Here is a 72,089-nt window from a genome sequence, read left to right as displayed (position 1 = left end):
AACAAATGGATCCTTGATGCACTTAGATGCACTGGTGAATGGCAAGATAACTAGAGTTGTGGTTGATACAGTGGACAACTCATAACTTCATTGGAACTGGGGAGGCCAAATGGTTGGGTCTCAAACTTGAAAGGGGTAGGAAAGGCTGAAGACAATGCACTTGGAAGCCATACCTCTTGACGGCATAACTCGTGGAGTAGAGCTACATTTGGGCCATTGGAAAAGAGTGGTAAATCTCTCAGTAATACCAATGGATGAGTGCAACATCATGTTGGGCATGTAATTCATGAGCCAATATAATGTGGCAATAATGCCTCTCAGCAATGTGGTTTGCATCGTAGATGGAGGTCCATGCATGATTCCTACAGTAGTTGAATCAAAGTCTCATGCAATTCATCTAAGTTCGATGCAACTAATGGGGGATGGAAATGTGAGAGCAAGGGCGCGCTACACAAGGGAGAGCAAGCCATCGAGTGATATCACAAAATATACATGGGAGGCAAGACTATACGACTAGGAATCGACAAAGGAGAGTAAAGGGGAAGCGACGACATAGGCATACGTCTACAAATGCTAAAAAGTCGAGACAACTTCATGAGTGTGATGAGGGCTTCACACAATTTGGTGGGGGAGAATGTCATGTCTAGCCCAAATTAGGAGGTCCATCGGGCCTAATCCATGATGGGAGGCTTGGATCCAATAGGTATCTAGAGAATATGCCAAGATGTTTCCAAGATGTTCTAGAATATTTTTCACCCAAATAGGCAACATAATAAGATTATGGTTCTTATCCTGATATGATTAATCATAGCCATCCAGTCTATTGGACTTGTACAGATTTGGTTATCGTTTTTAGGATAAACAAAACAAAAAGATCATAAATAATAGAGATGTCATTTTCAATGAAGATGTCATGTACAGTGATAGACTAAACATGAAATTAGAAAACACACACACACTGAAGTTAAGAAGCAAAAGGTACTTCATTTGAAAGACTTTCCAATAAACGACATGCAAAACAATGACCAAGAAAATCAAGAAATTATAGTTTTAGAAGTTGAAACAAAAACTTTCATGTCTGAACCATGGAGATCTTTCAATACTATTAGACCACCACAAAGGTACTCTCTTTCACTACACTATACTTTGTTGACTGGTGGTGGTGAACTAGAATGTTATGAGAAAGCATTGCAAGTTAATGACTCAATTAAGTTGGAGCTAGCTATGGATGATGAGATGGATTCGTTGTTATTGAATTAAACTTTGCAATTGACTGAGCTACCACTAGGGAATAATACATTACTGAAAAAATGGGTTTACTTAGTGAAAAAAAGAGTATGATAACAACAAGTGACATAAAACAAAACTAATTGTCAAAGAGTTTTAGTAAAAATGGCCATTGGCTACACAAATATATTTCTTTTCAACTGTAAAGTTAACCATAATTAGAACAATACTTGTGTTAATAGCAAAAGAAGACTTACATATTGAGTAGTTAGATGTGAAGAGAGCTTTTTTCTTCATGGTAACTTAGATGAAGAAATCATTATACTATAACCACAATGTTTCAAAGTACATGGAAATGAGATAATGGTATGCAAATTTCATAATAGTCTATATGCTTTATAACAAGCTCCAAGACAATGATATAATAAGTTTGACAAGTTTATGTGTAGTAATGAGTTTTCAAGATGGCAAGCAGACCATTGTCATTTCAAGAAACTTGATAACTCCTATATCATTTTATTATGATGTGTAGATGACTTGTTGGTTGTAGGTGCTTATATACAAGAAATTGTCAAGCTAAAAAAGGTAATTTCCAAAGGCATGCAATGAAGGATTTGAGAGCTACAAAACAAATAATTGGTGTAAAGATTACTAGAGACAAAGGCAAAGATTTCTTGAAGTTGTCACAAGAACAATATGCGAAGAAAGTAATCAACGGATTTAACATGGATGAAGCAAAGCCTGAGAGTAACCCTTGGGTTAGTTACTTTAAACTTTGTTTACCATGCAAGGACCAAACATATAATTTAATACACAACTTTGGAAAGAGTTATAGCTCTGGAAAAAGATTCAAGTGAGTTAGAATCCGCTTGGTATGCTTACGAAAGTGGTTACCATCGAGAAACTAAAGTTGTGTGCAACTTAAGTTAGACTTCTTGCTTGACAAAAGAGGAGTTGGTGTCGTTGCGGTGGAATTCAGGATATTATGTGTTGAATCAGTTTCCAAGTGGGAGATTGTGAGTTGTGGAGTCAAATTCAAGTAAAATCAAGCCATACAATATTTACAAATTTGCTACAAGTCTCATCATAGGAAAATTTTTCACTATGAAATTCCAGAAGCAAATTCGCTATAACAAACTCAAATATGTTACAGTGTATTTTTTTTTGCTATAGCAAAGAAAATTCATTGTTGCAACTATAGAAAAAAAGTGATTTTTTAGCACTAATGACTTTTTTTTTTACATTAGGAGACTTGTGGGACACCTTACACATTGTAAAAGGGTATCACAAGTCTTGGAGAGAGTAAGAAAAATTGCGTTGGAAATTGAGTGGCCGCGAAAGAGAGTGGTGAATGAATTTGTGAGGCTTTAGAGTCTTTTGTAATATTTTTCTTCTTCATAGTGAAATTCATAGCAAGAAAATGGATACAGTTCTTATATGGAGAGTGAACAAATATAAATCTTTTTCTTCTTGGGTTGAGTACTAAGGCCACAAGTTTTTACTAAGGTTGTAGCAATTGTATTAGAGTGGGTTCAAGAACTTCATAAAGAAGTAACTGTGTCAAATGAAAGCAATGTGGGCGAAGTGAATAAGGGACGAGAGATCACCCTTAATCGAAGGAAGAAGACACACAATCAAGAGAAAGTCTTGTGGCATTGTAAGAACTTTGGAAATTAGGCTAGTTGAGGTAGAACCTTCCATGACGATTGCTATTAAGAGGCTAGACCAATTGAAGAAAGATGTGGATTAACTAGAAGCCTAATATAGATCTGATTAAAGGAGTTTTGTGAGTCCATGGTAAGTTTAATTATGTCCACAAAAACAACATAACATTACAAGCAAAAGTACTAGAAAGTTTACTGTTAGAAGCCAAAGGGTCCTTAATTTGTAGTCATTTTTCAATTTATTCCATTAGAAAGGGTTTATTAAATATTTTCACGCAATAGATTTAGACGTTAATGAGAAAAGATTTTCTGTTGAAAGATACAATGAGTGTTGTTTCATAATGAGAAAGGAAGAAGAAAAGAGGAAATGAAAGTAATGGATGGCATTTTATAAAAACCATATGAACCTTATATATTTTGGTTAAAAAATTATAATGTTCTTATGTAAACATAGAGTTTTTCATTATATATATGTTTCTTCCTTCCATAATTTTAACCTTTTAAAATATGAATAGTTGATTAAATTCTAAGCCCTCGACACTAATTAAGTATTGTAAAGGCCAAAATACATTTTCTCACCCTAGATATGACTAATCGACAATTAGTATCCCAAGAGAAACTATCAATGTTCCACCCTCTGTTAATATGATCTTTGGCATCTAACACAATTATAGACATTGCAATGACAATAATGCCTCTCCTAAATCACTGGCTTTCAAATTTTTGGACTATTATTTCTAACCTCCATGAGGTTTTGGTTTCAGTCCCTCCAACCCCAAAGGTACGAAAAAATATCCCTGACCTCCTCATATCTTTTTACTCCCTATGAAACTAGTTAATATCCAACTCATCCACTTCTTTTTTTGAAAGTATTAAAAACACCCTTATCGTTTTTTAAGGTTCCATCCAATTTAAAATTAAAAGTCTATTTTACCCTTCTCATCACTTACCAACTTAATAAATTTCTTAAATCCCTCAATGAATAAATATTCAAATCCAATAAAAATCTTACACATTTATATAACAAATCTAAACAAATATCCAATGAAAAATTTCAAATAAATAAACAAATTGAAATTTGATAATATAAATGACCTTAATAAATTACAAAATAAATAGATTTAAACTGCTTTTAGATAAAAGAAAATAAACTGAAAATTATTAAATATTGATAAAATGGTTTTAGATGAAAGAAAGTGTATGATAATTGTGTTTTTAAAGGGATAAGGTACTAAAAAGTTATTAATAATTATAACAAAGAGATTAATATGACTAAAAATAATTTAAATCTGATTAAATAAATAAGAGATACTGAAACATTGATTTATCAACTTTAGAAATAATGATATTTTCGTTCAAACATTATAAAGTTGATATGTTATTAAAACTAGTCATTAAAAAAAAAAAAAAAAGGAACAACGTAGTTAGTTTGCAATAATTATTTAAAACAAAATTTTATTTAAAATGTTTTGAAATTTATATTATGATATATAAACAAAGGCTAGATCATTTATAATCAACCTTAAAGTAATTTTAATTAACATAAAATAAAAATAACGACATTTTAGTAAAACTATGTTTTTTGGTTAAAAATATTTAAAATAAAACTATGATTAAATGATTTATAAAAGTAATGAAGAATAAAAAAAAATATTTTTTAAGTTGACAAGTCATGAAGGGGTAATGCAGATTCTTAATTTTAAAATTGGATGGCACCTTAACATATCACTAATATGAAGAGTGTTTTTAATATTTTCGAAACAAAATTGGATGACGTAGTGTTATTTGAGGGGGGGTAAATGAAATGCACTAGATAACATAATCTGTCAATTAACAGCTAGAGGAGGAGGTATTGGATGATTCTTCAAACGTGAAGGGAGGTCAGGGTTATTTTTTTCATACCTCTGGGGTGTGCATTTAAACTGAAACCTTAGGGGAGACGAGGGATAATAGTCCCAAAATTTTAATATATATATATATATATATATATAGAGAGAGAGAGAGAGAGAGAGAGAGAGAGAGATTAACGTTTTAGAAATTAAGATATTGGTCTCATTCATGATATTTAGGGTGGGAAAATGTAATTTAGCTTAAAAATTAAATAATCGTTTTTCATCTATGCATGCATAATAGTAAAGAAACAAGAAGTGACACAAAATATTATATGCAGACAAAATTAACGAGAAATCAAACAATAAAATTCAAGTAATATACTTATAAATAACATTAAAAAAGGAAATAATAAGGTTCATATTATGCAACTCTTGACAATAGTGTTATCTAGGGTAATAACAAAATCTTTTTAAAGAAATCAAAGACATCGTACCTGAATTAATTGGCTACAGCTTTGATCTTTAAATATTGTGAAAGATAGAAGCGCCAATAAGCTTATTGAAGGTAAGAAGAAATAGTTAATTAAGTAAACTGATATCTTTAGAATGTAATATGATCTACATTCAAAGTAAAAAGGAATGAATGATTGAAAGAAATCAAAGGAATAGTACCTGAAGTAATTAATAAATATGCAGCCTCCATCTTCAAATATATGTGTTAAAACAGACTGATGGCAACAAAGTTAATTGTTTGGAAGAAGTGAAACCAAGTTATTGTAGAAAGATATCAGTCTCTGGAAATACAAGGAAAACCAAATAAAAATAACAAAAAGAAAAAGAATTCAATGAAGAATAGATGAGGAAAGGTATCAAATGAAGCATGTTTCGTAATCAAGAAAAGGAAGGAATGTTTATTGAAGTAAAATTCTAAACATGGAAACACTAAGGATTTCAAAAGGGTAAGTAATCAAGAATAATAACTCTAAGTGCTGAGTAAGAAGAAAGCGGGGAGGAGGTTCTATGTGTCAACGTCCAAATAAGGATAAAAAAAAAAAAAGAAAGAGAGGCGAGTGAAAACCAAGCCATGGGTGTTTTCTTTGCAATAGGGATCACTGGTTTTGAGATTGTCCACAGAAGAGAGCATCGAATGCCATGCTCACGAAACGTGAGACTTCGGAGCATGCATAAATGGGTAGCCTAACAATCCTCAGTTTCCTACGAGTAGGTTCTGCACCTCTCAAGCCAACAAAGGGATCTTATGTCACTTAGATGCACTGGTGAATGGAAAGTAACTAGATTGTGGTTGATACAGTGGACAACTCATAACTTCATTGGAACTGGGGAGGCCAAATGGTGGGTCTCAAACTTGAAAGGGTAGGAAAGGCTGAAGACAATGCACTTGGAAGCCATACCTCTTGACGGCATAACTCTGGAGTAGAGCTACATTTGGGCCATTGAAAAGAGTGGTAAATCTCTCAGTATACCAATGGATGAGTGCAACATCATGTTGGGCATGTAATTCATGAGCCAATATAATGTGGCATAATGCCTCACAGCAATGTGGTTTGCATCGTAGATGGAGGTCCATGCATGATTCCTACAGTAGTTGAATCAAGTCTCATGCAATTCATCTAAGTTCGATGCAACTAATGGGGGATGGAAATGTGAGAGCAAGGGCGCGTACACAAGGGAGAGCAAGCCATCGAGTGATATCACAAAATATACATGGAGGCAAGACTATACGACTAGGAATCGACAAAGGAGAGTAAAGGGGAAGCGACAACATAGGCATGCGTCTACAAATGCTAAAAAGTCGAGACAACTTCATGATGTGATGAGGGCTTCACACAATTTGGTGGGGGAGAATGTCATGTCTAGCCCAAATTAGGAGGTCCATCGGCCCAATCCATGATGGGAGGCTTGGATCCAATAGGTATCTAGAGAATATGCCAAGAAGTTTCCAAGATGTTCTAGAATATTCTTACACAAATAGGCAACATAATAAGATTATGGTTTTATCCTGATATGATTAATCATAGCCATCCATCTATTGGATTGTACAGATTTGGTTATCGTTTTTGGATAAACAAAACAAAAGATCTAAAGGATAGATGTCATTTTCAATGAAGATGCAGTACAATGATAGACTAAACATGAAATTAGAAAACACACACACTGAAGTTAAAAACAAAAGGTACTTCATTTGAAAGACTTTCCAAAAACGACATGCAAAACAATGACCAAGAAAATCAAGAAATTATAGTTTTAGAAGTTGAAACAAAAACTTTCATGTCTGAACCATGGAGATCTTTCAATACTATTAGACCACACAAAGGTACTCTTTTCACTACACTATACTTTGTTGACTGGTGGTGGTGAACTAGAATGTTATGAGAAAGCATTGCAAGTTAATGACTCAATTAAGTTGGAGCTAGCTATGGATGATGAGATGGATTCGTTGTTATGAATTAAACTTTGCAATTGACTGAGCTACCACTAGGGAATAATACATTACTGAAAAAATGGGTTTACTTAGTGAAAAAAAGAGTATGATAACAACAAGTGACATAAAACAAAACTAATGTCAAAGAGTTTTAGTAAAAAGGCCATTGGCTACACAAATATATTTCTTTTCAACTGTAAGTTAACCATAATTAGAACAATACTTGTGTTAATAGCAAAAGAAGACTTACATATTGAGTAGTTAGATGTGAAGAGAGCTTTTTTCTTCATGGTAACTTAGATGAAGAATCATTATACTATAACCACAATGTTTCAAAGTACATGGAAATGAGATAATGGTATGCAAATTTCATAATAGTCATAGCTTATAACAAAGCTCAAGACAATGAATAATAAGTTTGACAAGTTTATGTGTAGTAATGAGTTTTCAAGATGGCAAGCAGACCATTGTCATTTCAAGAAACTTGATAACTCCTATATCATTTTATTATTATGTTAGATGACTTGTTGGTTGTAGGTGCTTATATACAAGAAATTGACAAGCTAAAAAAAGGTAATTTCCAAAGGCATGCAATGAAGGATTTGAGAGCTACAAAACAATAACTGGTGTAAAGATTACTAGAGACAAAGGCAAAGTTTCTTGAAGTTGTCACAAGAACAATAGTGAAGAAAGTAATCAACGAATTAACATGGATAAAGCAAACTGGAGTAACCCTTGGGTTAGTTACTTTAAACTTTGTTAACATGCAAGGACCAAACATATAATTTAATACACAACTTTGGAAAGAGTTATAGCTCTGGAAAAAGATTCAAGTGAGTTAGAATCCGCTTGGTATGCTTACGAAAGTGGTTACCATCGAGAAACTAAGTTGTGTGCAACTTAAGTTAGACTTCTTGCTTGACAAAAGAGGAGTTGGTGTCGTTGCGGTGGAATTCAGGATATTATGTGTTGAATCAGTTTCCAAGTGGGAGATTGTGAGTTGTGGAGTCAAATTCAAGTAAAATCAAGCCATACAAGATTACAAATTTGCTACAAGTCTCATCATAGGAAAATTTTTCACTATGAAATTCCAGAAGCAAATTCGCTATAGCAAACTCAAATATGTACAGTGTATTTTTTGCATAGCAAAGAAAATTCATTGTTGCAACTATCGAAAAAAAGTGATTTTTTTGCACTAATGACCTTTTTTTACATTAGGAAACTTGTGGGACACCTTACACATTGTAAAAGGGTATCACAAGTCTTGGAGAGAGTAAGAAAAATTGCGTTGGAAATTGAGTGGCCGCGAAAGAGAGTGGTGAATGAATTTGTGAGGCTTTAGAGTCTTTTGTAATATTTTTCTTCTCATAGTGAAATTCATAGCAAGAAATGGATACAGTTCTTATATGGAGAGTGAACAACTATAAATCTTTTTTTGAGTTGAGTACTAAGGCCACAAGTTTTTACTAAGGTTGTAGCAATTGTATTAGAGTGGGTTCAAGAACTTCAGAAAGAAGTAACTGTGTCAAATGAAAGCAATGTGGGCGAAGTGAATAAGGGACGAGAATCACCCTTAATCGAAGGAAGAAGACACACATCAAGAGAAAGTCTTGTGGCATTGTAAGAACTTTGGAAATTAGGCTAGTTGAGGTAGAACCTTCCATGACGATTGCTATTAAGAGGCTAGACCAATTGAAGAAAGATGTGGATTAACTAGAAGCCTAAATAGATGATTAAAGGAGTTTTGTGAGTCCATGGTAAGTTTAATTATGTCCACAAAAACACAAACATTACAAGCAAAAGTACTAGAAAGTTTACTGTTAGAAGCCAAAGGTCCTTAATTTGTAGTCATTTTTCAATTTATTCCATTAGAAAGGGTTTATTAATAATATCAAAACAGAAAAGGAAAAAAAAGACATGTAATTCTTCGTAAGCACAAATGACACAAAGAAAGAAATAATATATCTCATATACATATTTTAAAAAAGAGTAATTATACACAACTCTTTAGAATGGAATATTATCCTAGACTAATTTATACAATCATCTAACAAGATACCTCTTATGAAATATTATTTAATCTAAGAAGGTGCTTAAATAGTTTAACATCTAAATGATTTTAATAAGATTATTAATCAAACATCGTATGTTAAAATTGACTTTGATGATGAAGTTTGTGTCTTAATTCTTATGACCTTTTTACCAAATAGTTAGGAGTCCATAAGAGTAGCATTTCATTAATTTAATAGGTAGTGTAAAATTATAACTTACTGAGTGTAAAATTATAACTTACTGACTTTAGGGAGAAAATTCTTTGTGAGGAGCTTCGCGAGAAATATTCGGGTAAGATGACACCAAATGCCTTAAATGTTGAAACAAAAGGTAGGGGCTATGATATAAATTCCAACTGAGGCAAAGTTAGAGCAAAGTTAAGGAATGGAAGAAGTAAGTATAGATTTGGTAAAAAAAAAATGTAGTGTTAGAATTGTGGCAAGATGGGCCACATAAGAAGGAATGGCAAACATGGTAGAAAAGGAAAATAGTAATGACACCTCCAATGTTGTGATTGTAAAGACACAAAATGCTTTATTTTTGTTTGTTGATAGTTTTATTGACTCCTGGGTTTTAAACTCAAGAGTTTCATTTCATATCATGACACATGGTGAAATTCTAGAGAATTATGTAGTTAGAAATCATGGAAATTTGTATTTAGCAGATCAGAACCATTGGATATTATTAGTATGAGTGATGTTAGGTTGAAGGTGTCAAATGGGTCTATGAGAAAAATCTAGAAAGTAAAGCATGTACCAAAAGTGATGTGTTATTTGAAGGGAACCAGAACAAAGAAGTAAGTCTTTCTCGAGTTTGATGGGAACTAAAAGCAAAAAAGGTAGAGTTGGTTCATACCAATGTGTTGGGGCCTATTTATGTTATTCCTTTGAGGCTCAAATTACTATATAACATTCTTAGATGTTGCCAGCAGAAAGGTATGAGTTTATTTTTTGAAGAATAAATTTGATGTTTTTTTATACTCACAAAAAGTGGTAAATCATGGTTGAGAATGAGACAAACCTAAGGTTAAAGTTATGATAATAAGGTGAATATATTGATAATGGGTACATGAAGTATTGCGCCAATAATGGGATCAAGAGAGAAAATTATCCTAGTGTAACATCCAGCCCAAATTAGGAGGTCTATTGGGCCCAATCCATGACGAGAGGCTTGAATCCAAAGAGTATCTAGGGAATATGCTAAGAAGCTTCAGAGATGCTCTAGAATATTCCTCACCCAAATAGATAGCAAAATAAGATTATGATTCTTATTCTGATATGATTAATCTTGGCTATCCAATCTATTGGATTCATATGGATCTGGACCATTAGATCTACTTATAAACTCCTATATAAAGCTAACTAGTGTTAAGTTATTCTCATTCCAAGCATTGTATTATTTTGAGAGCAATAACAACAAAAGAGAGTTTTCTGAGTTTTCTCTCCATTTCTTTCTTTTGGTATTCTTTAGATTTTCTTGAGATCTTTGTGTATGTGTTTTTAGACTTACTTAGAGCCAAACACCACCATTTAGGCTCTAAGCTACATGATTCTTTAAGGTCGTGACAATTGGTATTAGAGTAAGGGTTTAGATCTCAAGAAAGGATAACATGGTTGATGAAAGCAAAGTGATTAGTGCAAGTTTGGTGTAAGAGGTGACACACAAGCAAGGGAAGAAACCCCATGGCCACTCGAAATCTTGCAATGCACAAGGATCCATGGAGATCAAAATGGTTAAGATAGAGCAAGTTTTAGCATATGTTCTTGAAAAGCAAGATTGCCTACAACAATTTGTGGAGGATGTTGATGGTAAGATACTCACATAGTTAGTGGAGTTCCACCAATCCATAGAGATGCAGTTGGAAGAATTCTGCAAGTCCATACTCGATAGTGGTAAATGAGACATCAAAGAGCTAGAAAACTTTATATGGCACATGGAGAGATACTTTGATGTAATAAAGTTGTTTGACGAAAAGGAAAAAGTAAATCAAGCTACTTTTTGTCTTTCTAACCTTTTAGCAAGTTGGTGGTGTCAAAAGTTTGTAGAAATCCAGACGGGAACTTGTGTCATAAATACTTGGGAGGACCTCACAAAAGAATTAAAGCAACAATTATATCCAAAGAATGTGTCCCACGATGATAGGAAGAGGATGAAAGGAGTTAAAGCATGCATGCTCTGTTGAAGAGTACGTGGAGGACTTTTTTGCACTAACACTGTAGATTAACGACATGAGTCAAGTTGATCTTCTTTTTAACTTCATGGACGGGTTGCAATCTTGAGCTTCCAAGGAGTTGCGAAGACTAGGAGTGAGTGATGTGGCTAATGCATTTACCACTATGGAAACACTAAAGGATTTCCAAAAGGGTAAGTAATCGAAGACCAATAACTATAAGTCTGAGTAAGAAGAGAGCGGGGGAAAGGGTTCTATGTGTCAACGTCCAAATAAGGATAAAAAAAAAAAAAGGAAAAGAGAGGCGAGTGAAAACCAAGCCATGGGTGTTTTCTTTGCAATAGGGATCACTGGTTTTGAGATTGTCCACAGAAGAGAGCATCGAATGCCATGCTCACGAAACGTGAGACTTCGGAGCATGCATAAATGGGTAGCCTACAACTCCTCAGTTTCCTACGAGTAGGTTCTGCACCTTTCAAGCCAACAAATGGATCCTTAATGCACTTAGATGCACTGGTGAATGGCAAGATAACTAGAGTTGTGGTTGATACAGTGGACAACTCATAACTTCATTGGAACTGGGGAGGCCAAATGGTTGGGTCTCAAACTTGAAAGGGGTAGGAAAGGCTGAAGACAATGCACTTGGAAGCCATACCTCTTGACGGCATAACTCGTGGAGTAGAGCTACATTTGGGCCATTGGAAAAGAGTGGTAAATCTCTCAGTAATACCAATGGATGAGTGCAACATCATGTTGGGCATGTAATTCATGAGCCAATATAATGTGGCAATAATGCCTCGCAGCAATGTGGTTTGCATCGTAGATGGAGGTCCATGCATGATTCCTACAGTAGTTGAATCAAAGTCTCATGCAATTCATCTAAGTTCGATGCAACTAATGGGGGATGGAAATGTGAGAGCAAGGGCGCGCTACACAAGGGAGAGCAAGCCATCGGGTGATATCACAAAATATACATGGGAGGCAAGACTATACGACTAGGAATCAACAAAGGAGAGTAAAGGGGAAGCGACGACATAGGCATACGTCTACAAATGCTAAAAAGTCGAGACAACTTCATGAGTGTGATGAGGGCTTCACACAATTTGGTGGGGGAGAATGTCATGTCTAGCCCAAATTAGGAGGTCCATCGGGCCCAATCCATGATGGGAGGCTTGGATCCAATAGGTATCTAGAGAATATGCCAAGANTATTTAATGTTCTCATTCATGATACTTAGGGTACGAAAATATAATTAAGCTTGAAAATTAAATAACCATTATTAACATTTGATATCGATGTATGTATAATAGTTAAGAAACAAGCAAAATATTATATGGAGATTATGTTAATGAGAAACCAAACAATAAAATTCAAGTAATATCGTTATAAATAACATTAAAAAAAGAAATAATAATAATAATAAGGGTTATATTATGCAACTCTTTATAATAGTGTTATCTAGGGGTAATAACAAAGATATCGTACCTTAACTAATGGCCTGCAAATTTGATCTTCAAATATTGTGAAAGATAGCCGTGCCAAGAAACTTGTTGAAGGCAAGAAGAAATAGTTAATTAAGTAAATATTATTAATTCTTTTTAAGAAGTGAAATTAGAGCAAACAACATGCTAATTACATATAACAAATTAAAAAGAAATTTGATCAAGAATAGATGACCAACACAACTCTTTAGAATGTAATATGATGTACGTTCAAAGTAAAAAGAAACGAATGATTGAAAGAAATTAAAGGAATTATACCTGAAGTAATTAATGGATATGCAGCTTCAATCTTCAAATATATGTATGAAAATGGATTGATGGCAACAAAGTTAATTGTTTGGAAGAAGTGAAACCAAGTTATTGTAGAAAGATATCAGTCTCTGGAAATACAAGGAAAACCAAATAAAAATAACAAAAAGAAAAAGAATTCAATGAAGAATAGATGAGGAAAGGTATCAAATGAAGCATGTTTCGTAATCAAGAAAAGGAAGGAATGTTTATTGAAGTAAAATTCTAAACTTAAGGTTAAAAGGAATTTGATTTTTCCAACTTTTCGGTTTTATTTTCAATCAAAAGAAATGTTAGATATCTTGTACATACTTCTTATGCTTTAGATAAACATGAATTAAAAATAATTTTAAAATTATTAAGATGCAGTCTGGAAATTGGAAATAATATTTAAAAACTGCTTTTCAGAGATAAAAGAAATGGATGAAAACATAAATATTCTTTAGATTTTAATTGAATTCTAGGATTATCGCAAGATGTTTGACAAATCTCCTTTCTTCTATTAATAGTATCTAAATACGAAACCCTTTTATTAATGTTCCAAGATTTAATTCAAAACAGTATGCATATTGTCACATTACACTATTAATTTATTTAAGTTATATTATTGTTTTCATCCTTCAATTTATTAAGCATTGTCGGAGACCATAGCTTTTAATAATTTTTAAATGATTTATAAAAATAATATGGAATAAAAAAGAAATTGTTTTAAGTTGGTAAAGTGATCAGAGGGGATAAAACATACTTTTGAATTTAAAATTGGTTCGATCCCTAGCATATTGCTAATAACAGGGTGTTTCTAATACTTTGAATACTAATTAGCGTGCACACACACCACCACGCATAATATAATATATATATATAGATAATATAATATATATATATAATGTATGATATTCTTTGAACGTTTAGAAATTAAAATTAAAAATGGGTCTCAAACCGGGGGTATTAATGTTCTCATTCATGATACTTAGGGTGCGAAAATGTAATATATATGATATTCTTTGAACGTTTAGAAATTAAAATTAAAAATGGGTCTCAAAAGGGGGTATTATGTTTCATTCATGATACTTAGGGTGCGAAAATGTAATTAAGCTTGAAAATAAATAACCATTATTACATTTGACATTGCTGCATGCATAATAGTTAAAAAAGCAAATATTGTGAAAGATAGCTGTGTCAAGAAACTTGTGTGAAAGCAATAAGAAATAGTTAATTAAATAAATATTATTAATTCTTTTAGAAGTGAAATTAGAGCAAACAACATGCAATAAAATATAACAAATTAAAATAATTATGATCAATAATAGATGATCAACACAAATCTTTAGAATGTAATATGATGTATATTCAAAGTAAAAAGAAATGAACGATTGAAAGAAATTAAAGGAATTGTACCTGAACTAATGGATATGCAGCTTCAATCTTCAAACATATTTATGAAAATGGATGATGCAACAAAGTTAATGTTTGGAGAGAAGTTATTGTAGAAAGGTATCAGTATTTGGAAATACAAGGAAAACCAAATAAATAGTAGGATCATAACAAAAAGAAATAGAATTCTTGAAGAATACTGAAGAAATATCAAATGGAGCATGCTTAGTAATCAAGAAAAGAAATGAAGTATTCAAGTAAAATTCTAAACTTGAGGTTAAAAGGAATCCGATTTTTCCAACTTTTCTGTTCTATTTTCAATCAAAAGAAATGTTAGAATCTTGTGCATACTTCTTGTTGTAGATAAACATGAATTACAAATAATTTTAGAAATTTAGATATCTTGTACATACTTCTTATGCTTGGATAAACAAGAATTACAAATAATTTCAAAAATATTATGATGCAGCCTGAAAATTGAAATAATATTAAAAAATTCTTTTCAAAGTTGAAACATAAATAATCTTTAGATTTACTTTTTACAAGTGTTTTTAAAACCAACCTAGCCCAACTCGACCAGTTTAGCTGGAAACGAGGTCTTCATTGGGTTAGCTTACCAATTCAACTGTTCATGGCAAACCCTAGAGAAGAGGACAATGATCAACGAGCAATTGGTGGCGGTGATGTTAGCAGATTTTGAAGAGGAAGGGCCGTTAAGTCAAAAGGTGACAACAGAGGTGATTCGATGAGTGATACAAGTAGAAATCGCAAAAATGTAAAGCAGCAACAATGGTTAGCCAACGATTGTGAGGCAAACAGGGGTAGGTTTAAATGGGTTTTTGGTCAAGACTCAAGAGGCTAAAGGAAGTGTTTGTGGGGATAGAGAGTGTTGTCAACATGATGATGGTGTTTTTACCCAGATCACAAGAGTGCTTTGTTAGATTTTAAAACTATGAGGCCTAATGAGTATTTATTAGGAGTGTTTTTGTTAGATATCAACCTGTTGGATTGATGGGAAAACCAGCCTAACCGGGTCGTTGATTGCTTTGGGTTGAAAACATTGCTTTTTACATTGAATTCTAGGACTATAGCAAAATGATTTATTGAAAAATTTTAACCAAACATGCTTGATAAATTTCTTCTTCTGTTAATAGTATCTCAAGTCCAAACCCTTTCATTAATATTTCCCAAATCTTTTCAAAACAATATGATATGTCATAATATGCTATCAATTTATAAAGGTTTATTTCTTGTTTTCATCATCATTTATTAAGCAATGTCAGAGATCATCACGCAGCCATCGAATGTTCATCTGTATTATTGAAAACTGTGTATGTTTGCATTGGACTAACTATAACCCCAACAAGAAGTACCAAAAGACAAGCCCTGGCCACTAAAACAAATCATACTTTAGTGAAAAACAAAAGCAGCTCTATTTCTGAGAAAAATCCAAGAACACATACGACTCGACTATAATTGATAATTACTTGACAGCTAGTCTCCTTTTTGATGCTGTGTCTTCACGAATGAGTAAAAAGCCAAAAGATGCCACCATTCCGATCAGATACCCTGCCATGGCTCCATAACTCACACAAATCGGCCATCCTGTGAATTGGAAATGAGATCAATCAAGCCTAAATATAAAACAAGCAGCTCAAACAACACATTCATCCAGCAAAGGAACCACAATCCAGCTTTAAAACCAGCCAAGTTGAGCAAATGCTGACAGATAAAACATCATAAGATATATCAAACCTAGATACTATATAGTTAATTTTCCGAAATTATATCCCTATATTATACATAAGCCAGAAGAAGCACAACCAGACAGTCAGAATTTTTTTTAAAAAAAAAAAAAAAAAAATCTACACCATCATTTATTAATTATTAAGGGTTGGTAACAAACCGATGGAACACCTGCCTAGACATGAAGTCAGCAGACTAGGTTGGGGTTCTCATAAGCCCTAAAATGTTCAGATGCAATTTATCATATAACCAATGAAGTGCCACCGATAATATAAAGAACCTCCAAGCAGTCAGCTAAAAATTACTACATGGAGCATCAAATTTCACACCAAAACTATACGCATAACCTAAGAGAGAACCAAAAAAGAACAGACGAGGCAAGCAATAATTGGAGTTGAACTCTATATCAAAATTTCAAGCAAATTGTGCCCAAACAGCTCACAGAAGAAAATACAATTCGGATTTAAATTGGAACAAGTTGAAAGCAAGAGTTAGATTGATAATATGCCATGATCCTCAATAAATGAGCACATAAGTTCATATATAACATGTCCGTTTCATAAGAAATATAGAGAAAAGATATAAAATTTACAAACTGCTTTCAGTTTTAGCCCATTATATGAAGTAAACCGGGAAATAACAACTACCTGCCATGGCCTCTCCCAATCAAGCGGCATTGGCCAAGCGCCAAACCAAGCTCCAATAACAGCTCCCTGCGCTGGTAGACAAAATCATATAACTACAGATCCATTTGGCCAAAGAGTAAATAGATTCAAATTTCACATCAGTGATACAATTTGACCAACACTCAATTCACTGATTTCATTGAGTACATTCTTTTATTGAGCTTCATTAAGTTTAAGAAAAATACAATAAAGTTCTTCATACAACAAGCATGACAGAAAACAGAAACAAAGCTAAAACAAAACACAAATCCTATTACTGTCAATTTGTACTTCTCGTCAGTTTAATGGACGTCTATGGAAAACACTCCAATCAATGGTTGAGGCCAACATGCAGACTCCATGAACAAAATTGAGGGAAGCTCAATTATGATTTCCCCAAGATTGGTACAACACATCACAACCTTGCATGCATCCTAAATCCAGTAATTATTGTGCAATTAATGTCTTGTCAATAAATGACACATATACTACATGAATTAATGCCTAAATACAGAAATAAAGCACCAAAAAATGTGAGAAGGCTTACTTTGTATGTGCGAATATACGTCGCCAATCTTCCCACAATGAACCATATACCGAAGCAGCAGGCACAAACTGCCAGTGCACAAGATAAACATTCAGTAATACATAATAGGATAACACATATGAAGTCTGGTAAAACTCAAATGCAGCTAACTTGTTCGCTCATATATATTGGAGAGTGATAATAATATAAAGAAATTGAACAAAAACTTCTTTCATATAACATTGTGCATTTATATCTGCAATGTATGGAGCATTATATACAGGACATGAGGTTTAATTCAACAGACTTCCAACTATAATTTCTTAGGTATAGTACAGCAGGAAACATTGAAGGAAGTCAGTACTTACAGTGAACAGTGACATTAAAAGAGAATAATCAAAGGTTTGTCATATACCTGTATCAATAAGAAAGAGACACGATCAATTCACATTTTGTAAAAAACTTAATTTTACTAATACAAATAAACATTCATCTACAGTATTTACTGTATTACATTTAATCAAAAATTATCTTGACACATCTCCACAATTTTGAAAAGAAAGTCACAGTTGGATTTGGACAGTTAAAACAAATTTTTAAAGTGAATTCCCCACCCACCTTTATCCATTATATTAAAGTTTTACATTTTATTTTGGAGAAAAGCAAAATTCATAAAGTTTTAGAAGAAACAGGAAAGCCACCTGTAGAAAATGTAGGGGCTTTGTGTACCTGACAGTGAAGAAAGGTGTTGTATAAGGAACTATGAGTGAACCCATTTTGACCTCAACTGTGACTTCTGTTTCCATAATAACAGTAAAAGGCACAAATTTTTATCTACCCTTATTTCACATACTGAATACCCACAGGTGCACCCAAAGCAATAGCTCCTAAAGCATTTACAAGAGCCCCTACAAAGTAGAAGATGGATCAGTTATTTTATATTATGCAGAAAAAACAAAGGGGACAGAAACCCTTGCATAAAAGTAAAGACATACACGAGATGTTAAACAAAACATTTATGATCCTTTTGTTTTACCAAGCGTTGTTACAAGGTAGTGCTACTCTAAACCAAGCTATATTTCTCTAAAAGCTGACACAAGACTGTTACAATATAATCCAAAGCTAGACACATGACTTGGAGATCACTCATTGTAACGGGAAAACATTTCTTTAAGGACCCGTTTATAACCATTGCCTTCCATCTTTAGATTGGATGGACAAAGTAATACACACATGCCACAAATTTGCTTATAAGCATGTACTTCATCAGTTAACTACAAAAACAAAATTATTGAAGCTAACAAAAGTAATGTATATAACAAAAACATTTCCAATAGAAGTACATTGAACCTGCAAAGGCTATGAATCTTCATCAAGCCACATTTAAATGCTCCACAAAAATTTATTATTTAGACTGTATAACAAGCTAATCCAACAATCTTCAAAATCAAATACACAACATTACAAACCAAGGAAATAAAAACTAATATTAATATGGAAAAAAGATATCGTTTCATTCAAAATCTAAAGTAGAATGAACGACATCACTCATTGTCCGTTGCAACATAAGTTCTGCTTTATCTTCAAACTAAATGGAAGAAAACACACAACTGTGCTAAACATTTGTATTTGTACAGATACAAAATCCACAAATAGAAACTATACTAAATAAAACTAGTGAAACAGTATTTAGAAAAGTTAAAAAGAACAAGACAGAATAAAAAGGAGCAACACGAATATCAGACTAACCAACAGGGAGTCCCAGTAGGCCTCGTACCACAGCTTTGAAATACTGTTACAAAAATATAAAGGAAATAAATAAAAAAGCACATAAAAAATCAATATCAAATAACCTTAGGTCTTCAACAATATCAGTGAGTGGATGGGATGAATTTTTATGTAAATCATTACACATTGCATGAAACATCATATTTGTGACATTATTGCCAAATTTGTAGTGAAATATGACTTGTAATATTATAAGTATAAAATGTTCCACAAATAGCTCTAATGCTAGACCAAAATCACAGTGAAGTTACGGTAATAATTTTTTTTCAGATAACATATGACATACACTTATTACATGGATCTGTTAAATAGCCGGCTTTTCTACACAACTTTTAATTTTTTTAAAAGAATCTCAGCCCTTGGATCAAGAATCCAAGAGCTTAGCCGCACTAATAAAGTTACCACCCTAAGAAACTATAAGGTTACCAGCGAACATTAGCAGGCATTTCTTTTTACAAGTTGCTTAAAAGTTGCAAATATAACAGGCCATATTAACCATAAAGTTTCTTTAATTGCAATTATGCACTTATATAAAAACAAATCCAATGGTCAATATCATCCCAGAAACATTACAAGGCAAGTACTCTAGCAAACTGTATTTCAGTAACATTACCACAAGCTTCCATATACATATAAGCATAAACAAGCATTGCTCTTTTATTGCCACATCGTTTGCGCTCATAAAATAAAATTAATTTTTTTTCTTGTACTCTTCCCTACACATTAGGTAGGGAAGAGCACAAATAAAAAAGTTGTAACGTTTTTCACATGAAAAAAATCCCAAAAACGAGCAAATAAAATCATTAACAAAAATAATGTGAATTACCGAGGATTTGTCGGGATTTTTTCGAAAATAGCTGTAAAGAAGAATAACAATTGGGCTCTCGATAACCTAAATTACAGTGTTGAAACAAAATTAATCAGTAACCAAGATTATAAATTTGACGGAAAAAGGTGAAAGAAAACAAGAGTACAGTACCCAGATCAGACGGAGAGTGCCCGAAGGATGAGAGACGAGATTGATGGAATAGATGTTGTGAGCTACCCAGAATCCGGCGCCTAAGCCAACTCCACAAATCAGGTGGACTAAAAATGTTTGTAGTGGAGACACCGAATGCGATGAAGAAGAAGAAAGAGGACTTTCAGTGGATGAAGGTTTCACCATTTTTGCTTTTTTCGGAATTTGAGAATGAAGTTGTAATGTTTATATATATTGGGCTAAGTCGGGCTCAGCATGACTCGAATTTCGTCATGCATTTTGGGGTTAAATGGGTGCAAGATCCCTGCTAGTATTAATGGGCTCGTACAACTTGGATTTCATTTGCTTAGAAAACCCAAGGGAATTATCCTTTTTTTTTTAAAAAGAAAAAGTGGTCCAACAAACTTTTAAGAATGCTACATTTTTTTTTTTTTTTTTTTTTTGAAGGTTACAACATGTAACATTTATGTTTTTCAATACTTTTTTGTTAAATTTAATGTATTTTCAAATCTATATATCTTGTTGTCGAGTTTTTTAAAAGTGGTCTTCAAATTGATAATTAACCTTATTAAAATAAATAAGCAGAAGACATAAGTTAAAGAACTAGCAGATGAGGTTAATATAACTGCGGAAATGATACAGCCACCGAATGACGTGACAAAATCCTGACCGTCGATTAATATTAAGTTAAAATTAATCAACGGTCAGGATTTTGTCACGTTATTCAGTGTAAAAATTCGGTGCACTACTTCGATGACTGTAGCATTACTCAATATAACTGTTACGAAAAAAGGGAAAACTAGTATTGCAAATAAATAATGCAATTTAATTCTTTCGGGGACCCATTTTACTTCAAGTTTGATTAATGATCATCTAGTTTAGAAGAATGTTAGGCTTGGAAATAGTTTGTCTTTGAAATCAATAGCTTCTGTTTTTTTTGCTAAAATAGAAACTTAAGACAACTTATAAAATGAGCAAACAAACATCAATAGAAGCCTATAGGGCTACTTGTTGATGTGATCCCTCCAATGTTCAAGTAAATAGAGTTTATAAAAATATTGGTCTCACCTTTTAAGACTCGTTACATGTATAACTTTTGGAATTCGATACTTATTATGAAAAGTCATTTATGTAACATCCCGTGGTACTAAATGAAATCGTTGATCCTATATTAGAAATGATCATATATTTAAAAAATCAAAAATCAAAATTTAAAACTAAAAATAAAAATTAGAGTTCTTTCCAAACATAATGTAAGCAAATTTAGCATCAAGAACTTTAAGTATAACATAAGAGACAACCAAATATTCTAAGACTAGAAATGATTATATATTATAAGAAAATGTTTGTCATTACCCGGACATAAAATTCTTTCTTGGGCTGGAATGGCAAACAACCAAAGAAATGAGTTAACAAATAGAAATTAAAGCCTTTATCACATGTTTAATTCCTCGTAATTAATTCATGAGGTGGAGGAGTGAGGGTAGCTCTTTTATTAGGTAAATGTCGTGTAGTCTTTTAACTAGGATTAGTATTTAGTCACATGCATTTTCATTCATAAAATAGTAAAATACATATATCTATCCATTTAAAATTCCAAATTTCCATAAAAAATAATATATATATATATCAATTAATTAGGCAAAAAATTAAACAAATGTATATAACATAATTTTATTAGAATGATAAAAAATATTTAGATATATAACATCAATGATACAATATCGTTCACAGTCAAATACGTTTTCAAGATTTGAATATGAATCTCATTCTTATCGACTCTTACCATCAAACTTAACCAACTACTATTACACAAATGGCCTCATACACAACCCTATTATCACAACCACTAAAAAAGAAACTCAAATTAGCCAATTAATTTCTCTATCTTTCTTAAACTCTAATTACTGAATCACTCTTGAGTCAAGATGAAGCTTCATAATAATAATGAGAAGATATTTTAGGTAACAATTGCTCGACACTCGCTTGATGCTCCGATGGTGATGGCTTCGGAGTTGGAGGGGCGCTTGGTGTCGGCCTCTTTCCATAATCAGTTACCATTGTGATTACCATTTTGCATGGAGTACTTCCTGCAACGCAAGGAGCTCCAGTTTCTGTCAGTTGGTCTGGTGATGATGATGGATTCGGTGGCGGTGGAGGCGATGGCAGGGTCTTTTGGTAACCGGTTGTCAGTTGATGGGGTGAGGGTGATGACTTTGGAGGTGGTGGTGGTGATCTTGAATGCCTTCCATAGTCAGTAATCATGGAGATTTTGTTTTGCCAGTCTATATAGGAAAAGAGAAAGATTAGATAAGCAAGTAATTCAAACATCTAAAATGTTTGATAATCAATTTCCAATATCAATAGGTTGATTGTTTCACTCTTGTATTTTCCAAAAGGAAAAAAAGAACTTTAAAAGCTTTTTTCCTGGATCCGAAAGATAGTATGCAGGTTTTCCCAGTAAACAAAAAGTGTATCATACTTGAATCTAACTGGGGTAGCAATAATAGAGAAACCGCATAGCATCGGAAAAAAGAGGAAATTCCAATTATAAGATACCCAATAAAACTGTCATTGGAATCGATATCTCATTCAAGATAATTATCAAACTCCTAGCTATGATATAGAGAAAAGAAAAATAGGAGAAGAGAGTGAGAAACTATATATACCAGCTTTTTTAATGTTAATTAAAAAAAGGAAAAAGAGTTGCTGAAACATGTATAAACAGTTGCTTCTTTGCATGCCTTTGTATTCCTTTGAAAATATAAAGTTAATTAACAAATCAGAATTTTCTACCAAATATACTAAAGGCTTAATTAACCTTAATTAATTACAGAAGCTTGCTTATAATCCATGGATGCATGTAAATTACCTGATAAGGTTCTTGCTTCTGCTGAAATGGCAAGGAAGGCAAGAAGTAGAGTGCTCATTATTGAAGTTGTCATGTTCTTCATCAATAATTCATAAACCAAAAGAGAGAGTGGAAGCCATTTATAGACATAAAAGTGCTTTGCGTAACGTAAATCATGACATCATGTCTCGCGTTGTTTTTCATTTTTATTTAACTATATATAAACTGGTAATTAATTAATCCAAATCGTCAAAATGGTCCAAGCAGAACTCACAGCCACTTGTTTCATTTCGTATCCAATAAGAGCTAGGTCTTTGGCGATTTTATGTTTTTCCCATCTGAACACAGCACATATAATTTGACTAGATCTGGTTGCTTGGGCTCTTGACGTGGGGGTCAATTGTATTTTGGCATGCAGACGACTGGACTTGCAAAATTCATGTAGAAGAAGACACCACACACAAGCAAACAAAACTGTACAACTAAGAATTGAGCTTGGGCTTGGATTTTTCTTTGTTATTTACTGCCTCTTAATTATCAAGAATTAGTTTTTATTTGTTTTCGTACACATGCATGTAGATATATTTGATATTACTATATTTCCTGTATCAATATTAGGGTTATGGTAATACGGTCAGCAGCAAATCAATTTTAATAAAATTACGAAAATTTAGTTTTTAAAATCATTAAAATAAGGGTTCATATATATTCTACCTACCAAAGTAATGCGTTTAAATTAAGCATTTGTTTATGTATACATCTATGGGATTTATGTATTTTCCTAGTCTTTTCTTTTGGGATTTTTTTTTTCTTCAATGTTCATGATTTTCTGATTTAATTAGAAAGCTGTCAAAGAACTCACATTCACATCTATTCTCTTCCTTCAGGACGATAAAAAGGAAATAAATAATGAGTGATGTGAAGCCACATCCACTCATAATTAAAAATTCTACTTTTAATATATTAAGTAGCAATAAAGTGTGTACAAAAAAATAGTGTCAAAAATTGGATCATACGCTAAATATATTTAAAAATTTAATAAGGTTAGGTCATATCAATATATTTGATTTAATTTTACAATATTATATTAAAGTCATCAATCTAACGGTATGAGTTATTTTTTGAAGAATAAATTTGATTTTTTTTATGCTTGCAAAAAAGTGATAAGTCATGATTGAGAATAAGACAAACTTAAGGGTAAAGTGTTTGCATTATGATAATAGGGGGGAATATATTGATAATGGATACAAGAAGTATTGTGTCAATAATTGGATTGAGATAGAGAAGACCAGCCTAGTGTAACGTCCAACCCAAAATTAGGAGGTCCATTGGGCCCAATCTATGACAAGAGGCTAGGATCCAAAAATTATCTAGGGAATATGCTGAGAAGCTTTAGAAATGCTCTAGAATATTCCTCACCCAACTAGACAGCAGAATAAGATTATGATTCTTATTCTAATATGATTAATCTTGGTCATCCAATCTATTGGATTTGTATGGATTTGGACCCTCAGATATAGTTATAAACTCCTATATAAAGCTAGCTAATGTTGGGTTATTTTGATTCCAAGCATTGTATTATTTTGAAAACAATAATAATACAAGAGAGTTTTCTCTCCCTCTCTTTCTTTTGGTATTCTTTAGATTTTCTTGAGATTTTTGTGTGTGTGTTTTCAGGCTTACTTAGAGTCAACCGCCACCATTTAGGCTCTAAAGTTGCACGATTCATTAAGGTCGTGACAGTTGGTATTAGAGCGAGGGTTCAGATCTCAAGAAAGGAGAACCATGGTTGATGAAAGTAAAGTGATTGATGCAAGTTTGGTGCAAGAAGAGACACAAGCAAGGGAAGAAACCCTGTGGCTGCTCGAGATCTCGCAATGCACAAGGATCCATGGAGATCAAAACGGTCAAGATGGAGCTAGTTTTAGCTGATGTTCTTGAAAAGCAAGATCACATAGAACAATTTGTGGAGGAAGTTGATGGTAAGATAGACATGCAGTTGGAAGAATTTTGCAAGCCCATACTCAATGCCATTAACATAAGTTTCACAGAATGGCATCGAGAAAACATAGATTTCAACAAAGCTTTTGAGAGAAAAATATATGAAACACTTGCCAAGCATTAGGAACAAGTTGATATTTCTTGATATCATTGATGAACAAAGATCTATATATACTGTTACAATACACTATAATTGTAGACACAATAAACTAATTTCCTATTTTTCAGATTTACATCCTAGTATAGTCTTGTACAACTCAACAAATCATGGTATAGATGGATATTATTATTTGTAATTGTTGATGCTAGATTCTAACACCAACTAATCGACACGTGCGCAACATTGATTGATCAAGAAACACACGTGATTATGGATAGAGAATACGAAATAAATGCAATGAGAGCTTTTAAAGTGGTTCGGATGCTAAGGTATCAAGTCCTACATACACTGATTTGTATTAATATGGTGGGTCAGGTCACAAAAGCGGACTGACTTACAAATGATTGGGGAAAGTAAATATACAGTTTCTAGAGAGAGAGAGAGTTCAAGTGTAAAAATAGCCGAATCCCCCTAATGAAGGGGTCTTCCTCTTTTTATATCAAGTTGAATGCGTGTAATCATCATTAAATCCTTGGATTGGTGTGAATGTTAGGACATAATCCGGCTTTACGTCTCATTGCCCATTTCCCAAGCTGATTTCACGCGATTTGGAGCAGGGAAACGGACACGTGGGAGCTCCACGGCGCTTGGCAGGCCTGACGTGCGCTTACCGTTCTGACGGGAGCAGGTCTCGCTTCATCACGTGACTCCACGTCAGCCCTTGATTTCCCAGGCATAACAGAAGTCCCCTAGTTTTTAAGGTTTGAGGATCGAACCTTGGAAACTAAGTCATGCTGCGATTGGAGGTTCTGGTCACTTCGACCTGAATGGGAGAAGCTCGGGACAGGGCCTTTGGCGAACACGACCTCGCACAATTCATTGCCTAAACGACCTAACAATCATCATCCTAGCGACCTGGCTTTCTTCGGACGTTCCTTTCCGTGCCTTAGGGTTGGAGATTCAATGAACCTATTTTTGCGCTGTCAGGCGCTCTGCACGTGTTAAAGCGTCTGGCAAGCGCATTAAATGCGTTGTGTGCTGACCCGGCATCGTTTTGACAGCATTAATTGCACGACGCATTTGAAACGACAACCCTCATCACGGCATTTAATGCGATGTGGGGCGCATTTTATGCGGGGAGAGAGAGAAAGCTGTCGTTTCGGTTCCGAGAGGTGGCAACCGTCGATTCGCAGTCCATATAAAAGCTCACATTTTTCAGATGACGCCACCAAAATCCTCTTTTGCCTCGAGTGACAAGCCTTTGCAAACCGGAAGTTCTTCTTTTCCGATTGGCGCCTCTCAAATATCTGAAACAAGATTCGGCCTTGGTCACGTGTCCCAGAAGGTAAGATCCTTTTTCTTCTTCCTTTTTGTTTGGTTGGTGGGCAATGGCGTTGGGTCTCCTGGTGTTTCACCAGAGGCACGACGCCGTCGTCGGATTCGAGCCGTGGATGTTGGCTCGAGTCACTGTTAGGGTTTACAGAATTTGTCCCATGCCGTCGCACGGGACAACATGCGAAGGCTAAAATGACCGTGTCTGTCGGTGTTGCAGACTCTGGAATGGAACCGTCAACGTCCAGACCCGAGGAAGCGTCCAGCTCGTCCTCGCGGGACGTTCCCGAGGACGCATCCCTTGACGTCTTCTCGGTTCGCACCCGAGAAGAGTTTGATAGGATTAAAAAGCAGTACGACGTCTGTGCAGAGGTGTTCCTTGACAACACCCGGTCGTCACGGCATCCTTCAGATGGCCTTGCTGCGATCTCCGAAGAGATCTTTAAGGGTAGGGGGATGATTCCCTTCCATCCTTTCATCAGGTCGGTCCTGGATCACTTCGGGATCGCACCGATGCAGCTGACGCCAAACGCGTATGTCATCGTCGTCGCGATGTACATCGCGTGCTGCGAGAGTGGCTTGGGCGAGCCAACGGCGGTGGAACTCGGTATCGCCTATTATCTTAAAAAGAGTAGGGACAAGGATTCGTATTACTTGTCCCGGCGACCTACCATCGCCGATGGGATACATAGCTATCCCAGTAACGCGGGGGCCTACGAGATAAAATTCTTCTTTTTCTACTATGACGGCTACTGCCGCTTTCAGAAACCAAGTAGGTTCTTCTTCGCTAGGTTCATTGTCTGTTTGCATGCTTTATAACAACGACCTGCTTTCTTCTTTTGCAGTTAATAGAACGACCAGCCAAGACCTGCTTGACAACCCGGATAGGCTCATGTCTTTTAGAGTTCTTCCTGAGGAAAGCCGGGACGCGAGGAAGCTCATGACAACCGCGAACTTGCGAAAGTACGGTTTTATTAGCAACAACGCGTCTTTAGAGCCCCTATAAGGTAAGTTACATTGATTTCCTTCTGGTCGCAGAATAATTTTGTTTACTAATGTACTTGCATGCAGCAACTATGCCTCTGAAGGAGTCCGAGCAGCCTCGCCGAGCACCGTTCATCTTCCCTCGATCGAGAAGAGAGAGAGCAGTTGAAGCTGCTCGTCCCATTCCGGCATAACTGGTGAGAACAGCCGCGTCTTTCCAGCCCCGTCCTGTGCAAGAAGTGACCAGGACAGAACAGGTCGCACAGGCACCACCTGCTCGCCCAAGGCGGAAGGCTCTGGCCCAGAGGTCAAAGAAGAGGAAGCAGATTTAGGTCGACGAGTCAGAGAACGAATTTGAGGTAGAACCTTTGAGGTCGCGACAGGACTCAAGGAGGTTGGGCAAGGAACCCGTGAGTGAGGCGATCACTGCCGACAAGGCGAAGGACGCACCAGTGCTGGACTCATTGGGGAGTCTGCCCGAATACCTGTAGCCGATAGTCTATTCTCTGCTCGAGTGTGGACTATCGAAGTCGTATGATGAGTTCGTTTATATGGGTGACGACCTGATGACCACGTCGTTCCAACATCTAAGCAAGGTAAGCGAACTGCTCTTAAAGTAGCCCGTCTTGGTTCTAATTCTTTATTCTAACACTTCTTGTTCGCAGGCCTTGCTTGCGATGAGGATGTCTATGGAGAAGACTCGGCTAGGGGCCGCGAAGGGGACAAACGACCTAAAGGAGGAGGTCGCGAAGCTCAAACAAAGCCTGGAGTCCGTCGAAGTAGAGAGAACGCAAGCGTTCGAAGCGGCGAACAAGTATCTGAACCAAAAAGATGCCGATTTGCAGACAGTGGACTTCCAAAAGGCGGAGTTTGAGCGACGTGTGGAGGAAGTGAGGGAGCTTCAGAAGACAACTGCTAGGCTCTCCAAGGAGGTCGGAGAGAAGGACCAGCAGCTCCAGACGACCTCCGCATGGGCTCAGCGAGCTGAACAAGAAAGGGAGGCTTCTGAAAAGGAAAGGCTAGCTCTCGAGGCCGAGCTCCAGGAGAGTCGGGAAAGAATCGCTTTATTGACTGAAGAAATGCGAATCCAGTCAGAGGAGGTCGAGGACAAGGCCGCCGACTGGACGATCTGGTCCATTTATACCCTATGACCAAAGAACCCGAATCTGGATATTTTTGACCTCCTAGAGGGGTGGCAAAAGACTTTGCGGGTTCTGGCGGAGTAAGATGACCAAGCAGCAGCGGCCACCTGATGATCCGACCAGGCAGGGGGTTCTGGTCCTGCTTCGAAGGATCCCCCTGACCAGCCATAGTGTAACGAGTCTTGACCCCATAGAGATTGGGTCTTACCTTTTCTTGTATATAAATGGAAATACATTTTGCTTTCAATTGTTGTTCACCTTTTCATACATAAGTACAGTTTACAATCCAGATTTACATAGGCAATTACATACGAATTCTTACACGTGAACAGAACGCATGCGAACTGTTTCAAGCGAACAAAATAATACTTTTACATTAAAGAGGAAACTAACAAAAACTGAGAGCTGAGTTCGGGATTACTGATAGTATGGTCGGAGGTGCTCAGCATTCCAAGCTCGGGATACTTTAGAACCGTTCAATCTTTTGAGATGGTAAGTCCCCGGTCTGCTCACCTTGTCGACCCGGTACGGTCCTTCCCAGTTAGGTCCTAGTACCCCTGCACTTGGCTCTCTGGTCCTAAGGAGAACTTCCTTTAGCACAAAGTCCCCGACCTGAAAGTCTCTTCGTTTGACCTTTGAATCAAAAAACCTCTTTGCCTGCTGTTGGTAGGCTGCTATCCTTAACGAAGCCTTGCTGCGGTGCTCTTCAACGAGATCCAAACTTGCCCTTATTAGTGCCTCGTTTTCAACCTTGTCATACAAGTCTCTCCGAAAAGAACCAGTTCCCACCTCTACAGGAATCATTGCTTCGTAGCCATAGGCTAGCGAAAAAGAGGTTTCTGAGGTGGAAGTTCTTGGAGTTGACCTATAAGCCCATAAGACTTCGGGGAGATCGTCAGCCCAATTTCCTTTGGCTGCCCCAAGTTTGGCCTTTAGAGTGTGCTTGATGGTCTTGTTGACTGCTTCAACTTGGTCGTTTGCTTGCGGTCTGGCGACTGAGGCGAATTTTTTATGGATGCCCAGTTCGTCGCAGAACTGCTTGAACTCCTAGTTATCGAATTGTTTTCCATTATCCGAGATAGGGGTGTGAGGAATTCCGTAGCGACACACTATGTTCTTGAAAATGAAGTCTTTCAGCTTTCTGATCGTGATCGCGGCTAGCGGTTCAGCTTCTACCTATTTTGTGAAATAATCTACCGCGACCACGGCATATTTGACCCCTCCCTTTCCAACTAGCATGGGACCGATAAGGTCGATCCCCCATATGGAAAATGGCCAGGGGCTAGACATCGTTATCAGCTCGTGTGAGGGGGCTCGCGGAATGTTCGCGAACCGCTAGCACTTGTCACATTTCTTAACAAAATTGTGCGTATCTTCTTGGATTCGGGGCCAATAATATCCCTGGCGAACAACTTTGTTCGCAAGAGATCGAGCAGCTATGTGATTATCGCAGATTCCTTTGTGAATTTCTCTCATGACGTAGATTGCTTCTTCACTGGTTACACATCGGAGGAGAGGGGCACTGAATCCTCTCCTATACAGCTGGTCTTCGATGAGTGCGTAACGAGCAGATCTTACTCGCAGGATTCTTGCCTCGACCTTGTCGTCTGGCAGGGTCCCATCCTTGAGGTACTAGAAAATGGGAGTCATCCAAGAATCCAGTTGAGTCGTATTTACGGCCTGTTCGGCTGAGCTGATAGTTGAAGCATCCACGATACGAACATGAATGCTATCTGGAGCCTCGGAATCTAATGACGATGCTATCTTTGCTAGGGCGTCCGCTATAGAATTGCTATCTCTGGGGATCTGAGTGATTTCAAAGTGTTCGAACGACCCGAGAGTGGTCTTAGCTTCTTTCAGGTAGCAGATCATGTTCTCTTCCTTATCTTGGTATTCTCCTAGAATTTGGTTGATGACCAGCATAGAGTCGCTGTAAATGCTGACCACGGTTGCACCCATTTCTTTGGCAAGTCGCAACCCGGCGAGCAGGGCTTCATACTCTGCCTCATTGTTGGTCGCCTTAAACCCGAATCGCAGAATACCATGAATTCGAGCCCCCTCAGGGCTTACAAGGAGAAGACCCGCACCGGCTCTTTTCCTGTTTGATGACCCGTCGACATAGAGGTTCCAAGTCGACAGGTTCTGAATACTTCCTTGCACGACTTCGCTAGGCTGTTGCTCGCTTGGGGGATAGGAAAATTCTATGATGAAGTCTGCAACGGCTTGCCCTTTAATGGTTGACCTGGGCTTGTACTTCAGGTCGAACTGGCTCAACTCCATGGCCCATTTGAGAAGTTTACCCGAGGCTTCTGGTTTCTGGAGGACCTGCTTGAGGGGGTAATTAGTCATTACGTTGAGCATATGGGCATGGAAGTAAGGTCGCAGCTTTCTAGACGCGATCAGCAGAGCAAAGGCTAGTCGTTCCATTTTCGGATACCGCATCTCGGCATCCGATAGGCGCTTGCTTGCATAATACACTGGCCACTGCGCCTTTTCCTCTTCCCGTACTAAAGCTGCACTGACCGCGAACTGAGATATGGACATATAGATGAGCAGGATTTCCTGTGGAAGAGGCTTAGAGAGGAGAGGTGGCTTCCCGAGGTGTTCTTTTATACTCTGGAACGCCTGTTCGCATTTGGGAGTCCATTCGAATTTCTTGTTGGCCTTCAGAACATTGAAAAATGGTAAGCAGCGGTCTGTTAATCTCGATATGAAGCGACTAAGTGCCGCTATCCGCCCATTTAGACTCATGACCTGCTTTTTGCTGGTCGGGCTCTCCATATCGAGCAGAGCTTGAATCTTCTCGGGGTTTATTTCTATGCCCCGCTGATTAACCATATACCCTAGGAACTTTCCTGATGACATCCCGAACGAACACTTGAGAGGGTTTAGCTTCATTCTGTGCAACCGGAGGATGTCAAACATCTCAGCGAGATGTGCAATATGTTCTGAGGCGACCTGGTATTTGACCAGCATGTCGTCCACATAGACTTCCATTGTCTTCCCGATCTGGTCGGAGAACATTTGGTTGACCAGCCTCTGATAGGTCGCGCCCGCATTCTTGAGGTCGAAAGGCATGACTTTGTAACAGTATAGCCCTCGGTCCGTAATGAAGGATGTATGCTCCTCGTCTAGCCCATACATTGGGATTTGATTGTATCTTGAGTACGCATCCATGAAGCTTAGCAACTCGTGCCCTGACGTGGCATCAACGAGCTGGTCGATTCTCGGCAGAGGGAAGCTGTTTTTCGAGCAAGCCTTGTTGAGGTCGCTGAAGTCAACGCAGGTCCGCCACTTGCCGTTTGGCTTCTTTACTAGGACCGGGTTGGCAACCCAGGTTGGGTAGAGAGCCTCTCGAATGGACCCATTTCGGAGAAGGTTCTCCACTTCTGATTTTAGTGCGGCGTACCGCTCCGGATCCATCGCTCTTCTTTTCTGGCCAACCGGTTTGGCTTCACTGCTGACGTTTAATGAATGGCAAATAATGTCCGGGCTAATCTCGACCATATCTGCATGAGACCAGGCAAACACGTCAATGTTTTCCTTTAAGAAGCTTATCAGTTCGGAAGCGAGCTGAGGGTTGAGACAGCTTCCAACGCTTAACACTCGGCTCGACTCTTTTGGATCAACCGAAATTTCGAACAGATCCTCAACCAGGCCACTAGGAGGGATTTCCTGGATTCGCGGATCTATGTTATCCTCCGCTGGACCAGGCTATGGCTGGATCCGACTGATCGCCATAGCCTGGCGGGGCACACATCGCGAAATGCCCTTTCCCTTGTCTGCCATCTGCACCGCTTTTACATAGCATTCGCGAGATGCGCTTTGTGATCTGCTTACTTCCCCTATCCCCGTTGGAGTGGGGAACTTCATCTTGAGGTGATAAATGGAAGTGACTGCCTTGAAGCTTCTCAACAGAGGTCGCCCTAAGATTCCATTAAAGGCCGATGGGCAGTCCACGACCAAAAATTCGGTAACCCTAGTCACCTCGTCGTAGTCACCGAGCGTGACTGGTAGCTGGATAGTTCCTTTTGGGATTAGGTGGTCCCCTGTAAAACCGTAAAGAGGTATCGAGGCAGGCTTCAAGTCGGTCTCGTCTAGGTTCATTCTATCGAAAGCGGTCTTGAACAGGATGTTCACAGCGCATCCGTTGTCCACAAGCATTCTGCAGACATTATGACACCCTATCAGGGGCGTGATCACCAGGGCGTCCTCGTGAGGATGGTGCAAGCGAGCTGCTTCCTTTTCGCAGAAGGTGATCGGCTCTTTCTTTCGAGCCTTTTGTGGTCGCTGCGAAGTGTTCATTACTCAATTTGGTGAAGATAAATGAATTGAAGCAAACATTTAATAATTTTAAATTATTTATCTAAATAAATCTAAATAAATCTAAACAAACATTTAATTAAATAATAAAAAAATTCAAATTAAAAATTAATTTGGTGAAGATAAATGAATTTAAAAAATAGGTAAAGATTAATGTTTATTTAAAAAAAGAATTGAAGCAAATGTTTTGAAGCTTATATTATGAGATAAACAGAGGCTCGAAAATTATAATAAACCTTAAAATAATTTTGATCAAGACAAAATGAAAATAATGATTTTTCAGTACTAATCTTTTCCTCCAAAACAATTGAGATTATTTTTTTTAAATAAATAATAAATTGTGGGGAAACTATTCTAGTATTTTAATAATTTTAAATTATTTATTAAAAAAAAATGTGGAATAAAAAAGAAAGTGTTTTAAGTTGGTAAAATGATAGGAGGAAAAAAAGTGACTTTTGAATTTAAAGTTGCAGGGGCTTGTAAGTTAATATCGATACCTGAGGCGATTTATTGGTTTTCGGGCAAACCTTGAGGCGTTTAAAGTGATTATCCCTTTGAAGTAAATATCCAATCGCTCCATTTCAATTTTATCAAACAAATGAAAAATCTAACTGCTCAAATAATAAACATTCAACTTACAATGCAAGGGAATTCTGAATTCTAGGCTTTCGCTCAATTTATCAATTTTCAATTGCTCATTAAGAACACGTGTAGCGGAACGAGCAGCAGTTCATGTAAATGAAAGCTCATTTTGCATAGCACAAACAAGAAATAAATAGATTTTTCAATTTTTATCTTTGCATTGGATTAACTATAAGCCCCAACAAGAATGCACCAAAAGACTAAGCCCTAGCCACTAAAACAAATCACACTGGAGTGAAAAACAGAAGCAGCTCTATTTCTGGGAAAAATCCAAGAACACATACTTGACTCGACTATTAATTGATAATTACTTGACAGCTAGTCTCCTTTTTGATGATGTTGTCTTCGACGAATGAGTACAAAGCCAAGAGATGCCACCATTCCGATCAGATACCCTGCCAAGGCTCCATAACTCACACAAATCGGCCATTCCTGTGAATTGAAAATGAGATCATTCAAGCCTAAATAGAAAACAAGCAGCTCAAACACCACATTCATCCAGTAAAGGAACAACAATCCAGCTTTAAAACCAGCCAAGTTGAGCATATGCTTGACAGATATAAACATCATAATATATATCACAAACCTAGATACAAGATAAGTTAAAATTTCTGAAATGCTTATCCCTATATTATACACAATCCAGAAGAAGCACAAGCAGATAGTCAGAATTTAAAAAAAAAAAAAAAAAAACTTCACCAATTATTCATTAATTTATAAGGGTTGGTAACAAACTGATAGAACACCTACAATGGCCTGTTATATGAAGTAAACGGGGGAAATGACAACTTACCTGCCATGGCCTCTCCCAATCAAGCGGCATTGGCCAAGCGCCAAACCAAGCTCCAATAACAGCTCCATGCACTGGTAGACAAATCATATAGTCTACAGATCCATTTGGCCTAAAGAGTAAATAGATTCAAATTTCACATCAGCAAGTAAAAGTTGTATCACAACTTCAATTCACTAATTTCATTCAATACATTCTTTTATTGAGCTCTATTAAGTCTAAGAAAAATACAATAAAGTTCCTGATCCAATAAAGCATGAGAGAAAACAGAAACAAAGCTAAAACAAAACAAAAATCCTATTACTGTCAATGTTTACTTCTCGTCACTTTGATGGACGTATATGGAAACACACTCCAAATAACAGTTGAGGCCAACATGCAGACTCCATGAACAAAATCGAGGGAAACTCAATTATGATTTCACTGCAAGATTTGGTACAAACACATCACAACCTTGCATGCATCCTAAATCTAGTAATTATTGTGCAATTATATATCCTTGTCAATAAATGAAACATATACTGCATGAATTAATGCCTAAATATAGAGAATAAACCACCAAAAAATAAGAGAAGGCTTACTTCGTATGTGCAAATATATGTCGCCAATCTTCCCATGATGAACCATATACCGAAGCAGCAGGAACAAACTGCCAGTACACAAGATAAAAAAGCAGTAATATATAATAGAATAACACAAATGAAGTCTGACAAAATTCAAATGCAGCTAACTTGTTGCCACTGTGCATATATATATATTGGAGAGTAATAATAATATAAAAGAAATTGGACGAAAACTTCTTTCATATAACATTTGTGACATTTTATATCTGCAATGTATGTGCAGCATTATATACAGGACATGAAGTTTAATTCAACAGACTTCCAACTGCAATTTCTCAGTTATAGTACAGCAGGAAAAACTGAAATAAGTCATGTACTTACAGTGAACAGTGACATTAAAAGAGACCAATCAAAGGTATTTTTCATATACCTGTATCCAATAAGAAATAGACATGATCAATGCACATTTTGTAAAAAAACTTAATTTTATTAAAACCAATAAACAATTACATCTACAAGTTATTTACGGTTAAATACACTTAATCCAAAATTATCTTGACACATTCTGTCTCCACAATTTTGAAACAAAGTCACAGTTGAGATTTGGACAATTAAAACAATTTTTGAAATGCATTCCCCACCCAACTTTATCCATTATATTAAAGTTTTACTTTCTATTTTTGGAGAAGAGCAAAATTCAGAAAGTTTTGAAAGGAAACAGGCAAGCCACTTGTAGAAAATGTAGGGAATTTGTGTACCTGACAGTGAAGAAAGGTGTTGTTTAAGGAACTATGAGTGACCCCATTTTGACCTCAACTGTGACTTCTGTTTCCATAATAACTGTAAAAGGCACAAATTTTTATCTACCCTTATTCCACATACTGAATGCCCACAGGTGCACCCAAAGCAATAGCTCCTAAAGCATTTATAAGAGCCCCTACAAAGTAGAAGATGGATCAATTATTTTATGTTATGCAGAAAAAACAAAGGGAACAGAAACCCTTGCCTAAAAATAAAGACATACATGAGATGTTAAACAAAACATATATGATCCTTTCATTTTACCAAGCGTTTTTACAAGGTAGTGCTAGTCTAAACCAAGCTATATTTCTCTAAACACTGACACAAGTTTCTTACATTATAATCCAAAGCCAGACACATGACTTGGAGATCACTCATTGTAACTGGAAAACATTTCTTTAAGGACCCATTTATAACCATTTTTGATAGGAACCCACTCTAATAACTCAATAATTTGGGTTGGGCCATGGGTCTTTCATGGGCTTGGGTAGAACTCTCCTTGGAAAACCGGCTTGTCAAGGGAGGGTGCCCAAGCCTTTATAACCCACATGCCCACCCTTTTCCCTTTCAATGTGGGATCCCAACATTCCACCATGCTTCCGCAACCGACGTCCACGTCGGCCTCTTTACCCCCGTCGGCCTCTTTACCCCTTGGGTGACTACGCGGATCCCCTTTTCCTTCGGGCCTCCATGCCCTTTCTCGGGGTAGCAGCCCGGGCCCAAGGTCAGCCTGCCACGGGTCAGCCTGCCACGCGTGCGCTGCCACATAGGCGTAGGATCATGCTCTGATACCAATTGATAGGAACCCACTCTAATAACTCAATAATTTGGGTTGGGCCATGGGTCTTTCATGGGCTTGGATAGAACTCTCCTTGGAAAACCGGCTTGTCAAGGGAGGGTGTCTAAGCCTTTATAACCCACATGCCCACCCTTTTCCCTTTCAATGTGGGATCCCAACAATTTCCTTCCATCTTCAAATTAGATGGAAAAATGACACACACATGCCACAAATTTGCTTATAAGCAGGTAAAAACTTCATCCATTAACTTCAATAACAAAATTATTGAAGCTAAAAAAAGTAAAGCATATAACATAAACATTTCCACTAGAAGTACATTGAACCTACAAAGACAATGAATCTTCATCAAGCCACATTTAAATGCTCCACAAAAATTTCTTATTTAGACTGTAAAACAAACTAATCCAACAATCTTCAAAATCAAATACACATCATTACAAACCAAGGAAATAAAAACTAATATTAATATTGAAAAAAGATATTGTTTCATTCAAAATCTAAAGCAGAATGAGCAACATCACTCATTGTATGTTGCAACATAAGTTCTGCTTTATCTTCAGACTAAATAGAAGAAAACATACAACCATGCTAAACATTTGTATCCGTACAGATATAAAATCCACAAATAGAAACTATACTAAATAAAACAAGTGAAACAGTATGCAGAAAAGTAAAAAAATTGAACAAGACAGAGTAGAAAGGAGAAACACGAATATCAGACTAACCAACAGAGAGTCCCAGTAGGCCTCGTGCCACAGCTTTGAAATACTGTTACAAAAATATAAAGGAAAGAAATAAAAAAGCACATAAAAAACCAATATCAAATAACCTTAGGTCTTCAACAATATCAGTGAGGGGATGGGAAAGATTTTTATATAAATCGTCACACATTGCATGAAACATCATATTTGTAACATTATTGCCAAATTTGTAGTGAAATATGATCTGTAAATATTACAAGTATAAAATGTTCCATAAATAGGTCTAATGCTAAATCAAAATCACAGTAAAGTTAATGTAATATTTTTTTTCCAAATAACATATGGCATACACTTGCTACATGGAACATCTTATCATTAAGAAATAGAGTTGCTAGACCACAGAACTCTGTTAAATAGCCTGCTTTTCTACACAACGTTTAATTTTTTTAAAAGAATCTCAGCCCTTGGATCAAGAATCCAAGAGCTTAGCCTAAAGTTACCACGCTAAGAAACTATAAGGTTACAAATGAATATTAGCAAGCATTTCATTTTAAAAGTTGCTTAAAAGTTGCAAATTACAGTCGCACTAATATACCAGGCCATATTAAGTTATTAACCTAAAGTTTCTTTAATTGGAACTATGCACTTATATAAAAACAAATCCAATGGTCAATATCATCCCAGTAACATTACAAGGCAAGTACTCTAGCAAACTGTAATTCGGTAACATTACCGCAAACTTCCATATACATATAAGCATAAACATGCATTGCTCTTTTATTGCCACATTATTTGCGCTCATAAAATAAATTTAATTTTTTTGTTTCCTTGTACTCTTCCCTATACATTAGATAGTGCACAAATATAAAAGTTGAACTGTAGCATTTTCCACATAAAAAAAAATTCCCAAAAAGGAGCAAATTTATTTTGTGGATTAACAAAATATAATGTAAATTACCGAGGCTTTGTCGGGATTTTTCCAAAAATAGCTGTAAAGAAGAATAACAATTGGGCTCTCGATAACCTAAATTACAGTGTTGAAACAAAATTAATGAGTAACCCAGATTATAAATTTGAATTTGATGACAAAAAGTGAAAGAAAACAAATGTACAGTACCCAGATCAAACGGAGAGTGTCCGAAGGATGAGAGACGAGATTGATGGAATAGACGTTGTGGGCCACCCAGAATCCGGCGCCTAAGCCTACTCCACAAATCAGGTGGACTAAAAATGTTTGAAGAGGAGACACCGAATGGGATGAAGAAGAAGAAGGAGAAGGAGTTTCGGTGGATGAAGGTCTGACCATTGTTGCGTTTTTTGGGAATTCAGAATGAAGTTGTAAGGTTTATATATATTGGGCTAAGTCGGGCTCAGCATGACTCGAATTTCGTCACGCATTTTGGGCTTAATGGGTGCAAGATCGGCCTGCTAGTATTAATGGGCTCATACAGAAGGAAATACTATGGATAATTAATGCAAGGCCTCCGATTGATTTTAGAATTGACATAGTATTTGAAAGATTTGTCTTGAAAATGTACAGTTTTATCAATACAATCTTATTGGAGCAATGTGTACCAAAGGCATAGATTTTTTGAACAATAATGCTTACTATAATATTATAATATGTCAAGTTTTCTTTTGAATTAATTTTACGAGGAGTGTTGATTAGTTCGTGGACTGAAACTGATTTGTTCTTCTGTTGCAATTATTTACTTTTTTATTTATTTGAAGACGACGGAAAATAATAGTTAAATGAGAAAAAGAGAAATGCTGATTACTAGAGATATGCTGTTGTCATGTCAAATTGGCATGGTTGACTTTGTTGACTTCCTCTCAAAGCTAAGAATAGTTAATGTGGAGAAAAGAGTGCTTCTTTTTGCTGTAATTTATGTGAATTTTCGATTAATATTTTGAGGCAATTGGTTGCTTTGCTGGTTCAAGTTTATATTCCATTAGATGTTATGATTATCACTATCTGTTTAGCAATGGTGTTTGAGCTTTTACATTGGCTTTGAGAGGAATATGGATTGATTCGTGGCTTGATATTCCTTTGCTTTTCATGTTTTCATTTGAATGTCATGTTATGGATCGGGTTATTGATCCTTTGTTTGAATTTCTGATATATTTAGGAAATGAATGGAAAAAGATATTTAAATTTGAAACTTTTTAATAACATGGTCTACATTATGTCATTGCTGCTCTGTTTGATTTTTGAGAAAATGAAGAAACAAGCATTTTACAATGTGTTTAGGTTGTACCCTGTTTCTTTACTTCGAGATTCAAAGAACTCCTTAGTTTTTAAAAATTGCCATTCAAATATGAATAGAAACGGCAGAATTTTGTCCCATCTGTCTTATTTTATTTTGTTTTTTTGTCTTATTTTTGTGTTATCTGACTGATTGAGTAAAGGAAAAGATTGAGGCAACCATTGAACAATTATTGGTTCGACACAGATGTTTTCATGATTTTTTTTATATTAACTAGAATTATTTTGTTCATGTATTGTCTAACCTGGGTGATAAGTTAGTATCTATTCTTGTAAATTTTAGCTTAACATATTGAAGACAATATCATGGTTAGACTTTGTTACTATATCCAGATGGTATTCGATGGTGCATGCCGATGGGTCTATTATCCAGACCTTTGATTACTTGAGGCAACATGGGCTGCAAGGATTTGTAGACATATGGCCAAGACCCACTGTTATCGCTTGGAAAATAATTGCTTGTTATGCAGCATTTGAGGCTGCCCTTCTGCTTCTTCTGCCTAGAAAAAGGGTTGAAGGCCCAATATCTCCTGCTGGGAACCAACCTGTTTACAAGGTTTCTTTGCTTGATATCATCTTCTCCAGAATGCCTTAATATATACTTGTTTGTTGGTAATTTTTGGTGGACTGTTAGGATTTAATTTTCATTAACTCAAAATCAAAGAAATTTCTTCTACTTAATCATGTTGCTTGCATTTATTGTATTGCTTACTTTTTTTGTTGATTGGTGCAGGCAAATGGTGTGGCAGCGTACGCAGTGACACTATCAACCTATCTAAGCCTTTGGTGGTAAAGGATTTCTCCATCAACTTTTTTTATGAAGTTGCAAAATGCTTTAGAACTATGAATTTGATGTTGTTAGAAGGGTTGTTCTGAGTGGAAGCTTTCCCTTTGGCTGCTTGTGAGTTGCTACACACCATCAATGATGTCTATATCAATTTTTTTCTTTTATTTTTTTTAAATTTACTCAGCCAAGATATTCACTGCTGTCATGCGCCAGTTAATCAAAGACTTGAGACAAATTAAACTTTTAGATTCTTCAGTCTTGTTTCTTTTACAAGAATTGTCATTTTTGTTTGTTGTGTCTATTAAAGGACTCTTCTTGGTACTGTTTATAGGATTGCTTGCTGGTTTCTTGAAATTTGTTTCCTTTTTCTGTTCGATATGAGCGGTATCTTGGGTGTTTCTCCTGAAATTAGAAGCAAAATTGATGAATTGGTGTCTCGCTGTTGGAATATACAAATCCAATTTGTCTGGTATCTCATTGTATTTGATTTGAAACTAAAAATATGAGTAATTTGAACCCTCTTATCAATTAGGTACCTCTTTTCCCATATTCAGTATTGCACCATTTTATGTTTTAACTTTCATAGTCTGACTAGAACTCAATGGTTTATCGTTTATCGTGTTTAACTTCTATTTACTTGTATTTTGCAGTTGCATGGCTCTTTAGTTAGAAACATGCCAACGAGTTAGTAACTGTTGTAGCCTGCCTTTCCCTTACAACTGTGTGATTTACCTACTTCTGGTTTTGGTTTTAGTCACTTGCATCGAATATCATCAAGTGCAATTGGTTTATGCTTTCATTGTGTTCATTTTCAGGTTCGGCATATTCAATCCCACAATTGTTTAAGATCATTTGGGAGAAATATCTTTGCACTTATTTTTGGAAGCCTCATCTTTTGTGTTTTCTCATACATTAAAGTGAGGATTTAAATTTAAGCTTGCCATAATATTATTTATTCACAGATTACAGTGTTTCAATTTATATTTGACACTGATGCTTTATGTCTACGGGGGTCATTTATGTTTTCTTTAAAAAAGAACCTGAAAAAATCATATTGCACGATAACTTTCATATGGTGCTAAATGTTTGATTGGCCATGTAAGCATTAATGGAAGTTTAGGCTAAGCTTGTATTTTTTTATCTCTATTCTTGACAGTATTATAACTTTATTTAGAGTTATACTCAAACCCTTTTTTTTACTCAAACCTTCTTATTCATGGCCTAGGTTAAGGACCTGTGTATTGTGCTAACATGATTCCATGGAGTTTTAAACTACAGTTTACATTTGGAAGTCTTGTAGCATAATTGCATAATTGTTCCACAAAATAATTAAAGGTCTCTAGAATATGCTACCATTTAATATCTGAAATATAAATGCATCTGATTGATAGCTTTATGGCTTTTAGGTGGCGTTTTTAACTCAATGCTAGGTCATTGAGTTAATACCAACTTTACAATGTTTCGACAAACAAACTTGAGCATCAGAGGGTTCTCGCCAATGGCAACACCACTAGCCTCCTTTGACTTCATTGTTGTCTTGTAGGTCCAAGTCCACATCATTTGAACGAGCTGAGACCAAGTCCGCAGAATCCAGTGAGTGAAAAGACCATTTTCCTGGTTGACCAAAAGCAAGGGTCAACAATAATCGTTTAAAGATGATCAACCATGACTTTTTTCAATGTATGCCTTCTCTTAAAGTCTTGAAGCTGTCACATAATATTGGTCTGACTAACCCGCCGTTTGGAATTGCAAAATTATTTTTTTTGCAGCATCTTGATCTATCAGCTACTATCATAGAGAAGTTACCAATAGAGTTAAAAGCCCTGGTAAATCTTAAATGGTTGGACTTGGATTATTCTTGGGACCTGCATAAAATTCCACATCAGCTAATATCTCATTTTTTGAAGATTAATGTGTTGAGAATGTTGCATTGTGGTTATGGTTATTCTCCATCTGGTCAAGCAATAACAGAAGATACTGTTTTATACAGTGGTGGTGAATTATTGTTGGAGGAATTGCTCAACTTAAAATATTTAAATGTGTGGAGCATCTTCTTTAGAAGTTCCAGTGCTCTCGGAAAATTTTTGAGGTCCGCTAAGTTGCAGATTTCTACTCAATTTCTATGCCTTCACTGCTTTGATGATTCAAAGTCGCTCAATGTCTTAGCTTTANACAAAATAGAATGATGCAGAGATGATATCTGAACAAATGCTTCCAGCGTATGAACCTCAAGCACTATCAAACTCCTCCAACCCCCCGTAAAGAAAAGAACATCAAACAAATAACAAATAAGGATTGAATAGACACCTAATGCATATCCATTCAATTAGAATAGCCTACTTAAACAAAATTGTATAGAGGCCCCTCCATGATCATTAATAGAAAAATAAAGGGATATTTTAATCAATAAAAAAAAAAGGCATGCATAATTTCTTCCCACTTGATAAAATGGGCTTGACTCACTCCCAAAAGCTAGCTCAAGGGAGGGGGGAGCTCAATCACTTATATACACTATAACAACCCACTATTGGGGCGATGTGGGACAAATTCAACTTCTAACACCCTCCCTCATGCTCGGCGTGCAAGCCCAGAATCCAAACCCAAACGTGGCTCTGATACCATGATAAAGTGGGTTTGGGTAGAACTCACTCCCAAAAGCTAGTTCAAGGGAGGAGTGAGCTCAATCACTTATAATACACTATAACAGCCCACTATTGAGACGATGTGGGACAAATTCAACTTTTAACACCACTGAAGAGCAAAAGAATTAGCAACTATACCAAAATGCTAAGAGCAGACAAGTTAAGTAGCAATTTAATCAAAATCCATCAAGTCATAATAATAATAATAATAACATACTAAAGGAAAACCAAAGAGTTGAGCCACAATAGGCAGACTTAATTAAATTTATTAAGAATAATCTATTAATAAACTCCATCCAAACATGCAAAACAACCTTCTTGACAGTTATCTCCAAACTCATTGTGACATACAAAATGAACAGGTTCAGATCAAAACATGAAGGACTCCAGCTTTTTAAAAAAATTCTTACTCTAAGATTGCATGCAAGGTTACAATGCTGGATGCCTACAATGATTACTTTTCATTGATCATCCTGACATAATTCTTCCTATCACAAATGCTTCAAGATTTTCATCAGGTTTAAGAACATAGAAGTTGAAAATTGTCCAAAACATTAGCAAATCCACAAAAAACAGAATTCCTGAGCACAATATTAATGTTACCAGGTTCTCCTCGTTGTCATACTGATAGAACCTGACCTGCAAAAAACTACTAACAACACCAACAAACAATTCCACAACACATAACCAACACTCACAATCAATAAGAAAATACTCAGTTGTATTAATAACCAAACAGAACCTTACAACCAGTGCAAATACAACCAGTAGCCAGGTTCAATCAGTACTCAATACGCAAACAACTGGAAAACACAGCAAGTACTCTAAGAAAATGGTAAACTAAAGGCATGACTTCGAGGGTTAGTCACCTCCCTTCCAATTTACTTTTGCCTTTCCCATCCCTCTTTCTCTCCCCTCTTTGTTTTTATTCTCTCCTGGCACCTTTTGTGCTCCTAACCGAATTCCCCTACATCCACTCCTATCAAGCCATCTGTCATTTGTAACAAACTCAACCTTTTACGCACAAATGTCAACAATTATTCCTCTGCTTTTTACCCGTGCTCTTCCTACGGTGTACCAGCCCTCTTGGTTGTTCATCATTACCCTCCCCAAGGAGAACCACCTTGTCCTCAAGGTGGAAAGAAGGAAATTGGTAATGAATAATGTCAAAATCCTCCCATGTGTTTTCATAGGACGGTAAGCCTTTCCATTGAATCAGCACCTCCCGCTGTCCATTCAGAAGATTCCTTTTTTTGAGGACTGCTTCAGGTTCCAGTTGTAACACTAAATCCTCGTTGAGGGTTGTCGGTAGAGGTTGACTATTGGGAATTGGGAACGTTGCTTTCTCTAGTTGCGAAACATGAAAAATGTCGTGAATACGAGCTGAAGAAGGTAGGGCCAGCCTGTATGCCACAATCCCAATTTTGTCCGTGATTACAAAAGGACCGTAAAACCGTGGGCTCAATTTTTCATTATACCGACGGGCTAAAGAGCATAACCTGTATGGTTGTAACTTCAAATAGACAGAGTCTCCTACCTCAAATGTAACCTCTCGGCGATGGCGATCAGCATACACTTTCATGCGGTTTTAAGCCTTGAGAAGATTTGCCTTTAACTCCTCAATAATATGGTTTCGTTGCTGAAGTTGCTGGTCAACTTCGTCAACTGGAGAGGTATGGTCCATATAGCGTACTGTTGGTGGTTCACAGCCATAGAGAGGCTTAAATGGACACATTCCCGTGGAGCTATGATAAGTGGTGTTGAACCAAAATTCTGCCCATGGAACCCATTTTGGCCACTATTGTGGGTGGCTATTAACAAAGCATCAGAGGTACATCTCTAAGCAGCGGTTTACAACTTCTGTTTGACCATCCGTTTGCGGATGGTAGGCTAAACTCTTGTGTAAATGTGTCCCGGACTGTTTGAATAATTCAACCCAAAAATTGCTCATGAAAATTCTATCTCGATCTGAAACAATGCTCCGGGTAAACCCATGCAACCGAACTACTTCTTTGATAAATAGATCCGCTACCACTTTGGCTGTGTACGGGTGTTTAAGGGTGACAAAATAGCTGTATTTTGTCAAACGATCAACCAGGACCAGAATAGTATCAACCCCATTCGCTTTGGGCAGCCCCATAATGAAATCCATAGAGACATCATCCCACACCTGATTAGGGATAGGTAATGGTTGAAGCAAACCTGCTGGACTTAATGCGTCATGTTTATTTTGTGGACAAACGCGGCAAGCAGCTACAAATTCGTTGATATCTTTCTTCATTCCCTCACAAAACACCACATTTGAGATCCGCTTATACGATCGAAAAAATCCAGAATGGCACCCAATGGGTGAAGTATGAAATTCTTGGAGTATCTTTTGGATGTGAGGTCCTGATTTAGGCAACACTAACCTGTTATGGTATAGCAGATGGCGTCCCACCAATCTGAAAAGAGGATGGCTGTTAGGGTCAATTAGTAGCTGTTGTATTATCCCACGTAATTTGCCATCTTGCTGGATTGCATCTTCTAATCTGTCTAGTCCAGAAAAACAACCCACAGACAGAGCATGATGCTTGACCATATCAGGCATCCTGGAAAGAGCGTCTGCTGCTTTGTTTTATGGCCCAGGATTATATTGGATACTAAAATCTAGTCCCAACAGTTTTATAACCCATTTCTACTGACTTTTACTTAATAGTTTCTGGTCTGTTAAGAAATAGAGACTCCACTGATCTGTCTGGATAACAAAATGTCTTCCCAAGAGGTAATGGCGCCACTTTTGTACAGCCAATACTACCGCCATTAATTCCCGCTCATAGACAGATTTCAGTTTAGAATTGAGAGACAACCCTTTGCTGAGAAATGCGATAGGCCGCCCTTCTTGCATCAATACAGCCCCTAACCCGCTGCTCGAAGCATCGATGTCTATAATAAATTCTTAAGCAAAATTTGGCATCCGTAGGACAGGGACACTGGTCATGATTCTTTTTAACTCTTCGAAAGCCCGTTGAGCTGCTGTATTCCACACAAAAGAATCCTTCTTCAATAGGGCAGTGAGTGGAAGAGCTATTTTACCGTAATCGCGCACAAAGCGGCAATAGTATGCTGTCAGCCCAAGAATCCTCTGAGTGCCCTGATGTCCTTTGGTTCTGGCCATTTAGTCATGCTGTCTATCTTTGAGGGATCCATGGCCACACCCTTAGATGACACTACATGTCCCAAATATTCTAACTGTAGTTATCCAAATTGACATTTCTTCTGATTTACCACCAGTTGATTCTCCAATAATACCTGCAAAATAATGCTTAAATGCTTTGCATGTTCGTCCATCTCCCTACTGTAAATCAGTATATCGTCAAAGAATAACAATAAAAATTTTCTTAAATAAGGCCTGAATACATCATTCATGACTACTTGAAAGGACCCCGGTGCATTGGTAAGGCCAAAAGGCATTACGAGAAATTCATAGTGCCCTTCGTGTGTTCGAAAGGAAGTCTTGTGTGTGTCTTCTGGTTTCACTCAGATTTGATGATATCCGGATTTCAAATCAAGTTTAGAAAACACCGTTGCCCTTTCTAACTCATCAAACAATTCGTCGATAGCGGGGATCAAAAATTTATCCGGAATTGTCACTTTGTTAACTACCTGATAGTCTACATAGAATCGCCACCCTCCATCCTTCTTTTTCACCAATAAAACAGGGCTGGAGAACAGACTGATGCTCGACTTTATAATTCCTGAAGTCAACATTTCCTTGACAATACGCTCTATTTCATTTTTCTGATAATAAGGATACCGGTATGGCCCGAGGTTTGGTGGTTGTGCACCTAGAACTAACTGAATGGCATGATCTTTTGGCCGGACAGGTGGTAACCTCGGAAGAGGCTCAAAGACTCTGTTAAACTTTCCCAAAACATGCAGCAGTCTCTCATCGATACTCCCAATCTTTTCACACTAAGTCTGTATCTGCCCAAACTCTATCAAACAGCCATGTCCTTCATTCTGCAATGCCTTAATGATCGCTTTGAGGGATACCATGGTTTTGCTAAGCAACAGATCCCCGTACAGACAAACTGTCTAGTTTCCCAATGTGAACCTCATAGTTTGTTTCCTCTAATCCGTAAGGGTCTCGCCTAAAGTCTCAAGCCAAGCAATACCAAGAACTAGATCAGAACTGCTCATATCAAATGGGAAAAATTTTTGCACAATCGTCACCCTCTGTAATTCCATACACACATCCCGACATTCTCCTTCACATCTCACACTATACCCATCGCCTACTCTGACCCCAAAACACTGCGTCCCTACCACTAGAATTCTCAATCGTTCTACCACCGTTGAACTAATAAAATTGTGGGAAGCCCCACTATCAATTAACACAATCACTTACTTACCTTGGATTCTTCCCTTGAGCTTCATTGTCTTCAGACCTTGGATCCCCACCACTGAACTAAGAGAAAGCTCCACATTTTCCTGCTGTAGCTCTATTCCCGTTTCAACAGTATCTCCAGTCCCAATCAGATCTGAATAATCTTTCTCGTCATCAATCAAAATGATTTGAAATTGTTTCTCCCCACATTTGTGCCCAATCGAATATTTCCCATCGCACCTCAAGCAAATCCCTTTCTCTCTTTTCCTCTAGATCTTCGCATCTGTCATTTGACGGAAGGGAAAGTCTCGCCGTTGGAAGTTCTAACATTCAAACGGCCGGAAAGATGTCGTCGATTGATCGCAAGTGGAAAGGTTGGTCGACGAGCCTTGCATGGAGGATTCTGGTGATCGACGATTGAAATGGGGCATGAAATTGGTTTTTAGGGATTCAGTTGAATTGGGAAATTTTAGATTAACTGGGTTATGTTCAAATCAGGTCAGGCTAGTCGGGTTATGTTCAAACCGGGTCGCACTCTTGGATCCTTGGTTGTTAGACCCATAAGACAGCCCAGACCCAACTGTGCGTGAGGTCTTGTGGGCTCCCACTTGGGCTTCTTCTAAAGCCCGATTTCTATCTTCTATTCGTTGGGCCAATTCCATTATTTGGGTTAAAGAATTTCGTTAGGCCAATCTAACTTCAGCCCTAATCTCCACCTTTAGCCCATTCACAAAAGCAGCCTGCAATATTTCTTCTTTCTCCCCAACCAACAACGTTGCTACTGCTTCAAATTGGTGACGAAACTCCATGACTGAACCGTTTTGCTTTACTGCCATTAAGGATTCATATGGGTTAAGTTCTTGTGATCCACTAAAACGTTGCAATAGTGCTAACTTAAACATGGCCCACGAACTTGTCGGATTTTTGGATTCAGTCCACTAGAACTAGTTTATAGCTTCACCTTCCATACAAATGGCTCCGCCATTAATTTTCCTTCCTCCGATATCCCATTGAGCTGAAGTAACGCTCTACTCTAAAGATCCACCCATAAGGATCTTCACCAGAAAATATCAGCATCTCCAATTTTCGTCCCCCCATTTCACTGCAGCTGCGGCCACTATTCCTAACCCACTGGCTCCGTTTGGGTTTTCTTCTTGGTGAGATTGTACATTCTCCCTTAATCGCATCTCTGCACTACCAGCTTCTTCCTCATCTTTGCATCGCACCCAAGACTGCAACTCAACTAAACATTCTCTGATGGTACCCATTTCTACTCCCAACTTTGTAATCTCTCTCTCAACATTATTCATTCTTGCATCCATCCTTGTCAAGACCATTACCCAGATGACAGGGCTCTGATACCAATTGATAGAACCTAACCTGCAAAAAACTACTAACAGCACCAACAAACAATTCCACAACACACAACCAACACTCACAATCAATAAGAAAATACTCAGTTGTATTAATAACCAAACAGAACCTTACAACCAGTAGCCAGGTTCAATCAGTACTCAATACGCAAACAACTGGAAAGCCTAGGAAACTATCTACTTAGTCATAGAATAATACAACAAAGTTCTTGTGTAGAGAACCCACAGTAGAACGATACTGTAGAAAAGAAAAATAGGCACCTTTTAGAGGTTGCCCAAGCACTTATGTTCACAATGAACGTGCCAAATTATTTGTGGGGGGAGGCAATATTAATAGCAACTTATTTGATAAATCGATTGCCTACTAAGATTTTAGAGTTTCATACTCATCTTTCCATGTTTCTTAGGACATTTCTAGATTTTAGAGCCTTAAACTCTCTACCTTTGAAAGTCTTTAGGTGTACCACCTATGTTCATGTTCACGCTTATAACAGAGACAAGTTAATCCTAGGTCCATTAAGTGTGTTTTTGTACGGTACTCTCCCACTCAACAAGGATATCAGTATTACTACCCTATAAGGAAGAAATTGTTTGTTGCTAAAGATGTGACCTTTTCTGAGTCACAACCTTATTTTCCCAAACCCTCTTTTTAGGGGGAGAACTCACGAATTGATAATGAAGATAGTGTTTGGGAAATAACATTTCCCACAAGTCAGACTCCTACATCTACTCCGAGGTCTCTTAATCAAAACTCACCTTTAATTCAAATCCAACCTCTTACTAGTCCTAATTCCATCAAAACAGAAAACACCAGTCCTAATTCCATTAGAACAGAAAAAGTTGAAAACCTTATAGCAGAAGAGAATTTTGACACTTTGACTTAGGAACATATGAAGACAGGGGGAAGTTGAAAACCTATAAGGAAGAAATTGTTTGTTGCTAAAGATGTGACCTTTTTTTAGTCACAACCTTATTTTCCCAAACCCTCGGTTCAGGGGGAGAACTCACGAATTGATAATGAAGATAGTGTTTGGGAAATACATTTCGCACAAGTCAGACTCCTACATCTAGTCAGAATCCTACATCTACTCCGAGATCTCTTAATCAAAACTCACCTTTAATTCAAATCCAACCTCTTACCAGTCCTAATTCCATCATAACAGAAAACACCAGTCCTAATTCCATTAGAACAGAAAAAGATGAAAACCTTATAGCATAAGAGAATTTTGACACTTTGACTTAGGAACATATGAAGACAGGGGGAGGTTTGACTAGGCTAAATCAACCAAGCCTCAAAGTTTATTCTCGGAAACTTGGTTATAAAGACAGTGAGAATCCTTCTGACGATCTGCATGGCCAATCATCCGAACTGAAAGAAGTCAATGAATCACAGCTTTCAGGTAAGAAAATTTTGCTTCCTAGTGAGCCTAAGTCAAATGTTGATCTTCCTATAGCTCTGAGGAAAAGGGTTAGGTCTTTTACTCTATATCCTATTTCGCATTTTGTGTACTGTGACAATCTATTGCTGATTTTTGAGTATTTGCTACTAATCTCAAACCTATAGAGGTTCCTATGCATACAGGAAGGATCACATTTTGCCTGTGACAATCTATTGCTGATTTTTGAGTATTTGCTACTATCTCACAACCATAAAGCTTCTCTAAGTCAATACGAAGCATTGGATGATCCTAAATTGGGAGAAGCTATAATGGAAGAGATGAAGGCCCTTGAAAAAAAATGGAACACGAGAATTGGTGAGCTTACCTAAGAGGAAGACTATTGTGGGCTGTAAATGGGTGTTTACGATATAATATGGGCAAATGGTTCAGTTGAGAGACATAAGGCAAGGTTGGTAGCTAACGGACTCACACAGACCAATGGAATAGATTCCAAGAAACCTTTGCCCTTGTAGCCAAGTTGAATACATTCAAGTTCTCCTTTCCTTGGCTGCAAACTTAGACTGGCCCTTGCAACAACTGGATGTAAAGAATTTTTCTTAAATGGTGAGTTGGCAGAAGAGGTGTATATGGAGTTGCCACCAAGTTTTGAAGGTAATCAGATAGGAGGAACATTTGTAAGCTAAGAAATCCTTGTATGGTTTGAAACAGTCTCCTAAGGCCTAGTTTGAAAAATTTACCATGGCTATTAGAAGTTATGGGTTCACACAAGGTCAGACTGGTCACACTTTGTTTTTCAAGATAATAGGGGTAGATTACTGTCTTAATAGTATATGTAGATGATATTATTTTTACATGAAACAATTTGGAAGAATGAAATGGTAAAAAAGGTTTTACCAGGAGTTTGAGATAAAGGATCTAGGACAGTTGAGATATTTTTTAGGGATAAGGTTGGCCAGGAGTAAGAAGGGAATCTCTGTTTCTCAAAGAAAATATGTTTTGAATCTATTAAAAGATACTGGAATGTTAGGGCGTAAGCCTGCTGAGACTCCTATAGAGCCTAATGTGAAGTTTGACCATGACAAGGAGATACACCAATTGAAAAAGGCAGGTATCAATGATTGGTTTGGGAGGCTGATATACTTGGCTCATACAAGGCTTGACATAGCCTTCTCTGTAAATGTATAAAGCCAACACATGCAGCAACCCACGGAGAGCATCTTGAAGTCGCAATTAGATCATTTAAGCTACCTAAAGATGACACTTGGAAAGGATTGGTTTTGAAAAACCAATGAAAGAAAGGTGGAAGTATTCACGGATGCAGACTAGGCAGGTTCAGTGAGTGATAGAAGATTAACTTTAGGGTATTATACCTTTGTTTGGGGAAATTGTTGACCTGAAAAGCAAGAAGCAAACTATGGTTGCAAGGAGCAGTGTAGAAGCTAAATATCAGGCAATGTTACGAGGTATTTGTGAGCTAATATGGTTAAAAGACTCTTGGCATAACTAGAATCAGAGTGAAGATCCTATGAAGCTCTACTGCTCTGTGATGACAAGGCTATTGGGATTGTGCATAATCCAATACATCAGATAAAATCAGCATGTGAGATTGATAGACACTTTATTAAGAGAAGATTGACCACAAGCTACTATGTGTTATCTATCTACCTATGAGCCAATAGACTATGGACATTCTTACAAAGGATTGTTTAGACAGAGTTTCAAAAATCTAGTTTCGAAGTTAGGAATGCTAAATTTTTTCTCACCAACTTGAGGGGAAATGTAGAAGTTCTTGATAGCATAGCAAGCGTTTCTTTAAACTTAGGATTTATCTTAATTTTATCTTTTGAATAAAGGGGTAATCCTGGACCTAAGAGTTATCAGGATATCCTAATAAAGTCTATATAACTAGACAACTGTAACCTATGCTAAAGTAAATACAATAATAAAATTATTAGTTGTTTTTCTTCCAGATTTCACATAGATTATTCAATCTTTACCAAACAACAGTAATTCAATAAAATATTAAGCTAACAAAAAACTAAGAATAATCGTTAATTACTCACTCATTCTCCAAAAGAGCTCTCTATAAGGGATTTCATACTTATACTACTATCTCTAAAAGTGATCAATTTCCTGCATAAATAGTCCAAATATCTATAGGAAAACTTTGCGAAACTAATAGAATATGATAAAGAAAATCCTAAAATCATGTGACCTGATACAAACATTTGATACACTCATGACCATGAATAATTTCAACAGACATTGGTGATGAATGAAGACTTCCAGCATAGAGAGATAGAGACAGCCAAAATTGAACATATCGATTAAAAAAAAAAAAAAAAAAACACTGGAATCTACATGCTTTTTAATGATAAACACACAAGCCTAAGTGTAAACAACGTATCTGCTAGGAGTGGTGAATTTTGTGACGTCCATCCCATCCATCAAGACTCCAAGCCAAAACCCCATGTACCGAATTCTTGTTCAAGAAGGGAAAGCAATCCTCAATCGATATTAGGCATTCAGATCATTAGGGGAAACTAAATACTGATTTTAATGCCCATAAATAAAGCATGGAGGAATCCAACCAAAAACCAATCATTACATGAAATCCACCAAAAGGAAATTAAACTGACATTGGTCAAGCATCAGCAGAAGCATGAAAAACTACAATGCCCAACTGCATGTAAATTAAAAAGAATCAGCCTGGGAATATTACTTATTCATAATCTTATTGAGATAACTCTTCCCCATCACAGATACTTCAAACAATTCTTCTGAGAAAAAAAAACTTCAAGTCTATATCAAGGTTTATGATAGTAGAACGAAAATTGTACAAAATTAAAGAAATGCAGATAAACATTGATGTGCAGTGCTATTAGAGTATGTCATACAATTCACATAATAAACATTAGTTTGTTAAGAAGACCAAAAAAGGTATATTAGTAACCTTACCACTAGTTCAGTTGATCATAAAGCTTGCACTTCAACATAGCTACTATAGGACAATCACTAAAAAGTCATCATTAGAATATTCAAGAGTACTAACTACATTCAAAGGCTGCACCTTTTCAGAGACTACATTTTTTGAGCCCCAAGTTCAATAACAAACAACCTAGTGAGTCTTTGTTAAACCTAATCCAGAAACATTGTATGGACTATCATCTGGCTCCACAATTACCTTCTATCCAGAAATTTAACACAATGTCAAACCCTAAAAGCAAGTACAATGTTGAATCATGATTTGGAAATTCGTAAATCTTTGAAAGAATAGGTTCGGAAAGATATTATTCCAACTATACCTATGAGACCTTTTATCAGGATAGGTAGCATCTTCATCATTACAGAATGTTGGCGATAGAAGATACCTCTAAGAAAAAGCAGAAAGCAAATTATCCCAAGAAATTGAATAACTTCTACAGTAGAAGCTAACATAATTTTTACAGAAACTGCCTATTTACTTGATATCAAATTTTACTTCACTAAAAACGTTTCAGGTGAAAAAAAAAAAAAAAAAAAAAAAACTGCAAGGCAAGCAATACCTTTGTAGCATTTCAAGAACATCAAAGGCTTTCGAAACAGGAGAACCTCAAACCTCAACATCATTCGTGCTTGCCTTTTCCAAGACTCTCAACACAAACCTAAAAGCAATATCATACAAATGGATCAAGTATTGTTTTTTTAAAATGCAAAAGAAGGAAATTGTCATAACGTTCATGAACAATATAAACATCAAATCGACAAGTTCAACAAGAGAAATAGTAGTAGCTATACAACTAGTGTTCACGGTGTACCAAAGTCTGCACTTCCCCATGGCTCAATCACAATAATGTTACAAGGTTCTCCTAGTTGTACTCCACAAATCATATCTCATGCTTACCTCCTCCACATATAGTCAAGCATTCAATGAGCAAACCAAATGAACCTAAGCAAAAAGAGTAGAAGAATTTAAATGATTAAGAGACAAAAAATCCCACTATGCAATACATCATATATTGCTTATCTAGCATTGTGTAAAAACTAACCAAATCCCCATATTCCAAAAGATCCAATAAAGAATCTGATGAGATCCTGACCTGCAACTTATCAATTACACTACAATCTAGTTACAGTTCCAATCCCACTCACAATCAAATCAAGCATTCCCTATATTTAATGGTAACGAAACAATACATTCAAAATACTCAGACTCTGGCTACAATAAATCCCAACTGATGATCAGTACATAAGCTTAAACTCAATACAGAAGAAAACAGAAATAAAATACTGACTACGAGGGTCAGTCACCTCCCCTATCCATCCTTACTCAACTTTTTCAATGCCCCTCTCTTTTCCCTTCTCCCCCTTTTATTCCCTCCTGGCCCTAAGTTTATTCATAACAAAATTTCTCTCTCTCCACTCTCCATAGGCCACCTGTCCCTTCCTAACAAATTCTTCTAACCTCCTAAATGTCAATTATTCCCCTGCTTCTTACTCCACTTCTTACTACGGTAAACCTTCCCCTTTGGTTGCTCATCATTACCCTCCCCAAGTAGAACCACCTTGTCCTCAAGGTGGAATAAAGGAAACTGGCTGAGAATAGTTTCAAAATCTTCCCAAGTATTTTCAAAGGAAGGTAAACCTTTCCATTGAATTAGCACCTCCCACTGCCCATTTATGAGTTTCCGTTTCTGGAGAACCGTTTCAGGTTCAAGTTGTAGAATGAGGTCTTTATTGAGGCCTGCTGGTAAAGGCTGACTATTGGCGATAGGGAACATAGCTTTTTTAAGTTGCGACACATGAAAGACATTATGAATACGTGCTGAGGATGGCAGTGCCGGCCTATATGCAACTGCCCCAATTTTTTCTGTGATGACAAATGGGCCATAAAACCGTGGACTGAGCTTCTCATTATATCGTCGGGCTAGAGACCATAATCTATATGGCTGTAACTTTAAGTACACAAATTCCCCTACCTCAAACGTAACTTCTCGGCGATGAGTATCCGCAGAAGTTTTCATGCGATGTTGGGCCTTGAGAACATGGTCTTTTAACTCATCAAGCACCTGGTTGCGCTGCTGGAGGTGCTGGTCCACTTCGTTGACAACGAAAGTGTGGTCTGAATAACGCAACACTGTTGGGGCTTCTCGGCCATAGAGAGCCTTAAAAGGACACATGCCGGTGGAGCGGTTATACGTAGTATTGAACCAAAATTCTGCCCATGGAACCTATTTTGGCCATGAACGGGGTTGACCATTGACAAAACATCTGAGATACGTTTCCAAGCAACGGTTTACAACCTCTGTCTGACCATCGGTCTGTGGTTGGTACGCCGAACTCATGTGTAATTGGGTCCCTGATTGTTTAAACAGTTCACTCCAAAAGTTACTCATGAAGACTCTATCCCGATCGGAAACAATGGTATGAGGAAACCCGTGTAGTCGAACCACCTCTTTAATAAACAAATCAACAACTATCTTGGCTGTGTAGGGGTGTTTGAGAGTTAAAAAGTGACTGTATTTAGTCAAACGATCAACTACGACCAGAATTGTATCAACCCCACTAGCTTTCCGAAGCCCCATGATGAAATCCATAGATATGTCTTCCCATACTTGGTTGGGAATCGACAGCGGCTGAAGCAAACCAGCTGGACTCATGCCATCATACTTACTTTGTTGGCAAACCGGCAAGCGGCCACAAATTCTTTGATGTCCTATTTCATTCCTTCCCAAAATACCACACTTGTTAGCCGTTTATATGTCTGGAAGAAGCCCGAATGGCCCCCGATGGGTGATGCGTGAAACTCTTGTAAAATGGTCCAGATTTTGGCAGTACCAATCTATTATGGTACAGCAGATGGTGGCCCAATAACCTGAAAGGAGGACAACTATTGGGGTCTGTCAAGAGCTGTTGTATTATGCCCCGTAACTTATCATCACCTTGAATGGCATCTTCCAAACCCTCCAGTCCCGAAAAGTAACTCACAGAAACAACATGAAGTTCTACTATGTCTGGCATCCGCAAAAGGGCATCTGCTGCCATGTTCTGAGTGCCTGGTTTATACTGAATGATGAAGTCTAAACCCAACAATTTGATAACCCATTTTGCTGATTTTCACTCAATAATTTCTGCTCAGTAGGGAAGTGAAGACTACGCTGGTCCGTCCGAATCACAAAACGCCTACCCAACAAATAATGCCGCCACTTTTGCACAGCCAGTACAATCGCCATTAATTCCCTTTCATAAACTGATTTCAACTTAGAGTTTAAAGACAAACCTTTGCTGAGAAAAGCAATCAGACGTCCGTCTTGCATCAGCACAGCCCCTAAACCACTTCCGGAAGCGTCGGTCTCCAGCACAGACTCTTGCGTAAAGTTCGACATCCGAAGAACAGGAACACTGGTCATGATTCTTTTTAATTCCTCAAAAGCCCCTTGGGCTGCTGTATTCCACACAAATGAATCTTTCTTTAATAGTGCAGTGAGTGGTAGGCCTATTTTTCCGTAATCTCGAACAAATGGATGATAATACCCCGTCAATCCCAAAAACCCTTTGAGTGCCCTGACATCTCTCGGTTCCGGCCATTTGGTGATACTCTCAATTTTAGAAGGATCAACCGAAACACCCTGAGCTGAGACCACATGCCCCAAATATTCGAACTGTGATTGCCCAAACTTACATTTTTTTCTATTGACTACCAATTGATTGTCTAAAAGGATCTGCAGAGTAAGGCTGAGGTGCTTCACATGGTTGCCCATCTCCTTACTATATATTAGTATATCATCAAAGAAAACTAGTAGAAATTTTCGTAAATACGGTTTGAACACTTCATTCATCACTGCTTGGAAAGTAGCTGGTGCATTGGTGAGGCCGAATGGCATTACCATAAACTCATAGTGGCCTTCATGTGTCCTAAAGGCAGTTTTGTGTGTATCCTAAAGTTTTACTTGGATTTGGTGATAACCGGACTTCAAATCGAGTTTGGAGAACACTGTCGCGCCTGCCAATTCATCAAATAATTCATCAATGGTTGGAATGGAAAATTTGTCCGGAATGGTCACCTGGTTAACTGCCCGATAGTCCACACAGAACCTCCACCCTCCATCCTTTTTTTTAACCAACAAAACCGGACTTGAGAAAGGACTAATGCTGGGTTTAATAATTCCGGACGCCAACATTTCCTTGACAAGTCATTCGATTTCGTTTTTCTGACAATAAGGGTACCGATACAGCCGCAGATTAGGTGGCTGAGCCCCTGGAACTAACTGAATGGCATGGTCTCTGCACCTGGCAGGTGGTAAACCCGAAAGTGGCTCAAACACTTGATTAAAAATCTGTAACACTTCCAGTATCCGATCATCCACATCCCCACTGTCATCACACTATTTTTGAATCTGACCAAACTCAATCAAACACCCTTGTCCCTCACTCCGTAAAGCCTTGATCATAGCCTTGAGCGAAACCATGGTCTTATTCAGAGATGGGTCCCCATGTAGACATACAATCTGATCGTCCAACTTAAATCTCATGATCTGCTTCCTCCAATCTGTGGTGGTTTCCCCTAACGTTTCCAACCATGCAATCCCCAGAACAACATCTGCACTGCTCATATCAAATGGAAAAAAATTCTGAATAATTGTTATCCCCTGTAGCTCCATACAAACATTTTTACATTCCCCTTCACATCTCACACTATATCCATCTCCCACTTTGACCCCAAAAGATTGAGTTCCCATCACCGAAATTTCCAATTCTGTAACCACCTTTGAACTAATTAAATTGTGGGAAGCCCCACTATCAATCAACACAATTAGTTCTTTACCTTGGATTCTTCCTTTGAGTTTTATTGTTTTTGGGCCATGAATCCCCACTACCGAGCTCATAGAAAGCTCAATTTGTTCCTGTCGTTGCTCTTTTTCAGATTCTACAGACTCCCCACCACCAATCGGGTCTGAATCATTCTCCTCTTCATCCACTAAAATGATCTGAAATTGCTTCTCACCACATTTGTGCCCAAACGAGAACTTACCGTCACATCTGAAGCAAAGCCCTTTCTCCCTTTTCCTTTGAATCTCTGCGTCAGTCATTTTTCAAAATGGGAAGTCTCTTCTCTGGAAATTATGTCGTTCATAGGGGCAAAAAGTCGATGGGTTGTAATCACGACTGGAGAACTGTGTCGATGATGAGCCTTGTACTGACGTTTCCGACGATCGTCGAATGAAGTTGGAAGATTGGTGTGATTTTGGAAGTTCAGACGCGTTAGGGATTTTTGTGTTTATGTGATTTTCGAATCTGTTCATGTCAGGAAATTTGGGGTTTGAGCTATTTTCAAATCGGGTCATGGGTCTGGGTCCATTTGAAGGTCCAAGCCCCATAATGCGTGTGGGTTTAATTGATCCCATTTGGGCCTCCTCTATTGCTTGATTCCTCTCTTCAATTCGTTGGGCCAGGTCTATTATTTGCATTAAGGTTGTGGGCTGGGCTAAACAGACTTCAGCCCTTACTTCAATTTTTAATCCATTGATAAAAGCGGCTTGTAATATCTCTTCCTTCTCCCCTACCAGCAATGCCGCAATAGCTTCAAATTGACGTCGATACTCCATAACTGAACCAGTCTGCTTCATGGCCATTAATGACTCATACGGGTTGAGCTCTTGAGACCCACTGAATCTCTTAAGTATTGCCATTTTAAACATAGCCCATGAACTTGCCGGAGCTCTGGATTCCATCCACTGGAACCAATTAATTGCTTCACCCTCCATACAGACAGCTGCTGCTGTCATTTTTCCTTCCTCATTTATTCCATTGAGGTGGAAGTAACGCTCTACTCTAAATATCCATCCGTAAGGATCTTCACCGGAGAATATCGGCATTTCCAACATCCTTCCTGTCACTTCATTACGGATTTGGTTACTGTTGCCAGACCCGTTTGCTCCATCTGTATTTTCTTCCTGATGAGACCGAAGATTTTCCGATGAACGTATCTCAGTTCTCCATGCTTCTTCCTTATCCTTTCTTCTCACCCATGATTGTATCTCAACCAAACATTCTCAAATAGTACCCATCTTAACTCCTAACTTCGTAACTTCTTTTTCCACGTTATCAATTCTAGACTCCATTCTTGTCAAGACCATACCCCAGAACTCAGTGCTCTGATACCACTGATGAGATCCTGACCTGCAACTTATCAATTACACTACAATCTAGTTACAGTTCCAATCCCACTCACAATCAAATCAAGCATTCTCTATATTTAATGGTAACGAAACAATACATTCAAAATACTCAGACTCTGCTACAATAATCCCAACTGATGATCAGTAAATAAGCTAAACTCAATACAGAAGAAAACAGAAATAAAATACTGACTTCGAGGGTCAGTCACCTCCCCTATCCATCCTTACTCAACTTTTTCAATGCCNGCGGATCGCTAGTGGCCTTGACCTCACGGGATCAGACCCCCCTTCCGTACAGGTAGATTTTTACGTCTACAAGGACCTGCTTGTATCGTGCATTTAATCAATTCAATAGACAGTGGAAACTTTCCAGCCCCTTCGTCCATGATGCTCTCTGCAACTCAGCCTTTTTCCCTTTCTTCTATGCTTTGTTACATGGTATACAGAGCCTGAGAGCAACCTCTCATGGAGGACCATCTAGAAAGTTCTGCCGATTCCTCCTCTACTCATACAGATAATTCCTCAAACACCTCCCGTACCACAGACAATTTCTCAAACACCCCTCGTGCTGTCAATATGGCTCGCTACTTGAACTTGAGTGACCCCGGTAACCCTTTTCGACTAGACAACGACAACAACCCCGTTGTGGTTCTAGTTACTGATTTACTCACCACCGATAACTACGCCACATGGTCGCATGCTATGCAACGAGCACTCCAGGCTAAGAACAAATTGGGTTTCATCACGGGTATAATCCCGCAACCATCTGACCCAACAGATCCTCTCCTTGAGCTGTGGGAGCGTTGCAACGACATGATCGTGTCATGGATCCAAAATTCGATAAATCCCTCTATCATGTCCAGCGTTGTATTCGTTGACGATGCGCGCGAAATCTAGCTGGACCTTCAGGATCGATTCTCCCAACAAAATGGCCCACGCATCTTCCAGCTTAAGAAAACCCTAGCCAGCCTTCTCCAAGATCATAACTCTGTAAGTGTCTGTTATGGTAAGCTAAAAACTCTATGGGATGAGCTTTCGATATACGACCCAATCCTTGCTTGTAATTGTGGCACCATGAAAACACTATTAGATAGACATCAACGTGACTGTGTGTTCCAATTTCTTATGGGTGTACATGATAAATACTCTAATGTTCGTGACCAAATAATGCTCCTAGATCTTTTACCCTCTGTCACCAAATTTTTTTCACTCATCCAGCAACAGGAACACCAACACCAACTTATTTCCCATTCCCCATCCCTTGACTCTATGGCCTTAGCCATCAAAAAACATTTTGTCCCATATACAAAATACTCAACTCAGTCACGACCCTCTCCAAAGAAAGAACATGCGTATTGCACCCATTGTAAAACTCCAGGCCATAGTCTTGAAACCTGTTTCAAAGCTGGAAATGCAGAGGCCCTTGTGTGCTCCCATTGCCATTTATCTGGACACACAATGGAGAAGTGTTATAAATTGCATGGCTACTAGAGGTGGGCAGGGACCGGTACCAAGCAGGCCCAGGCCTGGGCCCGTTTGGGACTGGTCCCTTGGGGACTGGTCCCAAATGGGACCAGTCACTCACGGGCCTAAGACCGGTCCCAGGCCCATGAGAAAAATTAGGACCTGGACCAGGCCTTAGGCCTGGTAGGGACTGGTCCTATGGGCCTAGGACCAGTCCCATGGGGCTTGGATAATTAATTTTCCCCCCTCAATTTTTTTTATATTTTGGGGGCAAAATAAAATTTTATGGGGGGTTTTTAGTATTTTTTAGGGGTAAAATTTATAAATTTTTTAGACCTGGAAGATTTTTTTTTTTATGAATTTTGTGAAATTTTTTTTAGCCCTCTTAATTTATATTTATTTTCAAATTAACATTGGGTTTTATGTAATTTGGCAGGGGACTATATTAAAAAAATACAAACTTTTTTGGGCCTAGGCCCGGGCCTTGGAGGAGGGCCCGAGCCCTCCTCCTTAGGCCTGGTCCCATTTTGGGACCAGGCCTCCTAAGTCTGGTCCTCTCGAGGACCGGTCCTAGGACCGGGTTTTCAAGCTGGGCTTTTGGGCCCGGTCCCAAATGCCCAGCTCTAATGGCTACCCACCAGGCCATAAACTTTTCAACAAACCCCATAACCCTGCTGTTTTTGCTACTCAGTCCATAATATCGCCTGCTTCTAACCTTGAGGAAGTTAGTCATGAAAGAGTGGGTCTAACAAGGTTCCAGTATCAATAATTAATAGCTCTACTCCAGCCAAGGGAGCCCTCTATTGCTGCTCAGCCATCTGCTAATCAGATTCAGTCTAATGTTACTTCTGCCAATCAGCCTTTCGCACATTCTCATCTCTCTAGTACCTCTTTTTGTCTCTCTACCTGCACACATAACACACTCCATTCAATTGATAGTTCTTGGATTATAGACACGGTCTGTTGCACCTCATTGTTCACCAAAATCACTGCNCTATTATGCCTTTCAACTTGTAGACCTTACTAATGGGTGGTCTATCAGAAAATCTGCTGAATGGCTTAGGCTTCATTTGGTTGGATTTTGGGAATACTGCTTTTAGTATTCCCAAAAAAGTTAAACAGTAAAATACCCAAAAACTCTTTTAATGTTTTATTATAGGGGGTGTTTTGTAAAAAAACAAACATATGAGATATTTTATTAATTTGTAAATCCTACATCGTAATACCCTCCCAATTCAACTTTTTTTAAAAAACTTTTCTCAAAAACACAAAATTGTGAACCGAACGGAGCCTTAGTTTTTTCTCTACTTCCTTGGTTTCTATTGTAGTGAATGGATCCCAGCTGTAAATTTTAAACAGTTCATCTCTTAATAGTTTCTTATAGCTTTAATTTTATTTTATTTTTCCATTTTATGAGCATTGAACATATTACCAGAATGCTACATAAAAACTCTGAGAGTGAATTTCCCAGGCCTTAATGTAGAGTTTTGTTCTATGACCTGAGCAAAGCAGAGAGGGAACTGATGCTCCTCCATTATGTTATTTAATGTAGTGAAGAAATGCCTATAACGTGCCAGTGATTGCCTTGAGAATCTTGCGAGTAAACCAAGGGATGGCAGTTTCGAATATCTGCATTGGACTCAAGGATCATGGTTAAACGACTTGGTTCTGATCCACTTTCTTTGTTAAATTCTGAAAGAATAGTTCTTTTTCTGACATTGCTGTGGACAAAGTAGAGGGATACAGTTGATTTTAATCTCTGTTTGCAATAGAAAGTTTGTCATTTTACTTGTGTGTTCTCTTAACTTAGTTGTGGGAAACTCTGTGTATTGAGAAAGGAAGAAATACAAAATGTCAAAGTAAGATACAATTTTACCTTAATTAATCCAATATGAAGATGAACACATAGTTTTGAAGAAGAAGCTCTTGTTCTTGTTCATCAACCATTACCACTGGCAAAAGATAGAACAATAGGTTTACTCACATGAACAAATAGTTTTTCTGAAGCATCTAAAATGTGCTAAAACCGAGTGACTTTTTACCCCACAACACAACACACAAAAGGCAGCCATGTCTCCCAACTTGACATCAGTGTCTTGTTGTCTAGCGAATAAAGAAGGGAACAACAATGTAAGTAAAGAATCTCATCAATCTGGCTTCAACTGAAAAGATACAAACCTTTATCTTTTCTGGGGTCGCATGCTATATCTCTTACAAAAGTTCATATGGTCTCTCATAAAAGATGAACTTTACCCAACTTTGTCACTCTCTGATATTAACTTTTCATGGATACAACATTATTGTTAGATTCCAAAACTCAATTCTAAATATTTGTGTATCCAACAATGCAGCTTTTTCATCAAATTTAAGCAACATTCTCAAACCCTTTACGTCACTTAAACGTATTCTTTCTGTTCTTCTTTAATTATTAGTGTTTGTCTTCTTCTTCTTCTTCTTTTATCAGTAACTCATCACCTATAATCATGAAAAATTGTTCACAGGGAATAAAGGGTGCTTTTGCTTTCAGGTTTCTACAATTTACCCTTCTGCATTCAATTAGCTTTATTTCATGTAAGATCGTTTTCGAGGTCCTGGCGCCCAATGTCTTTAATCTGTGTGTGAAAGCGGGAGAATAGGGGGATTGGCTTCAAATATTCAAACTGATAATTGATATTTCTATATCAGCTTAGCTACAGCCATTTTTCTTTAGTAATTTTGACAGGAGTCTAGTCAAAAAAGAAACTTGAAAATGCAGTATACTTTGTTTTTGCATTAATGTATTTTTGTGGGTTCTTGGAATTCTGTAGTGTGGCACTATCGATGTTAGATTTGTTTTTCATCTTCTTTCGTTTTCACATTAATCTGCAGTTGGTAGCAGTTACTTTACAGTTTCGATAACCTGCCAAACTGGAGAGAACAGGATCAACTATCCTGTAGATTCTTACCTACAATAAGCTTCTTAATTTCCTTTTTAATCAGTAAAATTCCAAGTAAGATTCTTTTCCTTGTCGATTTCCTTCATTTCCTCATTAGTCTTTGATTTGTTCCTGACCTGCAACTTAATGAAACACACTACAATCTAGATACAGACCCAATCCCAACACAATAAACACAAGGAATCTCTATATTAATGGCAGCAAACAGTACATCCGAAATATGACATCCAGACTCTGTTCAATCAACAATCAACAATTGAGAATCCAGCAAATAAAGCTAAGAACAAAAGATAAACAAAATGATAAGACTGAACTTCGAGGGTCAGTCACCTCCCTTCCCAATCCTTAACTACTTTCTCAATGCCTCTCCCTTTTCCCTTCCCCCCCTTTTATTCCCTCCTGGCCCTAAGTTTAGTCATAACAGAATTTCTCTCTCTCCACTCTCCATAGGCCACCTGTCCCTTCCTAACAAATCTTTTAACCTCCGAAATGTCTCTTATTCCCCTGCTTCTTACTCCACTTCTTCCTACGGTAAACCTTCCCCTTTGGTTACTCATCATTACCCTCCCCAAGTAGAACCACCTTGTCCTCAAGGTGTAATTAAGGAAACTGGCTGAGAATAGTTTCTAAATCTTCCCAAGTATTTTCAAAGGAAGGTAAACCTTTCCATTGAATTAGCACCTCCCACTGCCCATTTATGAGTTTCCTTTTCTGGAGAACCGTTTCAGGTTCAAGTTGTAGAATGAAGTCTTCATTGAGGCCTGCTGGTAAAGGCTGACTGTTGGCGATAGGGAACATAGCTTTTTTTAAGTTGCGACACATGGAAGATATTATGAATACGTGCTGAGGATGGCAGTGCCAGCCTATATGCGATTGCCCCAATTTTTTCTGTGATGACAAATGGGCCATAAAACCGTGGACTGAGCTTCTCATTATATCGACGGGCTAGGGACCGTAATCTATATGGCTGTAACTTTAAGTACACAGATTCCCCTATCTCAAATGTAACTTCTCGGCGATGAGTATCCGCAGAAGTTTTCATGCGATGTTGGGCCTTGAGAAGATGGTCTTTTAACCCATCAAGCACCTGGTTACGCTGCTGGAGTTGCTGGTCCACTTCGTTGACAACGGAAGTGTGGTCTGAATAACGCAACACTGTTGGGGCTTCTCGGCCATAGAGAGCCTTAAAAGGGCACATGCCGGTGGAGCGGTTATACGTAGTATTGAACCAAAATTCTGCCCATGGAACCCATTTTGGCCATGAACGGGGTTGACCATTGACAAAACATCTGAGATACGTTTCCAGACAACGGTTTACAACCTCTGTCTGACCATCGGTCTGTGGGTGGTACGCCGAAGTCATGTGTAATTGGGTCCCTGATTGTTTAAACAGTTCACCCCAAAAGTTACTCATGAAGACTCTATCCCGATCGAAAACAATGGTACGAGGAAACCCGTGTAGTCGAACCACCTCTTTAATAAATAAATCAGCAACTATCTTGGCTGTGTAGGGGTGTTTGAGAGTTAAAAAGTGACTATATTTAGTCAAACGATCAACTACGACCAGAATTGTATCAACCCCATTAGCTTTCGGAAGCCCCATGATGAAATCCATAGATATGTCTTCCCATACTTGGTTGGGAATCGGCAGCGGCTGAAGCAAACTTGCTGGACTCATGCCATCATACTTACTTTGTTGGCAAACCGGGCAAGCGGCCACAAATTCTTTGATGTCTTGTTTCATTCCTTCCCAAAATACCACACTTGTTAGCCGTTTATATGTCCGGAAGAAGCCCGAATGGCCCCCGATGGGTGATGCGTGAAACTCTTGTAATATTTTCTGGATGTGAGGTCCAGATTTCGGCAGTACCAATCTGTTATGGTACAGCAGATGGTGGCCCAGTAACCTGAAAGGGGGACGACTATTGGGGTCTGTCAAGAGCTGTTGTATTATGCCCCGTAACTTATCATTACCTTGAATGGCATCTTCCAAACCCTCCAGTCCTGAAAAGTAACTCACAGAAACAGCATGAAGTTCTACCGTGTCTGGCATTCGCGAAAGGGCATCTGCTGCCTTGTTCTGCGCGCCTGGTTTATATTGAATGATGAAGTCTAACCCCAACAATTTGATAACCCATTTTTGCTGATTTTCACTCAATAATTTTTGCTCAGTAAGGAAGTGAAGACTACGCTGGTCCGTCTGAATCACAAAACGCCTACCCAACAAATAATGTCGCCACTTTTGCACAGCCAGTACAATCGCCATTAATTCCCTTTCATAAACGGATTTCAACTTAGAGTTTAAAGACAAACCTTTGTTTAGAAAAGCAATCGGACGTCCGTCTTGCATCAGCACAGCCCCTAATCCACTTCCGGAAGCGTCGGTCTCCAGGACAAACTCTTGTGTAAAGTTCGGCATCTGAAGAACAGGAACACTGGTCATGATTCTTTTTAATTCCTCAAAAGCCCCTTGGGCTGCTGTATTCCACACAAACGAATCTTTCTTTAATAGTGCAGTGAGTGGTAGGGCTATTTTTCCGTAATCTCGAACGAATCGACGATAATATCCCGTCAATCCCAAAAACCCTCTGAGTGCCCTGACATCTCTCGGTTCCGGCCATTTGGTGATACTCTCAATTTTAGAAGGATCAACCGAAACACCCTGAGCTGAGACCATATGCCCCAAATATTCTAACTGTGATTGCCCAAACTTACATTTTTTTCTATTGACTACCAATTGATTGTCTAAAAGGATCTGCAGAGTAAGGCTGAGGTGCTTCACATGGTCGGCCATCTCCTTACTATATATTAGTATATCATCAAAGAAAACTAGCAGAAATTTTTGTAAATACGGTTTGAACACTTCATTCATCACTGCCTGGAAAGTAGTCGGTGCATTGGTGAGGCCGAATGGCATTACCACAAACTCATAGTGCCCTTCATGTGTCCGGAAGGCAGTCTTGTGTGTATCCTCTGGTTTTACTCGGATTTGGTGATAACCGGACTTCAAATCGAGTTTGGAGAACACGGTCGCGCCTGCCAATTCATCAAATAATTCATCAATGGCTGGAATGGGAAATTTGTCCGGAATGGTTACCTGGTTAACTGCCCTATAGTCCACACAGAATCTCCACCCTCCATCCTTTTTTTTAACCAACAAAACCGGACTTGAGAAAGGACTGATGCTGGGTTTAATAATTCCGGACGCCAACATTTCCTTGACGAGTCGTTCGATTTCGTTCTTCTGATAATAAGGGTACCGATACGGCCGCAGATTAGGTGGTTGAGCCCCGGGAACTAACTGAATGGCATGGTCTCTGCACCTGGCAGGTGGTAACCCCGAAAGTGGCTCAAACACTTGATTAAAAATCTGTAACACTTCCAGTATCCGATCATCCACATCCCCACTGTCATCATACTGTTTTTGAATCTGACCGAACTCAATCAAACACCCTTGTCCCTCACTCCGTAAAGCCTTGATCATAGCCTTGAGCGAAACCATGGTCTTATTCAGAGATGGGTCCCCACGCAGACATACAATCTGATCATCCAACTGAAATCGCATGATCTGCTTCCTCCAATCTGTGGTGGTTTCCCCTAATGTCTCCAACCATGCAATCCCCAGAACAACATCTGCACTGCTCATATCAAATGGAAAAAAATTCTGAATAATTGTTATCCCCTGTAGCTCCATACAAACATTTTTACATTCCCCTTCGCATCTCACACTATATCCATCTCCCACTTTGACCCCAAAAGATTGAGTTCCCATCACCGAAATTCCCAAGTCTGTAACCACCTTTGAACTAATAAAATTGTGGGAAGCCCCACTATCAATCAACACAATCAGTTCCTGACCTTGGATTCTTCCTTTGAGTTTCATTGTTTTTGGGCCATGAATCCCCACCACCGAGCTCAAGGAAAGCTCAACTTGTTCCTGCCGTTGCTCCGTTTCAGATTCTACAGACTCCCCACCACCAATCGGGTCTGAATCATTCTCCTCTTCATCCACTAAAATGATCTGAAATTGCTTCTCACCACATTTGTGCCCAAACGAGAACTTACCGTCACATCTGAAGCAAAGCCCTTTCTCCCTTTTCCTTTGAATCTCTGCGTCAGTCATTTTTCGAAATGGGAAGTCTCTTCGCTGGAAATTATGTCGTTCATAGGGGCGAAAAGTCGAAGGGTTATAATCGCGACTGGAGAACTGTGTCGACGATGAGCCTTGTACTGACGTTTCCGGCGATCGTCGAATGAAGGTGGAAGATTGGTGTGATTTTGGAAGTTCAGACGCGTTAGGGATTTTTGTGTTGATGTGATTTTCGAATCTGTTCATGTTAGGAAATTTGGGACTTGAGTTATTTTCAAATCGGGTCATGGGTCTGGGTCCATTTGAGGGTCCAAGCCCCATAATACGTGTGGGTTTAATTGATCCTAATTGGGCCTCCTCTATTGCTTGATTCCTCTCTTCAATTCGTTGGGCCAAGTCTATTATTTGTATTAAGGTTGTGGGCTGGGCTAAACGGACTTCAGCCCTTACTTCAATTTTTAATCCATTGATAAAAGCAGCTTGTAATATCTCTTCCTTCTCCCCTACCAACAATGCCGCAACAGCTTCAAATTGACGTCGATACTCCATAACTGAACCAGTCTGCTTCATGGCCATTAATGACTCATACGGGTTGAGCTCTTGAGACCCACTGAATCTCTGAAGTATTGCCAGTTTAAACATAGCCCATGAACTTGCCGGAGCTCTGGATTCCATCCACTGGAACCAATTAATTGCTTCACCCTCCATACAGACAGCTGCTGCTGTCATTTTTCCTTCCTCATTTATTCCATTGAGGTGGAAGTAGCGCTCAACTCTAAATATCCATCCGTAAGGATCTTCACCGGAGAATATCGGCATTTCCAACTTCCTTCCTGTCACTTCATTACGGATTTGATTACTGTTGCCAGACCCGTTTGCTCCATCTGTATTTTCTTCCTGATGAGACCGAAGATTTTCCGATGAACGCATCTCAGTTCCCCCTGCTTCTTCCTCATCCTTTCTTCTCACCCATGATTGTATCTCAACCAAACATTCACGAATAGTACCCATCTCAACTCCTAACTTCGTAATTTCTTTTTCCACGTTATCAACTCTAGACTCCATTCTTGTCAAGACCATACCCAGAACTCACTGCTTTGATACCACTTGATGAGATCCTGACCTGCAACTTAATGAAACACACTACAATCTAGATACAGATCCAATCCCAACACAGTAAACACAAGAAATCTCTATATTAATGGCAGCAAACAGTACATCCGAAATATGACATCCAGACTGTGTTCAATCAACAATCAACAATTGAGAATGCAGCAAATAAAGCTAAGAACAAATGATAAACCGAATGATAAGACTGAACTTCGAGGGTCAGTCACCTCCCTTCCCAATCCTTAACAACTTTCTCAATGCCTCTCTCTTTTCCCTTCCTCCCCTTTTATTCCCTCCTGGCCCTAAGTTTATTCATAACAGAATTTCTCTCTCTCCACTCTCCATAGGCCACCTGTCCCTTCCTAACAAATCTTCTAACCTCCTAAATGTCAATTATTCCCCTGCTTCTTACTCCACTTCTTCCTACGGTAAACCATCCCCTTTGGTTGCTCATCACATATCTTGTTTTATCTAAAGCCTCTGGGCCTAGCTAGATCATTATACATGCTTGGGACATTCCTTTCTGCTAGTTTCATTATTATTTTTTATTTTTATGCAATGTATATAAAGAAATATACTTATGATAAATATGAGTTGAGAAACGATAAGAGGCCATCAAAATTTAATATTCATAACGACAAGAGTCAATTATATGAGAAAGTCCCATCACCTAATATTGTTGACGTTGTGGGACTATTTAATAAAACTAGTACATGTATGGTTAAGACGGAGACAAGAATTCAAGTGAGAAGGGACAAAATGTGTGAAAAATAAGTAATATAACTTAAAATTTTCTACTTAATTGTAAAAATAATACCATGGGAAATTGTTAAAAAATGTTTCTGTTTATTATACTTTATAGAAGAAGCCAAAGAATACTTCGGTAATAGGGAAAATGAGTGAAACCTTACTTTGATACTGGTTTTGGTATTTATTCTTTTATCTTTCTCCAAGTGATAACAAAACTCTTCGGCTTTGTTTGGTTGGATTTTAGGAATACTACTTTTAGTATTCCCAAAAAAGTTAAACAGTAAAATACTCAAAAACTTACAATATTATTCAACTTTTTTTAAACCCCCTAAATTTATTAATTTAATTAAATACCCATAAATATTTTTAATATTTTTGTTACGGCGACTCCGGCCACCCTCCGACAGTGGTGGCCGGCTGTTTGTATTTGAGGGTGAATTGAGGGTGTTTTTGTTAACTTTTAATGTTTTATTATAGGGGGTGTTTTGTAAAGAAACAAACATAGGGGGTATTTTAAATTTGTAAATCCTACATCGTAATACTTGCAAAATTTAACTTTTTTCAAAAACTTTTTCCAAAAACACAAAATTGTGCATCAAACGGAGCCTTTCCTTTTATCTTTAGGTTTTTGCTTTTACACTATCATATCTTGTTTTTATAAAGCCTCTGGGCCTAGCTAGATCATTATATATGCTTGGGACATTCTTTATTATTATTATTATTATTATTATTATTATTATTATTATTATTATTATTTTGGAATATATAAGAGAGTTCTATGAATAATATTGTTTAGGCATACCATGAATATCATTTCTAATAGGGATAATTATTAGAGCTTATACCCAACCGATAGTTCTAAGGTCTTGAGAGATTAATAAAAGTATGTTTAAACTAACTCGGACACCTCTAATCATCAAAAATAAAAAGGTTTTATCTAGCTTTCATGATAAAATAGCATTATAGCTATTATTATAATCTCACTATCATGTTTAGATCCCTCAAAAAATCCATTACTTTAGAGATCTAGTTATCGAGCGGACAATATATGCTATATTTTACTTTTGAATTCAATTGACTTTACTTTCTATATCATCATAATTAAGTTATGTACAATTTTAAGTAAAAATATTTAGATTACATATAGCATCCCAATCCTTGTTCTATTTCAAGAAGGTAGATATTGCCTTTTATGGGAACATGGCGTTATGGTTGTACTTGAAGTCTGCAGCTACTTTAATTCATTAAAAAAAAAAAATGCCTCTAACAGTAACTCAGTCTGAATTCCTCAAAGGACAGTTTGATCAAATCCTCAGCCATGTTCAACTTAAGAGAGGATTTTGAAGCAAAATCTTAGTCAAAGAATTCAACTCCAGATTCAATAGTAACTTATCAATCTTCATTTTTCTCTGAACTTTAGTGCCAACATTTATAAGGAAAAACTGATCCTTTATTTAAAACATGAATTAAAGTTCTAACTTTTTTCTAGAATCAAAATTACATACTTTACCCTTTATACGGGGGTATAATCGTCTGTTTACAGTATTGACTATTGAGTCAGCATTTTGTTGAGGTTAATGGCTATCAACAGTTGAGTGACCATTTACTGTCCACATTTACAACCACTTTAAAACTTTTATTAGAAGTTGAAGGCAACTAATGCCACCAAATTTATGGCATAAAGTCGTGAAATGCCTTCTCAAGTTTATGGAGTAGTTGTGGCTATATAAATACCCAATTTAGGGTTTATTTAGGCTAAGCTCTCAATTTAACGAAATTTATTTAATCATGAACTTCCGATATGATAGGACCTGTCCTGATCCTCCCCGTTACATAGCATTCTCATAGGAGTCGGGTGACTAATGTGTCTTGTATAATGCTAAAAAATTGTCTCTAAGAGTTCTTTCCAAAAAAAAAAAAAAAATTCTTAAAATAAAGACATTTCTCTAGAAATAAAGTGAATCATGTACTCCAAGTTTGAAAACAAATTACAGGTCTAAAACCCTACAAGCAAATCATAAGAAAATGTTCGTGTTAAGAAATATGGGTTATTTTGTTTTATTGTTTATTAAGGGTAGATTTGTCTTTTCATTATTTCCTTTGTTTAGCCTATATATATATCTTTGTATTTAGGTTAAATCATACTTTTTGTATTCAATTGAATTGTGCAATATCAATGAAACCCTAGCCTCCTCTTTTTATTATTTTCTTTGGATTGTTTAACATGGTATGACAAAGTTTCATGGGCCGAGGCTTAATCTTAAACACAGCTTGCGCGAAATTTTTGGAGAGGGTATTCGTTCAGTTTCTGCAATCTGATATTTCGTTGGTATTCATTCAATTTCGATAATCTGGTATTTCGTTTTCCTTTCTTTTGCATTCTGGTTTTCTTGTTTTTTTTGAATATGGCTACTGAAAGAGACGATTCGCTTCAGTCTGTAGGTGAGGTTAGATGACAA

The 72,089-nt window shown here is 37.5% G+C and overlaps 5 protein-coding genes across 9 annotated transcripts; 2 read left to right on the top strand and 3 right to left on the bottom strand.

Moving 5' to 3' along the window:
- Nucleotides 1-17,513: 17,513 nt before the first annotated feature.
- Nucleotides 17,514-20,442, bottom strand: LOC116119316. The gene is made up of 5 exons (XM_031405257.1): nt 20,257-20,442; nt 20,104-20,169; nt 19,239-19,281; nt 18,219-18,397; nt 17,514-17,578 (listed from the first exon to the last, which is right to left on the bottom strand). Exons 1-4 carry the CDS (start codon nt 20,440-20,442, stop codon nt 18,330-18,332), a joined length of 363 nt encoding a protein of 120 aa, XP_031261117.1. The 3' UTR covers nt 17,514-17,578; nt 18,219-18,329.
- A 1,721-nt stretch (nt 20,443-22,163) lies between these two features.
- LOC116119315 (extensin-like) lies at nt 22,164-23,206 on the bottom strand. Its single transcript, XM_031405256.1, has 2 exons — nt 23,129-23,206; nt 22,164-22,541 (listed from the first exon to the last, which is right to left on the bottom strand). The coding sequence occupies exons 1-2, from the start codon at nt 23,199-23,201 to the stop codon at nt 22,180-22,182; spliced, it is 435 nt and encodes a 144-aa protein (XP_031261116.1). The 5' UTR covers nt 23,202-23,206; the 3' UTR covers nt 22,164-22,179.
- A 10,401-nt stretch (nt 23,207-33,607) lies between these two features.
- Nucleotides 33,608-38,720, bottom strand: LOC116119314 (phosphatidylinositol-glycan biosynthesis class F protein-like). The gene is made up of 8 exons (XM_031405255.1): nt 38,403-38,720; nt 38,244-38,309; nt 37,310-37,352; nt 35,867-35,921; nt 35,366-35,414; nt 35,003-35,070; nt 34,425-34,533; nt 33,608-34,063 (listed from the first exon to the last, which is right to left on the bottom strand). Exons 1-8 carry the CDS (start codon nt 38,589-38,591, stop codon nt 33,950-33,952), a joined length of 693 nt encoding a protein of 230 aa, XP_031261115.1. The 5' UTR covers nt 38,592-38,720; the 3' UTR covers nt 33,608-33,949.
- Nucleotides 38,721-39,246: 526 nt separating this feature from the next.
- On the top strand, nt 39,247-42,246 carry LOC116119322 (7-dehydrocholesterol reductase-like). 5 transcript variants are annotated; one of them, XR_004126388.1, is made up of 4 exons: nt 39,247-40,107; nt 40,285-40,340; nt 41,882-41,993; nt 42,108-42,240. XR_004126388.1 is itself a non-coding variant. In XM_031405263.1 (4 exons), the coding sequence occupies exons 1-4, from the start codon at nt 39,895-39,897 to the stop codon at nt 42,113-42,115; spliced, it is 327 nt and encodes a 108-aa protein (XP_031261123.1). In that variant the 5' UTR covers nt 39,247-39,894; the 3' UTR covers nt 42,116-42,246. The 5 variants fall into 5 exon arrangements, 2 of the variants coding, with proteins under 2 accessions (XP_031261123.1, XP_031261124.1); XR_004126387.1 differs by having other exon boundaries at nt 41,882-42,018; XM_031405263.1 differs by having other exon boundaries at nt 41,882-41,931; nt 42,108-42,246.
- Nucleotides 42,247-59,745: 17,499 nt separating this feature from the next.
- Nucleotides 59,746-60,177, top strand: LOC116119332. Its single transcript, XM_031405274.1, has one exon. It carries the CDS (start codon nt 59,746-59,748, stop codon nt 60,175-60,177), a length of 432 nt encoding a protein of 143 aa, XP_031261134.1.
- Nucleotides 60,178-72,089: the final 11,912 nt, after the last annotated feature.

The sequence above is a fragment of the Pistacia vera genome, unplaced genomic scaffold (genome assembly GCF_008641045.1).
Source record: "Pistacia vera cultivar Batoury unplaced genomic scaffold, PisVer_v2 Contig880, whole genome shotgun sequence".
In the NCBI taxonomy this organism is placed as follows: Eukaryota; Viridiplantae; Streptophyta; class Magnoliopsida; order Sapindales; family Anacardiaceae; genus Pistacia; species Pistacia vera.
Note: the sequence above shows the minus strand (reverse complement) of the source record. Positions and strands in the feature narration are given on the sequence as shown.

Coding starts and splice junctions, on each gene's coding strand:
- LOC116119316 (XM_031405257.1), bottom strand. CDS start 20,442: ATGGTGAAACCTTCATCCACTGAAAGTCCTCTTTCTTCTTCTTCATCG. Junction 20,170..20,256: donor GCACTCTCCGTCTGATCTGG/GTACTGTACTCT, acceptor ACTGTAATTTAG/GTTATCGAGAGCCCAATTGT. Junction 19,282..20,103: donor AAAATCCCGACAAATCCTCG/GTAATTCACATT, acceptor TTTTTGTAACAG/TATTTCAAAGCTGTGGTACG.
- LOC116119315 (XM_031405256.1), bottom strand. CDS start 23,201: ATGACAACTTCAATAATGAGCACTCTACTTCTTGCCTTCCTTGCCATT. Junction 22,542..23,128: donor AGAAGCAAGAACCTTATCAG/GTAATTTACATG, acceptor TTTCCTATATAG/ACTGGCAAAACAAAATCTCC.
- LOC116119314 (XM_031405255.1), bottom strand. CDS start 38,591: ATGGTCAGACCTTCATCCACCGAAACTCCTTCTCCTTCTTCTTCTTCA. Junction 38,310..38,402: donor ACACTCTCCGTTTGATCTGG/GTACTGTACATT, acceptor ACTGTAATTTAG/GTTATCGAGAGCCCAATTGT. Junction 34,064..34,424: donor ATTGGGAGAGGCCATGGCAG/GTAAGTTGTCAT, acceptor TTCAATTCACAG/GAATGGCCGATTTGTGTGAG.
- LOC116119322 (XM_031405263.1), top strand. CDS start 39,895: ATGGTGCATGCCGATGGGTCTATTATCCAGACCTTTGATTACTTGAGG. Junction 40,108..40,284: donor GGAACCAACCTGTTTACAAG/GTTTCTTTGCTT, acceptor TGATTGGTGCAG/GCAAATGGTGTGGCAGCGTA. Junction 40,341..41,881: donor ACCTATCTAAGCCTTTGGTG/GTAAAGGATTTC, acceptor GTTGTCTTGTAG/GTCCAAGTCCACATCATTTG.
- LOC116119332 (XM_031405274.1), top strand. CDS start 59,746: ATGGAGGACCATCTAGAAAGTTCTGCCGATTCCTCCTCTACTCATACA.